We start from the raw sequence: 72,089 nt of genomic DNA on the forward strand, positions 1-72,089 counted from the left end.
CCAAGAGGGCATTATATGAGTTATTTTACCATTTCTATGAGAAATTGCATGCCCCTTACCCAGAGGTGGAGCCAGGGGATATGGCAGATGCTCTAGCGGAGATAAGATTACCAAAACTAGCAGAAGACCAGGCCCAATTGTTGGATGAACCCATTACAGTAGAGGAAGTAGATAGCGGAACTCACATCAGGCAAGTCCCCAGGTCCCGATGGACTCCCGGGGGAGTTCTATAGGGTATATAAGAGCACCCTGGCACCTAGACTACTCAAAACATTTCAAGAGGTATATGAGAAGGAACAATTGCCAGGTAGTATGTCGGAATCGGTGGTCGTACCAATCCTTAAACCCGGAGAAAAAAAAACTGGAGTGCGCCTCTTTACAGGCCGATCTCCCTCATTAACCAAGATGCCAAAATACTCACGGCAGTGTTAGCTAACTGCCTCAAATGAGTGATACCTGCGCTGATCCACATATACCAGACGGGATATGTTCCGGGGAGGAACACGTCATTGAATCTTAGGAGGCTCCATCACATGGTAGAAGACCAGACAAACTTTAGACAGGGCGAATGTGCTGTAGCATCCTTAGACGCCGTAAAGGCCTTAAATTCAGTGAATTGGAAGTGGCTGCTGGAGGTACTCGCCCACTTTGGAATAGGGGATGGGTTCCTCAGATGGATCAGGTTGCTATTTAGGGATCCCAGGGCTAGAGTCAAAACCTGACGACATATCTCTGATGTCTGGCGGATATACAGAGGGACGAAGCAGGGCTGTCCATTATCGCCAATGCTGTATATATTGGTGCTGGAAACGCTTGTGGTTTTCCTTAGAGCAGAGTATGGAGATACTGTAGTAGTGCATCAGATCTCACTGTATGCAGATGATATGCTCCTATTTGTGGTAAACCCGAGAGAAAACCTGCCTTGTCTGCTGTTGGCGATTGATGCATACACCAGACTCTCGGGCATAGCCATCAATAAAGAAAAGTCCTCCCTATTTCCCCTGGCGGACTTGAGACAGATCCCCTTGGAACAACTTCCAGATCTGGGACTTAGATGGATGCCAGGTTCCTTCCGATATCTGGGGATAGAAATACACCATGCTATTGCAGACACACATGAAATCAATAGGCAAGCAGCCCTATACAGAACGCAAACAGCCATGAGATTCTGGGAAACACTTCTGTTGGGTATGATGGGGAGGGTGGCCCTCTTGAAGATGGTGGTACTCCCACGACTGTTATACTTTTTCACAAATATTCCATATAATATACCAATGACCATTTTCACAAAGCTGAACACAATAGCGCGACAGTTCCTATGGGGGGGGGGGGAGATGCAGAATCGCCATGACGACTATGTAAACAGACTATGATGCAGGAGGGATTCGATTGCCGGATTTCAAAAAGTACTATCTAGCAGGGCAACTACAATTTGTGGTCAAATGGCTGGGCGATGATATAACGATAGACACTATACTTTTCCAACTGGCGTTAAACGGATAATTCTTGAGAGAATTACCATGGATCAATAACTCCTTGATCAAGCCCCTACCAACTATGATCAAACACGCAATAACACTGTGGACCAGAGCATGGAAACTCCAAGGGACGAAAGATCCTGGTTCAACACAGATCCCCTTAGCCGGATTTGTGGGCATGGGTGTGGGAACCCTGGCGGCATACAGATCTGAGTGAGAAGCCAAAGGAGTGGCCCAGATAGGAGACCTGAGGAAAGAGGGACAATGGGCAGAATTCCAGGATAGTGTGGAAGGCCAAGATATACATGGGGGTCAATTTATTCTACATGCCAGAATGGTAGCGGTACTCAGCAAGAGATAGGCAGAATGGCTGGAGGAGGAAGACACAGAGGAAGGGCTGGATGCATGGTATACCATCTCAGAAGGAGGACACACAGCCTCAAGACTATATGAACAGTTGCTGCGACCCAGCAATACGCAAGTGTTACAAGTCAGAGAACGCTGGGAAATGGAGCTTCAGAGGCCCTTTAGCGAGCAGGAGTGGGCAAGGGTGCTGAGATATCTGAAAAACGTGTCCAGAAACGCAAGGTTTAGGCAAGCACAGTTGTACCTTACACACAGGGCATACCTCATGCCCAAAAAGATATCCATGATGGGACGGGGAGAACCCTGTAAATGTCCCCGCTGTCCTGAGGAAGAAGCTGACATGTTGCAAATGTTTTGGGCCAGCCCAGTAATACAGATTTTCTGGGAAGAAATCAAGGAGAAAGTGGCGAAAGGTGGGCTTCAAATGTAAGCATGGGCACCCGAGCTCTATCTACTGGGCCTCTTCCCCAGAGGAGACCGACATAGGACACACCCCAACATGAAAGATCTGTCATGCATATTGGCCAAACGCTGGATAGCAATGACATGGAAGTCTAAGGAGGGACCAAGTATAGACTCATGGTGGTTTGATCTTCAGAAGTGGGCAATGGTGAAGACAGTGGTATGGACAAGAGCAGTGCAGAGAGGGGAAGGGGAAAGTGGTCAGAGAATAACACCATGGAACTCCCTGCTACAAGAGCTATTTGGACACAGCCCAGGAAGTGACAGTGGAGATTCTGGGGAAGCGGAGGAACGTTAATGAGAGGAGAGATGCGAACACGTAGCACCCCTTTGAAGGTCGGGCAAGCGAGACAGATAGACTTGAGACTGATCAAACAGAAGGAGGCGACCCATGATAACGCTGTCGCAGTGTCACTCCGAGACGGATGTAGAAGCGGAATCCACATGGAAGTGCCAGAGTGGTTGTTATGTTAAAGGTTTGTTTTGTTGTTTGGTTTTTGTGGTTGTTTAAAGTTAAAATAATAAAGAGATTTTTTTAAAAATCATCAATAATTGGCAAACATAATCAGAGAAATGGAAATGTTTCAAGAGGTAAGAACTGTAGCTCCACGAAAAAGATGTGCTATATGCAGAATGATTATTGGAGCTTTTTGTGGTATTTTGATTATAGCTGCGTTCCTTATTGCGTTGGCATTCACACACTTTATAATCAGTGATGAGAAAGAAATTAAGACATCTCACATTTTTCCGGTATCCCCATTGTCCCTATTAAGAGTCCAAAAACCCACTGATTCCTGATATTAAAAGACATTTTTCTCGAATAAAGAGAGTTGCTGAGGAAGACAAAGTATACTTTGATTAATCAGCTCATTTAGCTAATAATCTATGGTACCAGCACATGAAAGAGGTGGAAGAAAGAACATCGGAAGAGAGTTGTTATGTCTGCTCATTAATACCGTATGCTATGAATACTACAAGAACATTTACTGCAAGAGAAATGTCTTCACACGATGTAAAATGTCTCAGCCATCTGGCAGCATGTACGGCCAGAGAGCAATGTGAAGGAAAATTAGCAACTCTGAGATGGCAATCCAGACAGACCTTTCCATACAGAGCTACATACGTGAAGACAAATTAAAAGAATGAACTGCTCAGACATGACTGAAAGATCAGGAGAGCCATGATGCTGGGAGAGAGCAAAGCTATTGGTGCATGGGCATCTAGCAACCAGTAATGGATGGGAAGATGAACTAATATCATGCCCTGTACATTTATTGAAGAAAGAAACAGTCCACTAGGTGCAAAACGTGCACAATGAATGCCTGGAATCATGGGCTAATTACGCAAAACTGATAGCCTGGGCTGATACTGAAGCAGGACCAGTGCATATATTACAATTGAAAAACGCAACAACCTGCTTCAAGAATGATGGAAAGGTCTTTGGTGGAAAGAACAAAGGTGTGGAGAAATAATTAAAGTGGCAGGAATGAATGAAGGAGCTGCAGTTCTAATGGATCGATATTGGGCCCATAGATTCCCCAAAGTGGCCTCCATACTGAGGAATTCCCAAAAATGAGAGCATTTTACAGAGGTAAGAGATAATTTCATCTTCGTCGACTTAAAAGAGAATTATTTCTCATCAAAATCCATAAAGGCTTATGAAGACATTCCTGATGAACACAAATTATTCAGTAAGAATGCCATGATAATGACATCTATATTTATACTGGGATTTCAAGCCGTAGTAAATGCCAAGTGGTAACAGATCACTACGTGGGAATTTCTGCTGACAATTAATGCAATGATAAAAGGTTTCAATGCCATCAAAGAAGAATTGAGAGCCATCAGGCTGATGACCCTCCAGAACAGGTATATTCTGGTTCTGATAACAGCAATGGAAGGATGCGTCTGTGCCAAGGTTGAGCCCTCTTGCTTTATGTTTAGACCATCTCATTATGGAGGAAATGGAACTCTGACAGAAGCAATAACGATGTTAACAATTCTGCATACAAAAAGGGAAGACGAAGCTGATGAGACAGCAGGAGACTACCGGTTCTCATTCCTGTTTTCATGGATTCCATCTTGGTTGGCGAATGCTTTCAAATTATTGGAGCAATACTAGCATTAGCGTTGGTAGGATTCTGCCTCTTAAGAATCATCTTGGGATAATGTCAGAAAAACAGACAAGAAAGCTATTGGAATGAAGATAATGTTTGTCATTAACAGTGGCACTGAAGAGAAAACACAGTCTGAAGAAAGTACTCGAGAAAACATCAGGAAGAATTCTCTTGCACCTCCAGGAACAAAAATGTACTATCCCCAAGATTGAAAGAGTTATGTGGGATGATGGATATTCTGTTCACCAGAAGGGGATTGTCGATATATGATATATGACCAGGAGTGTGGATGAACACATAAAGAATGCAAGTCACCTGAGAGGGGTGACAAAGACATAGGTGGCAGAGAAAAGAAAATATGATGAGATGATAGAAGGCAATGAAGCAGGAATTGCGGAAGAAGAGGAAAAGAAGGGTACGGTCGAAAATTTGACCAAAGGGGGGGAATGTGGCAGAGCAGGTGGATGCCTCTTCTCTAATCCCCGCCCCCTCACCAATGTCTTATTGGAGTAGTAGATGAAAAGTTACAATTGGGAACCCATGAATGAGTTTATACAACATGTCCATACCTCGTCGATTGTATGAAAGACGACATACACTCAGACAGCCATTCAGAAGATATCCTCATATTGAGACAGTGGAAGGAAGTCCCAAAGAAGGATGCCCACTGCCAAAGGGCCAGAATGCGGATATGGGAATCATGTATGAATGCTAAGTAAAAGTCTGACGACAAGCGAATGATGTCATGAAGAAGATGTATACACCTATGTTGAAATTATATGAAAATACGTAAGACTGACGATGTAACTGAAGCACTGAAGACATGTGCCTAAAAATGAAGTAATCATGCAAATAAGAAGATGAAGTAACTTGCTGACAATAACTGTAAATATGTGGTAACGAAAGGTTGAAAAAACCTATAGAAGCTTGCTAAAAAGCGGTATATACTTAATGTTTATGACGGCCATTGGAAGAAAATGGGCGACAGCCTATGTTAAGGAATCAACCCAGCTACCACAAAATATGAGCCTAGGATTGGAAATTGAAGAATTAATGAAGAAGCTGGTTTTGTGTGCAGAATAAGGGAGTATGTTGCCTGAAGTCAAGTAGGCTATTTCGAGAGATGGGTGCAAGGTACAAAGGGAGTTGAATGAACAGACCATGGGCCTCATTACAACCCAGGCGGTAAATTCCCTCCGTTTACACCATGGTGGATGGCGGATTTACCGCCCCATTCCAAGGTGAGTGGGGCGGTAAATCCCCATTCCCCATTTACCCTTCCCCATTCCCATTTTTGCCCCATAGGGCATAATGGGAGTGGGGAAGGCGCTAATTACGGCACCGTAAAATACAGTGCCGTAATTAGCACCAACGGCAGGTTAGCGCCTTGCATTTTAACGCCTGTTAAAAGCAGGCGTTAAAATGGTAATCAGGCGTTAAGGGTTAACGGCGCCGACGGCGCCGTTAAACCCTTAACGCCTGGGTTGTAATGAGGCCCCATGTGCGTAAGATATATTTCTGCTAATATTAGGAGGGACAGGGACATTTGCAGATGCCAAGTATTGAACAAATACGAAGGCAACAGCCTATGTGAGGTGGAATGAGCAAGTCTCTAAAGGCCAGAAGAGAAAACTATATCCTGTTTAATAAGAATCAAATAGCAGAACTTGAGAGGCTGAAATTGACAAAATCGTGGTCTCCTAACATGTGATGAAGAACTCAAAACAAAGACTATTCATTAGAGCTTGAGTTAAGATAGTGGTGTGCTTACAATCCCTCGAATGTCCCAGAACAGTGAACAGACTATGAGGTCAACTACAAATTATGGACCTTGGCTGAGGATCAGGTCGATGACATGCAAAGGGCTCCCTGGGAAAACAAAAGAACAAAGTGATGCAGCTTGAAGACCTGGGTTTCGGTCTGTTCACATGCTGCTAAGGAGCTGAAAGTCCAAGGGTGGATAGGGTTGCCAACCAATCAAAAGGCCTGCCATGCACTTTCATACACAATGTTCCAGTGATTAGTCTGCTGCCATATTCTCTGCTATAATAAGTATCTGACGTGTGTAGAAGTAGCTCAGGGAATGGCCTACAGACAAGAGGCAGCCAATGCCCTTTTCGCGGCTAGAAACACTTGTGCGCAGGCGCATTATAAATACAACATCATATCATAACATATCAATGAGATATTAACCCTTATACAATTCTATAAGTAGATATGTTCAGCTAATACAATCCCTCCAGGTGATAGGTTTTATGAAATGCCACATAGGATGACATCATAAATGACATATGTGAAAGTATATAAACTCTCTTCAAGCAAAAATATGTTTGAACATTGAGCATCTACTTTGATAGCTGTCATTACGCCCTTTTTTTTCATTGAGATTAAAGCAGTATTTTACCATCTTCCTTTGGTCTGTCCGGTTATTTGGTCTGTGATATTTACTGGTAATTCAATCTAGCACACAGAAGATGCTTCAAGGTGCTAGAGCACAGTTCCACAAACTGCGTCCTTTTACTCTGATGGTTGTTTGAACAAATTCTCTCATTAGTACCTTCAAACATTTCATTTTTCTGTTGAAGGTGAGTAAATGGTCCGAGCTGGAGCATAATATTGGACGTGATTTGTGAGGTAGGTTTGGGCAACCCCATGCAGAATTCTCAAAATCAAAGATAGAACTTGAAGCAGAATGTGGTCTTCCAATGCCAAACAACCTAAAGCTGGCCAGGCTTGGGAAAGAGAATCCTATTTTCCATAAAGAAAAATAGCATGCATGGCCTTATTTTGGGCGATTTGCAATTTATTATGAGACTTTGTACGAATCCTTAAGTAAATTGCCATGCAGTACCTACACCTAGAAATAACCACTGCCCGAACAAGCAGTTATTATGATATTTGCTCCGTAATGGGCACAATAGAACCTCATTATTAGGTTCTCAGTAACTCGTTGGTGCTACCGGCAGGTTGCTGCGAACCCTGTATTACTGCTACCGCCACCTGACATCCCGGTGCCACTGGGATATCATAAGCGGCAGCGGTACAGTAACGCTACCAGTGCTTCAGTGAAAAACATGCCGGTAGGGGCCTGAACTACCAGCAGGTCAGGCCTGCTGGTAGTTCAGTGCCCCTTCCGGCAAATTGTAAAGGCAAAGGGTGCCGGTATGTTGCTTCTGGCCCCTTTTATCTCCAGACCTCCAAACTCGTAATGAGGCCCTATCTCTTGATGTTAAACAAGTGGTAATCATCAAACTCCACTACTGGATAGATCAGTGGGGGTACAGCCAACCATAAACCACCCAGATTTATGACCTCTTTCACTGGCACCAGGGGTTGGTCCAGATGGTCGGCCATTGGAAGGGTCGAGTGCTAGAAAGGGCACAGCCCACAAGCATGACTTTTGTCTTATTGCCATTAAGGCTTAGCTTGTCCAGTGTTAAGCGGTTTTCTACCACCACGGCAATCGACCATGATTGTCACCTCATTGGCACCACTTTGAAAGTCCATCAGAATTTGAGTGTCATCGGCACATAACTCACATTGTTGACCAAACCAATTCCCCACCCGGGCAAAGGGATGTAGCTGTTAATTAGTAATGGAGAGAAAGTGGAGCCCCGCAGAGCTTTACAAGACACTGGAAGACAGTGCAAGATGTAATTGCCTTGTTGCATGATGGATTCTTTGCCTCAAGAAATATTACATCCAGGCTAAAACTAGGCCTTTAATTATAATGATGTTTTCCAGGCTATGGATTAGGATTGTATGATCTACGTTGTTCAATGCAACTGAAACACATCTAATATATCTAAAGAAATTAAGGCCACCAATCTACACCCATATCCTAGCTCAAGCAGCATTGCCTGCACCCGGAGATTGGCTGTCAAAGTACTCTTTGTCGGGCGAAAATCGGTCTGACAGTCTACCAAAAACGGTTCTTTTTCCAGATAATTTGAAAGCTGGTATGTTACATCCTCTTAAAAAAAGTCTCCTATTGAAGGGGTTTAGTAATAGGCCTGAAATTAATTGGAAAGCAGGCACCCATGTACTTATCCCAGATTTCCCTCAGCCTCAGTCAATAGCCCACATGACTAAGAATCTCATTTTGCACTTCTCTCCATATGAAGGATGGCGAACCACAAAAGAAGCAGAGGACCTTTTTGCCCAATCAGCTCATACTCCCACCCACACAGGCGCCCTTTGTCTGAGGACAAGGCTGTGGGTGTAGTAGCTTGACTTGGTGGTCACAGAAGTGCTGACTCATTCAGAGAAGGGAGGGGTCACTGGCCAGACACCATGGACCAGAATGGTCACCTTCCACATTCAGCCCTTCTCGACATGCCATACAGTGTCTTGCATGGAAGGCAGTAAAATGAACAATCATCTCAAATTGGTACACCTTCTGCTGGCATCACGTGACTATGTTAAGCCAAGCCAGAGCCCTTTTTCTGGTATTTTTTTTGTTGCTCTATTTGTATGCAATAGCCTTAAAAAGGACATGGAACCGAGAAACATGATGGTTTGTTTCCAATCTAGACATCAACAACTGTAAAACGTCTTCTGCCCCATCACACCACAGAGCGTACCACAAACCCTTGAGGTGCTTCACAACCTCAGTGAGGGAAAGGCATTTAGATTAAAACCACACAGGTACATTGTGAAGGTTTGCTTAACCATGCATGGAACATACGTATGGCAGTGTTGCCTGGAAGTACATGATTAATTTTGCCTTTTTCTTCATGGTTTTCACCTCCGCCACGTGTCTCATATCCATGCAGCCGTCTGGTGTGAATATGAGGTTGGAAACTATGCCTTATGGGACAGTGATCCACTTGGGAAAAAAGCCAATTGAGACAAAAAGATGATCATGAAAGGAACCCTGATGGTGTTCTTTGCCTCTAAATATTGGGCACAAACAGGCAGGTGTCTGACAACAACCAAGAGGAATAGAAGAGTTGTGATGCACCTTAATCCATACACTGGCCAAAAGCATACTCTATTTTGCTAGGTGTCAGGAAAAGGGCATGCCCAGTTTCAACAACTGGAACAGGGAAAGATGAACTAAGCACATTTAGAACACTGTTAGAATATCCTCAAGAAAATGGACAAAACAGACATCTGGGTGGTTGGGGACAAATGATCCTCATTCCATTGCTCGAACAATCCACACATTGTCTACTAGTCATAGCACCCTCAGGACACAGACACCAACCTAAACCACCAGTAGTGGAAAGGAACTCATGCCAACACACTCCCACATCACAATCCTTGGCACAATGCCTAGAATCACCAAGTAAATCGTGAGGCTTCACTCTGCCGTGTAGGCAATAGAGTAATGTCCTTGATGCCCTGGTGTGCCACGTTGAACCCAGTAATTGAGGCAGCCATTATAATCGCGCGGTCCATTTAGAGGCACATTACACTATGGGGATATGGACTATTGCATAAACCAGATGCACTGCAGCAATAAACCCACTTATAAAGGCACCGTGTTGTATTGTGAAAAATTGAAACCTACCTTTAGGGAACAGATCCACACTGACACACCTCTTTAAGGTGTCTAGGCGGGTTTTGATACCTGTTCATCCAGAGAGTACAGTATGACAGCAGCAAACCTCCTTTAGTTTTCACAGAAGTTTGCAAAACTGGACCACTCTGAGTAAATGTCACTTAGTCTCCACTCCCACCAACAATGATGCATTGCACTCATAGAAAGTTGCATAATCCATCCAATCATAGGATGAAGTTCATCCACCTATCGGGAAAGACTGTAAATCCTTCTGATCATAGGGATTAATTCTCAGGCTAAGCTTCACTCTCCACTCATACTCCCACACTGATACATCACAATCTTTCAGTAAATCCCAATGCACCTGTAAAAGCACACTTTGCCATCATTGACTAATGTCAAGACTGTCAACCTCTGAGGGAGCAGCCTCACGCTGTGCTCAGGAAGGCTGCGCTGGACTGAACCCACATCAATGAAGTGCACATGGGGGAAAACACATAGTAAAATAACATTTGGTCTCATGAGGTTGGATACTAAAACATATTGAATCATAACACACTGGTGTTGTGGAAAGTTGTAACACCCAGCTACTGAGAGTGAAATGCCTATAAGTCACGATTGAGTATCGTTGACTGTTGCATATTCAACCACCCTGATGTAAGAAAGGGCTGCTAGACTATAAAGCCTGTAGGCATCTAGCTTCTGGAGAATACTGATAACAAGTAGATCAGAATCGCAATCACACTTACGTTGGAGCCATCATTGCCAAGACTCTGTTACAGTGGAAACAATCACTGGCAATGCCAACAGTTTGGGCTTTTGAGTAGGCATGGGAAAGGCACTTGCAGGCACTGCTGTAATGGTATTAACGGTCATTGATTTTAGGAGGTACAAAATGGTGTGAGTACATGCCACCTAACAGCAGTGCCTGGCAAATGCCTGATACGTATACACAAGCCAAAACTGTTGGCTTTGCCACTGTTTGTTTTTAACAGGACTTCAGTGAATAACATAGTGCTTTTAAATTGAGTGGCTGAAGGCCACTGGTATGTGTTTGCAACTCCAATTAAGTCATTAACTCTCAGAAGACTGATTTGCAAAAACACTTGCAGGCACTTAGAGTGCAATGTTTGATGGCAAAGCTCGAGTAAAGCGAGCTCAAAGAGTTTCCATGAGGAGGTGTTTGGGGAAGGGAGGGCCAGGAACTGCGTAGTAGGGGTTAGCATGGCAATGGTTAGTGAAAGGGTGGGCAAATATCCAAACCAAACCTACAAGCTTTGTGTCTCTCATCATATGCCATTTCTCCCTAACTGTATTCAAATGCAATCGTTTTGGCTTATAGGTATTTCTAAAGCGCCACCAAATATCTCAAATTAAAAAGGTGCACTTTACAAATACTGCTTAGCCTAAAATACCATTTGTGTGTAAACATTGGATTTAAAGTGTGATCCTGGAAAAAGGAATTTAGCATGAGGAAGTTAAAAGAAGAAGACTATGTACAGAACTATATAATTGTATTGAGGAGCTTGATGTGAGGTGTTATTTTGTTCCTTAACATGGCGGTGAATTCTTTTTCACTGCTCTGTCTCTGATCCTGAGTCTGAGCCCTGCTTCACCTGCCAAAGTCTTTTAGACCCTTAAAGATGCAGACCCTTCAGGATCTCTCAGCAACACGTGCCTGCCCCAGGTTGTACCAGCTTTCCATCAAATTACTGTAAAATCTCCTAAAAGATTACTCCAGAGCCAGCAACACGTTTGTTTTAGTTTTGGCTATTAGGTGGTGCTGAAAGCGCTACCTTTAACCCAAAACTATTGTCATTATAATAAGAGCTTTAACATAAGAGCTTCAAATAGGGGTTTTGAATTAGGTTTTTTAATGCTTTTCAATGCAGATGACATACAAGGATGGATTTGTGCTGTTTGTCTATGTGTCCACCCATTTAATGCCCCTCTCTAACTTAAATCTATTTGATTTTCCACCGATTCCTACCCAAAACCACACCCCATGTTTGCTCCTTACCTGCATTTGTACTGTGTGCTGAATTTGTCAGCCATGTTTACTTCCAAAATAGCGTGCGCCATATGTTAATGTTAATAAAAGGTTAATTGACTTATTTGATGCTTTCAAAAATATGTACTACAGCTTTTCAGTTATGTACTAAATTTGTATTTATTTTGTGTCAAAAATAAATAAGTTACTGTTATAAATACGTTTTGTGGCAAAATGTCTCTGAAAATGTCCATGTACTTATTTGTGGGTGTGTGTCTAGTGTGTTGTGATGAAGCAGTACCTGATTGGATGTGCAGTTCTGTGATGTCACTATTATATGATTTGCAGTACAGTATGTGCCTTTTTTCCACAAAGCAGCCATTTGCATACTTAAGTTCCAGGAAGGCAAAGAAAATAACATCACAGCATGATCTACTCTCACCAGACATGAGATACCAAGAGAGGGCTGTGCACTTCCAGGTGAAAAGTGGGCCAGACTTGTCTTTTCTGGGCAGAGCTTATATCTAATTCTGCTGTGTGAAGTTTCTTTAAACCGTCGGTCACAGAAAAGGCCTCTAGATGGTAGTGTATAATACCCACCAATCACATCTGCTTTACGTAAATTTAGGTGCATAGCTTCACCACATGGGATCTTTATTGTCGATCTAGTTTATTCATATAAATCAACTAGGTTATAGCTTCTATATATCGACTTCAGACACATCCATAATAGGTTATATAATAAGCATTGTCAATGCCAACAGTTTGGGCCATTGGGTTAGGCATAGGAAAGGCACTTGCCAGGCGCAGACCTAGTGATATTAACTGGCCATTGATGGTAGCAGGTGCAAAATAGTGCGAGTACCTGGGCATCTAATAAAAATGCCTAATATTTATACATTAGCCAAAACTAATGGCTTTGCCAATGCTTGTTTGTCTTTGCTCTTTTAGTATGCCTCTATTAACGAAATTTTGAGGCAGATTCTCCAAAACATTCAGATGCATGTAATCAGACAAAAAAGAGTAATGAAATGTGTTTGTGCGCAAGACAGCACCAAATGTACAAAACATGCACATGTAAGTCACCCATTCATGGCGCATCCGTTGCAATACACATTTTCTGTTGCGTTATTAAGATGCACATGTTTCAGATGAAAACATCGTCACACGGAGCATTTCCTGCCAAAAACATGTCCAACATGTCAGATGTGACAAAACAACCACAAATACCCTCGAAATACTAACAAAGCAGGAAGTAGCCTCTAGACGGCAGTCTGCCACAGTGGATCACTTAGAAGGCACCCAAGGACAACCAGAGCTCCCAGGGTGGCGAGAAAAGGTGCATGTGCCAAAAGCTTCACAGGCTGAGTTGGATATGATAATAGACTACATAACATGGCTGAGCAAGAAGACATGTTGTTTCAGTTGCATGGGTGGCAGTCCCATAGTGCAGTGAGGGGTGCAGCAGGGACTGAACTTACCATCAACATCAAAGCCTTTGATGTTGCCCAACGTGCCCACCGAGAGGTGACAAAGTGCTCTAGGGATAAGAAGCCCTGCATCAATGACAAGCATACCAGTGCCACAGGCACTGTGGGAGGCCCACCCACCGAAAGCCACATTGCACTTGTGGAGGATGCTGTTGTGGGCATAATGCACACTTGTGCTGTGGCAGACATAGTGGGACTTGATACAGCAGGGTCAGAGCCAGATGAGCATTTGCAAAAGGCTAGTGTCCTTTCTGTCTGCATTGCCATATGCTCTGTGAGGACAGTGTGCAATCGACTTGAATGGAAAAGGGGTGCAATTAACATATTCCCCCTCCATGCCATGCTTAATACAATGAATGGCATGAGTAGATCAAATTGTGTCCCTGTATATGATGTTGATTACCCTCAGAGTGTCCAAATAGGTGTCGATGCCGACAGTACCGATGTTGCAATGATGTGTACATCATGTCTTGGCATATCTGCTGGGCGTGTGGTGAAACAAATGATTTCATCCTCACATCAGTGAGTTGCCTCGTAGTCAGTGACAATGAGTGCATGCGTTTGTTACAAGATAACCGCGTAGCCAAGTCCATTGAGCCATGACAATAGATGTGAGGTGGGTTTCACGGTCAATGTACGCAAAATGGTTTCTGCTGAAACAGTTTAAAACAAAAGAGGTGATAGTTGAAAGGTTTATAATTAATCTTAACCTCTGGCATTGCTCTGGGCAACCCTCCAGACCATCATTCTTCTCCTGCCAAGGCATTAAAGACACAGTAAAGACCATATGCAAATCAGGCATAGTCCCAACCCGGAGGGGAAGTCCAGCCCGAACTGCTTGGTCACATCCCTTCTGCACGCGACCACAAGTATTCCCAAACATGTTTCAGCCTTGTTGAACCTCATCACTGGGGAGTTGCTTAGGTCTCTAGACCCAGCAGGCAGTGCCTTGATGTCAGGTGAAGGGGATTTCAGTGGCTTGACAGTAAGCACACTAAAAGAGCGACACATTCTAGCACTACTGATATCAGATGGGAACCAGGCAGAGACACCTTCTCAGCTAGAGGTCAAAAGGGAAGGGTACATGCTTCCAGTCGGCCCCCAATAGGAGAGGAAGAGAAGGAGACCTTTCATAATAGAACAGTATCTGTACAGAGGCATAGTGCGGGCCCCGGTCAGGAAGCTGTTTGGGGTAGAAGATCCTACAAGGGCGGAAGTGATGAGAGAAGTATTTATATTTTCAGGGATAGGGCACAGGTTTGGCAACCACAAAGATACAGAGATGAAGACGTTCCTTCTTCCCCTTCATAGAAACAGAAGAAACAGAGCTCAGCATCCAAGGGGGAGCAGAAACCTGCAACGAGTGAGGAGAAGAAAGGAGAAAGGAAGAAAACTGCAACTTTAAGAGTGGACAATGGCATAAGCACTACACCAGACATACAGGATAAGTGACTAAAAAACCAAATGATTGGCTAGTAGTACAGTTGGATTCTGGTACACAGGTCTCCATTTTCAGAGAAAGGCACAAGAAGCTTTTACATTACTTTCCCACTGATCAGAAAGTAGAAGTTATTACTCCCACTGGAGAAGTGGTTGAGGATAATGAAGTGTATATATATAGTTACAATACAACTTGAAGTGGAGCACCCAAAAGAAATAGAGGCAATATTTTGGTCTGCTAGCCAGGTCTTGGTAGCCAAGGCTTAGTAAAGAGGTGCGACAGTACATAGAAAATTGCTTCATATGTTTGCAAACAACTGTGGACAATTCCCGAAAGCCACCAGAGAACACACTAATAAGGGTGATAGTGCCATTCGAATGTATGTATATGGATCACATAGGTCCACTGACACCCATCAACAAGTACAAATATTTGTTCGTCATGGTAGAATTGTGCACCAAATTTACCTAGTCAATTCTCCAGAGGAAAGCAGATTGTAAGGAGGTCATAAAGGGATTGCTGTCCTTAGTAGCTATGCCAGCACCATAAATTACTCCAAGCTGACAATGGACCAGCCTTTTCTTTGGGCAAAACCTTAAGAGAGACAACAAAAAGTATCTTAAAGTCTGACAAACCTGTGTCCCTTGCACGCTCATGTACTGTATGCCAGTCAATTATGCAAATATGATTCTATGTGTGTTACACAAGTTAGAAGTGGAAAGTTTTCAAAAGAATTATTGATATATAGGTAGCAGATTCATAATTAAAAATGTATGTTTAAATTTAGACAAAAGTAATAATACCACCACAATTCTTTTACAAAACCAGCAACAAAGTGTTGGTTTCTGCACAGCTCAACGCTTTTCGCGCTGTACAGAAACAGACACTTTTCATACAATGTGATGAACCTAGAGGTATCACCCACTGTAATTCGGCAACAAATACATTACCAATTGTAGTGAAACAGCACGCCCAGACGATTTTGTCCACTTTTCCTAATATAAACTTCGATGGGACTCATCCATTAACGTATTCCAGCAAAGAAATGCCAAAGAAATGCCATTATACACATATAGTACTTAGACAAGAAGGCCCTACAGAGAGGTAAGAGGAACCTGCCAAAAATGTTCTAGTTGTTATCCAGGTTTGAGAGACAGTCTTCAGATAAAAAGAGGAGTAGAGAACAGTTAGATGCGAAGTGGTAGTAGCAGCTGTAAGTAGCACACGATGTTGTAAAAGCAGAGAAAGTAGTGAGTTGCATTGTGGCTGGAGATGTGGCTGACGGAAATAAGAAGGAAACGATCGCAGCGGAGAGGGGAAAGGAAGACTGAACCAAAGGTCCTCTTATTTAAGGAGAACGGAGGGAAACCACTACAAAAGCCCCACAGCTGGTAGAAACTAGAGTATTAAGCAGTGGAGTCACCTCCCTCTTCAAAAAGACACCTTGGTATCGGCTCCCGTTGCACGGGAAACATTTATGTGCAATACAGGAAGCGATTTCCCAGCTGAGCCAAAAACTCAACACCAAGCCTGGGGAAACGCCCGCGGTCCGAAGACCAGTGTTTGCAGATAGTTAGTGGTGCAAACAAGATTATTGGGCAGGGTGAACAGCAACCCTGCAGGGTCTTGAAGACGGACAGCCCTGAACACCCAATGCTAACGAGTGGACCAGGAAGCAAGGCACGTGACACCCGAAGGGAGGTACCAGCATACATGCCAACCCTCCCGATTTAGGTGGGAGACTCCCGATTTTTTCATTAAAAACAGTACTATTTGTTACTGTCTCCCACCTAAAATAACAATATCCCCAATGCATTCCTATGGGGAAAATTCATTCTCCCGATTTCGGTGCTGAAATCTCCCTCTCAGGGGCTTCAGAATGTTGGCATGTCTGTACCAGCAAGCCTTGCAACGGTTACGTGGGAAGTTGGAAATTCAGCACAGAAGTGCGGAGGTCGCACATCATGGAGCCTGGGTATTACCACAGCCTGCAGACAAGGCGGGACATCTGAGAGGGAGAACACTAACCAGCAACATACAGAACCAGGGTGCCTACACCTGGTACAATGCCGGGAGGGGAGCCCACAGAACAGCCGCATTGCTAACTTGTGCCGCAGGAGAGTCTTGAGAGAAGGACAGGAGCTTCTTTTGCGGATGGCAGCCGCATTGGACTACGGATCACAAATGCTATCCCCGGCTGGTAATGAAACACTGAATGAGACAGGGTCTCGGCAGGGGCGGATTTAGCGGTCGCTAGGCAGACAAACGGTGACCGGGCCCCTCCCCCCATTCCCTTCCTTCCCATTTGTTTTCACAGTCAGGCAGAGGCAGCAGCGCTCATGGGGCCCCGCGTGTTCTGTGTGAACACTGACTGAGCAATGAATCCATTAAAGTGGAGGGACTGCCAAGTTCACTATGCATAGAAGTGCCCTAACGGCTCTTAATGAATGCGGGGGGGGGGGGGTGTCTCAAGTGATGCCAAAGAAATGCATAACTAACAGGTTTGCAATGTGCTCTCTTGTGAATAGGCAGTTGGTGGTCTCCCACCATTTACAATGGCCCATTATCTCCACCTGAGCAGCAGTTGCCTCCCCATAGCCAGGCCTTTCCCCCTGGTGAGAATTTCTACTCTGGGTGTCAATGGGTGGCGGGGCAAATACACAACCCTTCCATGCCCAGAAGGAACTTTAAACAAAAGGCATCACGTAAGATGATGGCCATTTGCTGTTTTTCCATTTCACCTCCCAGTTTATTCCAAGTAGACCAAACACATCATGGGCTAGACGTGAATAAATTAACACATTCCCGCAATAAAGCCAACATTATAAAAAATTGCTTTTGTTCCTAAAGTTTGCCATTCCGCACTCGTGATCACAATTAACTTCGCTCACCCTAAGATCTGCCTCTATGACCAACCCATCTTGGGCCCTTTATCACGTGCTGCCCACGGGGCCCTTTGTCTTAAATCTGCCACTGGGTCTCGGGAGTACTCAAAGGGGCCTGGTTGCATGAAAGGAGCTGGTCTGAGCTGGGGAAACACAGCCACACAGGAAGACTGACAGCCGATGTCAGAAAACAAACAACAGACAGGAATCCACAAGCCACAGGAAGTATTCTTGGACATGGAAGAGGGTTGGAACTCTGCATGGGAGTCAGCAACATTGCAGCAGAGCAGCGGGGCACAATCAGAAGGAGAAAGAGCAGCCCGGCCACAGTGTTGAAAGTAAAGGTACCACACGAGGAAAAAGGGGAGGAGGGAACACCAATGTTGAAGAGTGTACTTGGTCATTAGCCATACTACTCTCTATCACATAAGCACAGAGCGAAACCATTAGGGCATTATTTTACAGACAAATAAAACAAGTATAATATTTATCACTACTCTTCCTCGTCCCAGTGAGCGGGACTAATGTGACAACACAAGGCAGTAAAAGAAAAGGCTACATAGGACCATCAAGCCTTCGAGATAATTGCCTGGTAGAAATACCTACTGTTCCTCATCCCAGTACATGTGAAGAACAATAGAACCAATTAAGAGAAAAAGTCAAAATCACTTTGCTAGAGATAAAAACAAACTTGAATAGACTACGATAATTTAGTCCTTACCAAAGAAGAGAAAAGTCCAGGGAAGGGGATTGTCCCCCTGGCATAATAAGATCTGACAGTAAGACCAGGAAAGAGGATTGTCCCCTTGGCCTTAAGTTGGCATCATTGGCTATCAATTAAGGAAGACGGTCACTTCCTTAAAAGTGTGAACTGGCATCACTGTACCAATTTGACAGTGAAGAAAGGCTACAGGGAAGTAGGCAACAAGATTTTATTTTCCCCCTTTTAGTAGTTTTGTGGCATTTAAGTGTGAGAGTCGGAATAGGTTGTGGGCATAGGACAGTGGCCTTGTTTCTGAACATCCTGGCAACTGTCTCATTTGTTAGTTGTGTTGCGGCAGGGAAACCCCTCATAGAGACAGGGATAGTGAGGTATTTGTTCCCATCCCCTTGATTATTTAAATAAAAGCATTAATGAACAACCCTACCCTGTGTCTGACTCCTTATTCTGGACCCCCACAACCAGTAAAGCTTACTTCAAGCAGGCCTACATGGGGTCTGGCTACAGAGGTTAGCAAAGGAAACACGAAACCCAACAACCTTTCATATGTAACTGTGTCAACCTGAAGCCAGCTCCCCCACTCAGTATGAATGACAGTGAACTGTCATGTCAGGGCCTGTTCTTTACAGTAGGTCATCCCCCTAGGCGGACCCAATTCATAAGGTACGAGAATGTGGTTTGCAGGAGCCCGAAAGTCTGGTCTTGCCACAGTTCAAGGGAGACCTGCCGTTTTAACCGGGACCACACAGGGAGATCCATTAACCAGAGAGACTCTTTGATCACAGCAGAAAGGCAGATGGGTGGGACTTAGTAGCGCCAGGGAGTGAGCCCAGAGATGTTCTGTTGAGAGGAGGTTTCTGCCATCTGTCTCTGACACCCCTGGTTCCTGTTTCACCTCTTTAGCTTTTCCTGTTGCAAAGCACTCTGGTTATGACCTCACAGATTGGTCCACAAGATAAGCTTAGTCTGCACCACTCACAACACTCACAATGGTCAACTTGACTTTAAAAGAGGACTGGAGCCCCTCTTTTGGCAGATGATCTGAAGACTTCAGAAGAAGTAAGAAAGAAGAACTCAACCTTGGACCCTGGCTGGAAGTACAGTCTGCCTTACATCTTCAGCCAGTAACGGAAGGCCGGGATATCCAAAGAGGGAAGAAAGATCCCTCCCCTCAATTTCTCCCAAGGAACAGAGGGAGAAACCGAACTCAGAGGACCCTCCAGCCACTCCAGAACCAGTACACAGCCAACATACAGAATGCCCTGCTAGGCTCTGCATCAAGCTTCCTGGATAGCGAGTGCCAGATGCCTCTGAACCTAAAACCAAGGACAAGGCAGCTGCCTGCAACACACTCAACAGCTGCGGGCCTTCAACTTAAAGGACGACACAAGCCCACTGAAGAAGCTGGGCGAAGTGCCTCGACAAGCATCTACCACCATCTGCCCTAATGGACATTTCCTAGTTGGCCAAGTTCCACAAACTAGTAGGTTAAAGACATCTGAGACGTCTCGACCAGTGCTTCAGAACCACTGATCAGCACTGAGACGATTCCTGACCCCGATCCTTTGCTCACTGAATCGTCTGGCCGCCTGATACCTACAGCTGACTGCCGTCTTGAACTCTGCAATAGAAGCCTGAAAAGCACCTTGAAGCCAACTCGACACTGTTGATCAACAAGATCATCTACAGCCAAAGGTCCATTGTGGTTCTGTCCCGCTGGTCCTTCCCAGAAATCCCAGTGAGACATTTTAGGACCCTTTTCCCACTTTTTGCTGAAGCCTAGAAACATTAACAATTTGTGGTGGTTATTAACCATATGGGCTACCCTTCTGTCAGTATCCAGAGTGCACCCCTTTTCCTTCTTTGAACCTGTCTGTCCTCTGCATTCCTTTACAGGGTGGGGTGCATTTCATAGTTATGCTAGAACTGTCTGTTGTGATATAAATAAAGTAGATATTTTTGATACAACCTTGACTGGACAGTTCCTTTTAACATTGGGTAATAACTGTATGTTCGCTGCGTTGCAACTAACCAACTATCCACAAACTTTCAGAGATAAACCTGCCATCCATCACGTTACCAAAATTGAACAAGGAGCTTTATCATTTGCTTGTTATTCCAGTCTGTTTGCATCCCTTCTGGCGTATTATATGTGTGTGGCTCATTGATGGTTTGGAAACCGATATTCACCCCTGGACCACTGGTACCCCTGAAGTTGATTTGTTACAGGCCCTGTCAAGCTGGGGTTGTACTCTGCATTTCTTAAACCCGTATCGACCACAGTCAAATGGTGTTTTTGAGAGAGCCAATGGGATAATAAAGCAAGCCTCAACTAAATGCAGCCTCTCCTTTGGAGGCAATTAGGTAAATCACATATATGCAGAGTAGCATAAACAACTCACCTCGCCTTTCTCAATGTCAGGGTAAAACACCTTATGTGTTGCAATTTGGTGTGCCCATGTATATGCCTGACTTATACAATTCTTGCAGTTCTCTCACCAGGCCAGACTAGCGGCTTCTCACAAATCTCCTGAGAAACTCCATCCATGGTGAAGAAGTTTTACCACAGCACCAAGATAAAGACAATTCACAGAGCACCTTGAAGTCTGGGGACTACGTACTGGAAAAGATCAATGAAAAAGAAGCAGTTATACTGGAACTCATTGGCTCAAGAGCAGCCCTACTGCCAGCTCTGCCACCTAAAAAGGTATGTGTGAAGTGGCGGTAGACCACCTTAAGCCAGCTCCAGATGTTTACACCCCTGGTCCTGAGGAAGAAGACTCTCTATCCTGCACAACCTGACAAGTAGGCAAGAGTAGATGAACACATCATGTTAATGAACCTCACCTCTGAGAAGATTTTTATTTTTCCTGGAACCGAGAGCCAGAAACAAGGCCAGAATTGCAGCCAAGCGCAAGGTCCATCCTGAAGATATTTGACCGCCCAAAGTGCACCAATAACTGTGAAATGTTTATTAGAGCAGTAATCCTGTTCTACACTTTACTGTCTGCTCATCTCTTTTTGTCTATTGACCACAAGACATGTTTTAATCCCAATGGAGAGCCCAATAACCAGCAGACAGTTGAACATTTCAACCTTAGCCTTAGCGCATACATTACAGAAGAGGGAGGTGCAGGCTGCTGATGAGGGTGGGGTCACGACAGAAATGAGCATATACCTAGTTGAGCGAGGTCAGTTTTGGACACACCAGTATAAAACCTACAGTGGACCTATTATGAAACTTGAGGTACATACACTATCAATGATAGATGAATCAAAGATAGTAAGATACATGCCTCTGACACCTATAGGAAGATGTTGAGGGCCAAGATAGATGCATCTGCTCAAGGAGCACTGTTAGATCTTGAAGATGATCTAGAGAATTTAGATGACATGTCAGATCATGTGTGAAATATTTTGACACCCAAGACCAATGCAGTGGCTAGAAAAAAAAAACACTGGGAGCACTGTCCTGTTCCTAATCTGGACTCACCACCCGAGTTTAAGGCACAAAGGGGCTCATTACAAATGAATTATCAATACTGCCACTTGGTCAGGTGGTATAACCCTGGAGGTATTACCATCAGTGGTGATACCACCTGAATGCAAGTGCCGGTTTCCTAATGTAAAGTCCCATTTAATTGAGTGCTTAGGACTCCATTGGGAATTTTTGCCAGTATTACCACTGCCAGTTTTACCGAATGGTAATTCTGAGGATTTCTGGAGGTAAAGTGGAGGGTTTACCTTTGGCTTAAAGCTGGAGATAACTCCTCCACTTTAACTCCAAAAATCACTGGTGAATCTTGGCAAGTACATGTAACTGACACTCTAGACTTAGCATGTAAAAATCCACATTTAATGTACTTCCTGAATTACACTCATATTGTGGTAATCTGTAGTTCCCACTTTCTACCCAGCAATCCAGATTGGAAAGCCAAAGAGGATACATTCTGGTGGACAAATGAGCATCTTAACAAAGCAAAACAGGAAAACAGATATGAACATATTATCAATGCCTTCGATATTCCAGTATACTGGAATCTCGAATGTTATAAAAGGCACAAAGGTATAGGTGCAGGTATTTATGCAGCTTGGGCTTCATAACACATTTCACAAATCTATGCCATTTTCATAGGCAAAGCATGTCATTAATGGCAAAGCAAGCACCTTTAAATTAGGTCTTTAGTGAGATAGACACATGGTCAAAGTCAGGTAATTGGTTGGAAATCCTAGACAGGATTCCTCGATGGTCATCATTAATGTTTACTTGAATGGTACTGTCTTGGTCCAGTGCCCTCAAGCCAACCTTCTCCTCTTTGATAGACGCTTCCTGCGTCTCATCAATTTCCTTTCTTCTCCTGCTGTCCCCTCTCTCCCCTCCACAGCTTCCTTGCCTACCCCTGCTGTCTCCTCCCTGGCTACCTTGCCCTCTCCTCCTTCCTCTTCTGCCCCCCCTCGGGCTGCTTCTTCACTTCCGCAGGGCGTACCTCTGATTTTTACCGTTCCCCGGAAGTCTTTCAAGGATGGCAACCTTCTCCATATTGCCACTCTGAACTCTCGCTCAGCTGTCAAACTCTCCTCTGATATCTGCCACCTCCTGGAGGAACTTGACCTCGATGTCCTCTGTCTCACCGAGACATGGTTCACAGCCAGCTCTTCACAAGCTTTGACACTCTCCTCCCTGATGGCTACAAGATCCTCTTCACGCCCAGAGCCAACCGTTCCAGAGGGGGTGTAGCCCTGATCTTCCCTGAGTGGATGCCTGCCTCTGTCATTCCTACGCAGGTCTACTCCTCTTTCGAATGCCTCATCTGCAAGCTCTCTCTCTCTCCTGGCCATTCTCTTACTATGGCTACCATCTATCGGCCACCTGGTTAGATATCCTCCTTTCTCTCTGAGTGGGAGGACCTCTCCTCTTCCCTCCTGGTCTCAACCACTCAACTCCTCCTTCTTGGAGACTTCAACATCCACCTGGATGCTTCCTGTCCTTTCTCTGGACTCTTTCGTGACCTCTGCAACTCTCTCTCACTCTCTATTCTCCTCTCTGGCCTGACTCACTATGCAGGGCACGCTCTGGATGTTCTGATCTCTTCAGACCTTCCCCTTTCGATCCCTCTCACCATTGCTCTCTCCTAGAGTGATCACTTTCTCCTTTCCTCCCATCTTACCCTTTCTACCCCTCAGGCCAAGCCAACTCCAGCACTGCCACCTACCTTCTCCGTTATCCGACTCATGAAGCGTGTGTCAGTTGAGGCTTTCACTGCCACTTTCTCACCTGCCTCCCCCTTGGCTGACTCATACCCTGACACAGCCCTTTCCATGCTCCACTCTTCTATATCTGATACTCTCGATGTCCTTGTCTCTGCCATGAGGATCCGCTTGAAGCCCACAGCCAAGTGCAACTCTTGGTATGACTCAGACCTCGTCACCCTGAAATGCAAGTGCATGGTGCCTGAGAGGAAATGACGTGCTTCCGGTAGATCCTCTGACAAACTAGCCTGCCGCCTGTTCCAAAGACAATACCGGCTCTCTGTCCTCACCAAGAAGAGAGCCCACATCCAAGCCAGTGTCTCCGCGGCATCTAACAACTCAGCCAAACTCTTTAAAATCTGCAAGGAGCTTGCCAATCCTGCGGCAGCCTCTACCTGTCCTGTCCCCTCCCAGGCCGTCTGCATGCCCCTGGCTTCTCATTTCATCTCTAAAACTTAGGACATCCTGTCCTCTCTCTCTAGACAAGTCCGATCTATGAAAGTCCCATCAGAACAGGATCACCCCGTTCCCAAAATACCATCAACGACCACATTGACACCCTGGCTCCTGCTCTGGCTGATTTCTGCAACCACTCCTTTGCCACTGGAGTCTTCCCCTCCCCTGAAACACTCCCTTATACACCCTCTGCTTAAGAAACCCTCTGCCGACACTTTCTGCCCAGCTAACTATTGTCAAGTCTCCATCACTCCTTTCCTAGGCAAACTCCTGGAAAAGCTGGCCATCTCTCAGCTTAATCTTCACTCTGAATCTGTTGGTTGTCTCCATGACCATCAGTCTGGCTTCAGAGCTGCCAGAAGCACAGAAACTGCTCTTCTGAACATCTGTGAAGACCTGCTCTCCAACCTTGATTCCAACATCCCCTGTGTCCTCATCTTACTTGATCTTTCTTCTGCCTTTGACATGGTCAACCATGCCATCCTGCTCAACTGTCTCTGTGTAACCTGGGTATCACCGATCAGGCCCTGGCTTGGCTGACCTCCTTCCTCTCCGATTGACACTCCCAGGTCCAACTTGTGTCCTTCCTCTCCTCTGTCTCTATCTTTACCTGTGGTGTTCCCCAGGGGTCTAACCTCTCTCCTTGGCTCAGGATCCCCTCTGCCACTTCTTCTCCTTCTCTCATCTCTGACTCTCTGTCCATCATCCAAAAGTGGTGTGCCGCCAATGTTCTCTGCCTTAATGCCAGTAGGACCAAGATTCTCCTCATCGGCACACCTGCTCCCTCCTTTCCTGTCACTCTCTGGCCGGCCTCCCTTGGCCCTCTTCCTGCCCCCACCTGTGAGGCTAAAAATCTTGGGGTCATCTTCGACTCCACACTTTCCTTCTCTCCTCATAGCTCTGACATCTCTAAGAAGTCACACTATCAGCTGCACCTCCTCAGAGGTATTCTTCCTTTCCTCTCCTTCCCCCAGAAGCTCACTGTCTCCAGAGCTCTGGTTCTCTCTAGACTGGACTACTGCAACAGCCTCTTTCTAAATCTGCCTGCCTCAACTCTCGGACCTCGGCAATTTATCCAAAACAGTACAACAAGACTTGTCCTTGGCCTCAAGCTCAGGGATCGTATCTCTCCAGGACTGAAATATCGGCACTGGCTCCCAGTGGCAGCGAGGATTAAGTTCAAAACGCTCTGCATTGTCCACAAGGCCTTCTGGGGCCTGCATCCTCAACACCTTCAACTCTCTCTTCCCAAATATCTTCCATCTCAAGCTCTTCGCTCATCCGCCTCCAACTCCCTCAGGGTTAGTCGCTTCTCCAAGCAGCGAGTTGGTGGTAGATCTCTTTCTTCTGCTGGGGCCTCCCTCTGGAACAGCCTCCCTGCCTTTCTGAAACTTGAGCAGAACCATCTCCGGTTCCAGAAGCACCTCAAGACTTTCCTCTTTGCTTCTGCTTTCTCTCCTCCTCTCCCCTGCTGATCTCCTGGCTAATTCTGAAACTGCACTGGTTACCTCGCTACCCTTTGATCTCTGGCCCAGGGCCCGTCCCCGCCAGTCGCACACCTGCACTGCCCCCCTGGCAACCCTCCACTCAGGGACTGTTTCTGTATCCCTACTGCCCCTGCTAACACATGACACCCGATGTCTGAACTTACCCTTGCACTTGCCACCAGCTGGCCACACTTATTTATTATTTATTGTCTTTATTTCTTTTACTGCGATCCCATGTACTGCACTGCCCCCTCCCTTTTCCCCCCACACTTTTCCCCTTCCTCCCTTCCCTGCTTTTGGGCAATCTGAATGTCACCTGGCCTAGAAGGATCGCTGTCTCTGTCCTGCCTCTGTTTCCCCTCTCATGCCTCATCGCGCCTTGAAACACTTGTGTATAGGTGTGTTATAAATGCCATATCATATCATAGGTCAGCTAGGAAGGGCTAGGACCAAAAGAGACTAGAAGTGCAGAATCCTCTTACGCCTGGAAGGAAGCTGTATTGGAAATCCAAAGTTTGGCAAACATTCAAAAGGGAAGACCTTTCTTCCTGTTGATGACAACTTCATTGCATTGCAGCAGGGAATCTAAAACCTGAGAGATGTGCTAGAGGATATGGTTCATATCATACAAGAGGACTTGGAAACCCTACAAGCTGAACAACAAGCAGTTGTCAAACTTCTGAAGGTCACAGAAGTCCTGGGCACACTGTCTACATGAGTTCATGATTGGACTACCATAACATGGCCTGTACCCCTTATGGCAATGAAACTATCAAACAGGCTCAGCAACGGGCAATTTCAGAGTCCACCTATACTCTGTTGAGTGTCTTCAAAAAGACTTTATATGGAATATCCACAGGGGACAAATACCTTATGTCATGGATAATTCATGGGATCCTGAGCATTCCTGTGCCAACAAGGTCCCTTCTATTGTGTGAGAAATTATAGTCCTGGGGTACCATGCATCAAGTGAAAGATCAATGGGTACAGACCATATATTAGGTGCCCTACACCCATGCTTGTGTGGCACATGGGAACTCCGCCATTCATCAGTATTCCCTTAAAGATTTTCTAGGAACACTTCATGTAAGATGCCAGGGCATTTTTAATGTCTGTCAATTTGAGTTGAATTTAAACTCTACCATATGTACATTAAGTGCAATCTGAATGGAAACCTTTAGTAGCAAACCTCTACTAGTACCCAATGGATCCTACATCATGTAGTTCCACGCTTTATGCTGTGGTGTGCCCGCGGGAGTTGCCAGCCTGATCACTGTCTCCGAAGTGGTCGAATGCTGTGACATCATCCTTCATCCATCTGTGCAGACTGAACTAGTGCTATTAAATTGGCCTCTTCAGTTCCTCCCCATCAAATGGGAGCTCCATCCTGGGATCCATTATGAACTGGGTGATGCATTCCGTTTTTTTCCTTCAATCCACTGACAAGCATATTGGACTTCTTTGGGGAAAATAGACTCAGGGATTTTGCCTATTTTCTATATCTTCGCATCTGGGTTCCTCCTGATCCTGATCATCTTTTTATTTTGTTGTGGTGAATAACAGAAGATAGGTTCAATGCACCAATGCTCTAACCTGACTGACAGAGGAGAATGGTTTCGAACCTTTCATGTGCATCTATGGGCTTGACAGGACAAGTGTTGAATTGATTTCAATGTTTTCTCTCTGGCAGATCACACGCTGTTCAGGTGGAACCTCTCCACTCCCTTTCCTTACCTCCACAATATGGCCTGCCCTTGTTGCCTATTTTGTTCAGTCATTATACGGGTCTAGTAGCCAACCATATCCGGATGACACTCAGCTATATTTAAAAGTCTCTACTTCTGAGGACATCTCTGGCCTAACGAGGTGCCTTACTGTAATTGAATCATAGATGTTGGCTGATAAACCTATCCATCCAAAACAGTTTCTTCTTATGTGTATAGAAGAGGAAAAAAGAGGAAGTGGTACGGATTGACTATGTATTCTCGGTAAGAATCATATTTCACCCATACTTGTATCCTATGCTTGCTGTGTTTCTGTGTATGCTCTCAACTTTCCATGAAAGTTCACATGATCAAGAAGACTCAATCTGCTCAATATTTAATTTCTTTATTGTGCCAAATCAATTATTTTTCTCTTGTGAGCTGTTTCGATCAGCGTTTCATTCTCTGTTACTTTCCCACACCGATGGGGAAATTCCCCTTTGTTGGGTCACCCTAAATTTGCCAGCAAAGTTCAGGTTTCATAGCACGGCATAGAACATTGAACATATCTCTGGCATTTTACTATAACTCCACTGCCTGCCTTTTGAACCCAGGATTCAGTTCAAAGTTTGCAGTATTGCTTTTAAGGCTATCCGTCTCCACTATTCATGTCTTAAACACCTGTCATTTCTGGTGAACAGCATCTTTCCTGCTTTAAAAATCCAAATGCCATTAGAACTAGCACTGTGAATCAAGCTGTGTCTGCAGCTATAGCTAGCATTTTGAATTCCCTACCTGATTGTTTTCACTTTTCACCGCTTCTAATTTTTTGTAAAAGTTGTAAAAACATTCCAGTTTCCCTCTTACTTTTTTCGTGGTTTTTCTCTCAGAAAATATTGATTTTTGTTTTCTAAACTTTAACGATTGTATTATTGTATTTTTAGTCTTTCCATATTGTTCTGACTTTCAATTTGTAAAGCACTCAGAATACCTTTGGCAAGGTCTGCTCTCTAGCAAATACCAGTAATAAAGTAGAATAAATAATGAAGAAGAGCATTGAACTGGATGCAAGTAGGACACCTTTGTGGATCTGGATGGTGCACGTTTCAGAGGCATGATAAGTGCCAGTTGTGCAATGCCCATGACATTTGATTGGCACAAAGTGTTAGTAAACTTGCCAGTGTGATATTTGTTTGCCGGAAGAGAGGTTATGCATAGTAAGATGTGCGATAAATATTTGGTGAATAGAGGGTAGCTAGCCTGCGCGAACGCAGACACACAGAGATTCACAACTGTTAACACACACACGTGCGCAAACATTGAAATATAATTCTACATCTTGCTGAAGGAAATAAGCACTCCTTCCCATCTATACACCAACAAAAAATTCATGCCTGGGGCAGCAGGAATTGGTAGCAGGGTACCTACATGTTCATTTTGTACAAGGTGATCATCGTAAGAGCACATGTAGCGGTATGTGATGTATCCTAACTTCTGTGCTTGCATGGGAGGCTGATTGAACTGTGGTTTCAAAAGTGTTCTGCTGTATAGAGCCTCTGGTGAACGCTTTGAGTGAGATAGATCATCGCTGCACGTTGTATGTATGGTTGGGTGGGTGATACTTGTGTCCTTCCTCTCCTCTGTCTCTATCTTTACCTGTGGTGTTCCCCAGGGGTCTAACCTCTCTCCTTGGCTCAGGATCCCCTCTGCCACTTCTTCTCCTTCTCTCATCTCTGATTCTCTGTCCATCATCCAAAAGTGGTGTGCCGCCAATGTTCTCTGCCTTAATTTGACTAAGAACCTGAAATCTGTAACTAAGTATAAGTAAGAATATAGCCTAAGCATCTTCATATATCAGTCTCCTTCTTGTTACATGAAGACGGCAAAACCAGAATTTATCATTTGGAGACTAGGTTAACTAAAACTGCTGGTGCGAGGGAGCAGCGAATTTCAGACACAAATCTGTCTATAACCCCCACCCCCCAACAGCAAATTAAGCCACCCTTTCTTTAAAATGCTAGCTGGCCCAAAAATGTTCCATACACAAATGGTCCAAGAATTGTACAAAATAACAATATGTGGGTGGACGGACCAATTGCTGCGAAGGAGCAGTGCTGCCTCCAATCATCTCTGCGGTGAGGTAGCAACACTCTTAGAGCAGTCTAGCCAGAGTTTGGGAAGCGCGGTGTAGAGGAGCAGCTGCATGCCTCTGCACGAAACTCTGCCCCTTTCCTCCCATATGTTGGAGACTTGAGATCGTACCATGTTTGACAATACTGCAGTGTGTGTTCGATAGAAGATACCCGTTAAGACAGCCCTACCAAATGTATCCACAAAGTTATAACAAAATAAGGGAGGAAGCCCCTAAGGAATATAATAAAGAGCAGAGAAAAAAAGCCTGTGACATACAAAGTATGCACAACGTCCCGAGATACTGACTGAAGAGAATGTATAGACCTTAAAGAAACTAATGACGAAGAAAAGAATCAATTGAACTTTGAAATACAAAGAAGAAGATTACTCGTGTACGAAGTGCTGTCGAAAATCAACCGTTCAATAAATGTACAAACGCTGAAACGCAAGGTATGCTAAGTCATCATAGAAGCTGGCTACACGTAGTGAATAGAACGCAGGCAAAGCTGCCATTATATAGAAGGTGGACATCAGTATCATGATTTCAGTAAGGCAGGACCCATGAAGTAGGAAGGGAAAACTGTGTCGCAGTAAAAATTATCAGAATCGTGGAGCTACAAGACAAGGCTGCCTGGCCTGGAGTCAAGACTAAAGCAGGTGCAGTCAGCTATCTGTTCCGGAAATGAGCAGACGTGTGGCGGATGAATCATCCCTTCTTAAGGTGCAAAGAAAGAACACCAAGAGTGCTGAGTTAATTAATTTAAAACATTTAAAAGCTGCAAAATGGACCAAATCATAGTCTCCTGTCATGTGAGCCATGGTTGAAAATAGTGTTCGAACTTGTAGTCCCAGAGCACGATAATGAGTGTTCTCACTCAAGTGTATTCTAAAGACAAGGATACTTTGCAGGGCCAAGTTCAAATTCAATCTTAATCGCAGAAGGCATCGGCGATGTGAGATGCTGGGCTAATTGGGAGGTGGGATAGTGTCATGCCCCATCTCCTTGCACCTTGGTCTGGGCTTACGTGCTGCTAAGTGAAGCGAATGTTCCAGACCTGGCACATGCATGCCAACCAAATATAGTAGTCCATATAACAAAGGACCTTATAGTTTGAAGACCAATGAGAAACTGTGTAATTAATATTTCTGAAGATTACGTGTTTTATAGGTAGTCTTATGTTGTCCACCTGATAGTGGACAGCCAATCACAATCCTAGTTCCTATCGAAAGTATACTTAGATGTTCCCCTTAGCCCATCCCGACCCTTGATAGATTTTTCATTATTGCCATGTAGTATGACGTATTTTTGGTATAAAGTCTATGTTTCGTGAAATGATCACTGAGAGACTGAGCTTACGTCTGTTGATGTTTGTTGTACACTCCCTGTTTTAGATCATTGTTAATGAAACAGTAATTTTCAATCTTCCTGAGTTGGTTTGGTATTTTTTGGACTCAGAATTAATCTGTGTGATCCTATCCATTACATATGCACTTTATCCTAAAGGGCCCATCACGTAATAGCAGTGTGGATGGTTTAAAGATCCAAACTAGTGGCTCCAGAGTTTAGGACCATCGGGCATTCTCTGCCATTAGCTGGAAGATCGCACAGTTTCCTGTGGAGAGCGGCTGAATAGAAATAAACTTGCAAGAGGAACCAAGATGGTTGGACATGTCCCCCTTTGAAGAAATCCCTGCTGGGTTTCCACGAGCCCTCTGCAGATGGAAGGTAAAGTGGTCGGATTGGAGGAGGAGTCGATAACGAAGGTCTCAAGTCGATTAATGAATGGTAAGTAGACTAAGCGGATTGGCAATATGAATGGATGGGATTGTGATCATTTTGAGTAACAGGAAATATTGTGAAGATAAGAGAGACCGCCTAAGAGTCCTAATAAAAGGGAATTAGAAGGAGACATTTCATACTCCAACGGGAGTAGATAATAGAAAAAAACGCACAGGTCAGGACCGTGTAAGGTGAGGTCTCAAATCCTCTATAGGGTAAAGTAAAGGTGAGAGAAGAGTACCCCATATTTATGAATGAGACATAGATAAGTAGGAAGGTGATAACAGTGTTTTATAATGTGTAATGTCTAACTGATGCAAATGCTGTTTGTTGGATAAAGTATTGAGGAGCGATAGAATTGTGAAAAGTTGAAAAATAACAGTGATTAAGAATGAAGTGTAGCGAAACGATTGGTGCCAATCAAACTAATAGATAGGCTATTGAAATAAGAGGTTTGAGCAGAGATTGATGCAACTTGCTCATATTTGTTGTTTTAAAACATTAAAAGTGGTGTTTTAAGTTAAAATAAAAGGTTTATTTAACAATCTGGTAAGTATTAACAGTGAATTGAGACTTGTCATTATGGAGGACACTCCTCTCATGCACCTATGCAGGACACTTCCAAAACATGTGCTCAACCTCAAACAGTATAGTGCAGAATGGGTAAAGGGCACAGCAGACAAAATGTTCATGCCCTGGCTACAGGGGGATCATTGTCAAGAGCGGTATTGCAACACATGACCAAATACATGCACTCCGCGTACACAGGGAAAATATTTGCGAAAAGATTAGCAGTTTTAGACCTTTGGAAGATGTACCAAGAGGAAAGAGAAGACCCGCCACCTGAGGACTGGATGCTTAATCAGCATAACGGGGGAGGCGTTGATCTCACAGCAAAGAGTGTTGCTACGGAAGAAATAGGAGTATATCCTTCAAAGGAATTGAAAGCAGCGACGGGGTATAGTAATTTCATATATGAACCCCCCGCTTACAGTAGTGGTGATAGTCCAGAAGAGAACAAGAGAAAGGAAGATATTCTTAAAATCATACAAGACAAGGAAAAAGAAGCAAACGGTCAAAATTATCGACAGATATAGACAAAGAAATTAAGAGATGGAAATGAGAAAAAGATAAGTCTGACAATGTGGCTCTCGTACAGAACAAATGAATGGGAGAACAGATATTAGTTAAAATAGATGGGGAAAGTATTGAGGAAGTTAGGCAAAGGGAAGTTAAGGATGAACAAGAAAGGAAGGATAATGAACGAGAGAGGAGATTAAAGGAAAATGAGCAAAGAAGGAAAAGATAGGAGCGTCGACAACAGATATATCAGGAGGAGCAAGAGAAAGACGAAAAACAGGCAGAGGAACAAAGAAAGTATGACAATACAATAGACAAAGAGCGATAGAAGAGAGGGACAGGAAGGAAAGAAAGAGAGAGGTGGAAAAAGCCAAAGATTAAGGAACAAAAGATTACAGAGACGAAGGAATGAAGAGGAAGGAAGGGAAGGAGTAAGGAGGGAAGAACAAAGACAAAAGGAAGAAAGAGTTAGAACAGATGCGAGAAAGCGAAGTGAAATAGAGCAAAAAAGGAGATCGTGAGGTTTCGATGCCAGTCTCACTCTTAAGGAACAAATGAGGCCGAGCCCAGAAATACGATGGGCTAGAGTGGAAGAGATTCTTCTGATAAAGGAAGTAATTCCAGCAGCATCTAGAGTAGCGCTAGAAGAAGAAAGAGATGATGCAGAAAGCATTGGAGAAAGGATTGATAAGGTCTATCAACAAGTATGTCGAGATAGTCAGTATGGAACTCGAGGGAATGATGATCGATCCCAGCACCTCAATCACAAAGTGAGGAAGTAAGCCTGTTTAGTGATGAACGTCGAGCATTGTCTTGGAACAGATTGAACCTAGACAAGGATGAGGAGGATGTTAGCCATACTAATTGCAGCTTAGACATGTCAGATGAGGAAAGAGAGTTCTGTATTATGGCAGAATGAGGGAGCGCGTGTACCCCTGTATAAAGCCCGCAAAATGATAAGGAAGTAAGATGGTCAGATCTGGAACATCCTAAAGAAGGAACGCCAGATCCCATTGCCTATCATGAGTGTCCCCGTGGACAATCAAATAGTGAGAAGGGACAGTCGCCACCATATGTAAGCAGGTTAAGGTCATTACCGACAAGAAGACAGACAGGGATGATTATCCCTGCCATGGATAGACCAATAGTGGGATCCAACCATGGGATGGGGTTCACACAGTTTCCTTTGTTAGAGAAGGGAGGAGCAAGACCGCAATATATACCATGTCCACAAATGGACAAGGATAACTTAAAATGTAAGTTTCCTAGTTTGACTTCGGGTCTGGGAAATGGATATACGAATTAGAGAAAATGACAGGAGGAAATACGGTGGCCATAGGGGACATAAAAGCTCTCCTGGCAGCCATTCCTGGAGAGAGAGCTGATGACATATGGAAGAGAGCAGGATATTCAAGTGTAACTGAACAAAACACAGCGCATGATGGAGCACCATTCAATAATTGAAGAGCAGATGTTTGTAGGGGTCTCAGGATACAATATCCAGACACATTGGATATGGGTGCAGTTATGACACGTAAAATGAAAGCAGATGAAGACCCTATTGCTTATATTCAGGAAAAATGGCAGCTTCAAACTCGTGAGTCGTGGGAAAAGACAGTGGCATCCTGTTACCATATTGTATGTCTGTCAGGGGTTGCCTGAGCCAGTACAGAGGCAGATGAAAAACAAGTGGGGATGGAAGCGAAGCCATGGGCTGAGATACAGTTGACAATAGTACACCATTGTCGGTTATTACAAGAGAAAAACAAAAAGAAAGATGAAAATAGAAAAATTGAGGAAGCCAAGTTGGTTCAGAAAAAGTTGTCATAATTTGCCATAGAAGCGGCGGTATTGACAAGCGGAGAAGGAATGAGAATGCAGGAAGCAATGGGTACACCACAGGCAAATAATCCACGCCCGATGGGCCAAGGTAGGTATGGGTTTACACCACGAGGTATCGGTATGAGTTATAGGGGAAGAGGAGGCAGATTTACCAGAATAACCATGGTGGGTTTAACAACACACAGAACGAGAGCCACCGTGCTCAGGGAGGATATAATCAAGGAGGGATTATCAGAAGGGCTCCCCCAATATGTTGGAATTGTGGAATGACAGGACATATTGTGTGTGCATGCGATAGCCGAGGGAGTGTACACAATGGGCAGTTTTCCAGAGGGGGGATAGCTTATCCTCCGCCATACAGCACAGAGACCAGAGAGGGCTTTGGCCAAGATCACACCTCTTATCAGGCACAAGCACTGCAAGTACAGCAGGTGTCACAACAGGAACAAACACAAATGCATCTGTCACAGGGGCAGTCGCAACAAGCCCCTATGCAGACACAGCAGTATGCAAATACAGGACAAGTGTTGATGCCTAGAATAGGAGGTGTCACTGTGGTAAGAGGAAATTTTTTCACAGGTTTGGGGACGAGCATGTACCAGCAATAGGACAGCTCACATGGTGATTTGATGTGTTCAGTACTATATGTGACACCAGACCCCCAAGAGGAACCAAGGGTCGATGTGACAATAGTAGGTAAAGCCTTTTCTTTCGAGAGGGAAAATATCCAATGTCAGGTATTGCCATGAATACTCAAGGGTTTTCTGGAGCTGAGTTCCTTTTACTGATAAATTACCTGTCTCCATAGGAGAATATGACATGTTTGTTCCTTAGTTATATTCACGACAGACATCAGCTAACATTTTAGGAAGAGATTTAATGACGAAACTTAACATGACGATTTCATTTACTGATCAAGGAATAGTGTGCTCCACCCCAGGAATACACTATTTAAACATGGGAATGTTCATACTGGCCTTCACAGGGCAAGTGGCTTTGCGAGGCATTCCAGTAAATCCAGAGATTTCTCTATATGGAGTAAGCATTTTGTTGACATGGCTAACTGGCCTGGTAGGGAAGATAGTGAGGATACCTGATGAGTTTTTATTTAGACCACATATACCTATGGATGAGGAAGGTGGACAGACTATTTCTATAGAGTTGGAAACAGCTATAGTACGAAGAGAGATGGCAATGCTCAAAGGGATAGTTGATGAGGGTAGATCATGGAGAACAGCGATAGCTCTTGAGGAGAGATACAGACTGACTGACATAACTGATAACGATATGTTCAGGGAGATCGAAACAATGAAGAAGTGGTGTTCTTCATGAGCATTACATATTGGATAACCACAGTACCACAGAGGATGAGTGCAGACAGGACTCTATACAACTGATGACTATTTTAACAGGCAAAGGATATAAGGTGGACAAGGAGACCTTACAGTATTGTCTAGAACAGGTGTTATACATAGGCCAGTTCATTTTGCATGAAGGAAAGAAAGTGAAACCTGAGAGAGCACAGGCAATCATGAAAACATCAGAATCGAACACAGTGAGACAGAGGCAACTGTTTCTGGGTTTGTGCAATTATGTTAGAGCCTGGGTGTTTGATTACAGCACGTACACAAGGCCCCTTCTGAAAGCATTAAAGAAAAAACCAATTGGTAAGACAAAACTAGAATGGACCAAAGAAATGGAGGAAGGATTTGAGGAATTGAAAAAAGCAATTTGTACAGCCCCAGTTTTAGGGATTCCCAATTATAGTGAGGAATTGTATTTGTTTTCACACACAAATGGGTCAGTAATGACAGCAGTGCTTAAACAAAGGAAACCCTTGGGGTACAAACCTTTAGAATATTACAGTGGGATGTTCGACCCAGTTATGAGAGGACACTTCCCTTGCAAACAATCTTTGGCAGCTGCTGCATTTGCAATTGAGAAGTCCACAAGTATTGTTATAGGCTGCTCTATGACCTTTTTCGTGGAGCATGCTCTATTTGCTGTTCTAAAGAAACCAACTGGCACATTGACATCCCAAAGAGCTTCAGCCTATGAGGTAATGATTTCTAACCCAACAATTACAATTGCAGGATGTAAAATAGTGAACCCAGCCACATTTGTGGCTGAACCCATAGAAGAAGGTGATCATGTGCATGACTGTGCTAATTATGTTGAATTTTATGATGATGTACCCAGTGTGAAAGAGAATGGTTTGGTGGTAGGGGAAATTCTTATTATTGATAGTTCTTCAAAAATTGGTCAGACTAGTGGGGAAAGGCTTTCAGGTGCTGAATTAGTAAGGGCAGATTAAATGGAGAATTCGAGGTAGTGCGAGTGCATGGCTACCACCTCATTTTTCTGCACAAGAAGCACAATAAGTAGTGCTTATTGTCACACTAGAGAAACATGAAGGACAGGAAGTGACGGTGTACAGTGACTCCACCTATGTGACATCAAGGGTACATGCAGGGTTGTCACATTGAAAAAGGAGGGGCTATCTCCGCCTCGACGGCTCTCCAGTGCAGCATGCGTCCATATTGGATAGGCTTATTAAAGCACTACAACTGCCAGTAGCCACAGCCGCCATAAAATGCGCAGCGCATACTAACAAACAGATTTGATCTCTTGCGGGAACAAAGCTGCAGACATAGAAGCCAAAAGGGTTGCATCTTCTCCAGACATTTCGAGTTTTGATACTGAGGATATTGAAGGAAATTCGACTACTACCATGTCAGTACAGGAGGTTGCCTCCTATATGCTGTCAATAACCCAATTAATAGAGATTCAGGGAAGCACACCAAAGGAAGAGCAAGAACTATGGAAGCAAATTGGGTGTTCTTTATCCCCTATGGACGCTTTATGGACAGCCCTGGAAAGACAGTGATGCCAGTAACTTTGTTGAAAGTCACGCTTGAACAGCTGCATTACCCCGCAAATGCAACTAGAAAAAGTCTTGCTGCCAATATTGCAGAACACGGGTTAATTCCTAATTTATTGGAACATGTTGCACTGTTTATGGTGAATTGCATCATGTGTTAAAAGTTTACTGCTGGGCATACAATGAGAACAAGAGGAGTAATACCTCAACCGAATGGTCCGTCTGCAGCATATTGACTATGCCAATATGCTGCAGACATGTGATGGATACAGGTATCTATTAGTGGTGGCGTGCCCCTTCTCCAGGTTGATCAAGGCAGGTCCATGTGCACACCCTGATGCCGCTTGCACAGCAAAGTTTTTAGTACGCAAATTTTCCTGAGGTAGGGTGTGTGCGATCCTATAATAGCCCACATTTTGTCAATGAGCTATTCAAACAAATAGGGCTTTTATTAAGTAAAAAAACACAAGTTCTCTTCTGCGTATCTCCTGCAAGCAAACAGGATATGTGAGAAACTCAACTGCCTCCTCTAAGAGAGGTTTGCCAAGATTAAATTGACTTTGAAAAAGGGTAATCTCTGCAGCTTCGGATGGAGTAGGACCCCCACTTGATGGCAGGAGCAGCGCCCCCTTCCCTGATGGGCCCCCACCACTATGGTAAGCCCCTGGGCATAATCCTGCTTCAGTCTGCCTAAAAACGAAAATTGCCCGAAATCATGTCCTTGCCTCCACTTTACCCCATAATGTGGGAGCAGCCTATATTTGGCCAATGCAAGCACCTTTACCCATGCAAACCGACCATGCACCAGAACCCAAGGCACACACATCAGCTAAACCACGAGGTTTAGCTTTCCAACATGGCCGCTTTGTTCCTATAAGCTGCCTATCATATGTTTTGCCTTCAGCTTCTACAAGGCTGCCCAGGATTGGCTGAAGCCATTCTCTTTACCCCAACCCTATTCGCCGGCAGGCAAGAAGCCGGCCCGCCTCCAAGGCACGACTCAAAGGCTCACTACCTATCCTGAGCCCACCACAATCTCTACAGCTTCGGATGGAATAAGAGCCCCCACTCGACGGCAGGAGCAGCGCCCCGTTTCCTGATGGGCCCCCACCGCTGCGGTAAGCCCCTGGGCTTAATCCTGCTTCAGTCTGCCTGAAAACGAAAATCGCCCAAAATCGTGTGCTCACCACTACTTTACCCCTTAATGTGGGAGCAGCCTATATTTGGCCAATGCAAGCACCTTTACCCATGCAAAACCGACCATGCACCAGAACCCAAGGCACACGCATCAGCTAAACCACGAGGTTTAGCTTTCCAACATGGCCGCTGTGTTCCTCTAAGCTGCCTATCATATGTTTTGTCTTTAGCCTCTACAAGGCTGCCCAGGATTGGCTGGAGCCATCCTCTTTACCCCGACCCTATTCGCTGGCAGGCGAGAAGCCGGCCCGCCTCCAAGGCACGACTCAAAGGCTAACTACCTGTCCTGAGCCCACCACAATCTCTGCAGCTTGTGTCCAAGCTGAATTGTTAAATTGTGCTTAATCTGCTCCTAATCCACTCTGCACCTAGCCTGCAGCCTTTGTGTCCATGCTGCATTGTTGAACTGTGTCCATGCTAAATTGCTGATCTGTGCCCATTCCGCATCTAGCCTGCAGCCCTGTGTCCATGCTGAATTGTTAAACTGTGCCTAGTGCCCATACTGCATTGTTGAACTGTGCCTAATCTGCTTCTAGTCTACTCGGCACATAGCCTGCAGCCCTTGTGTCCAAACTGAATTGTTAAATTGTGCCTAATCTGCTCCTAGTCCACTATGCACCTAGCCTGCAGCCTTTGTGTCCATGCTGCATTGTTGAACTGTGTCCATGCTAAATTGCTGATCTGTGCCCATTCCGCATCTATCCTGCAACCCTGTATCCATGCTGAATTGTTAAACTGTGCCTAGTGCCCATACTGCATTGTTGAACTGTGCCTAATCTGATTCTAGTCTACTCGGCACCTAGCCTGCACCCCTTGTGTCCATGCTTAATTGTTAAATTGTGCCTAGTGCCCATGCTGCATTGTTGAACTGTGCCCATGCTGAATTGCTATTCTGTGCCCATTCCGCAACCCATGCTGCATTGTTAAACTTTGCCTAGTCTGCTTCTAGTCTACTCTGCACCTAGCCGGCAGCCCTGAGCCCTTGCTGAATTGTTGAACGGCACTCATTCTGCTCTTAGACTACTCCGTTAAGCCTGCTGCCCCATGCCCTTGCAAACTGTTGAACGGTATCTGGCCTATTCTGCTTCTAGCCTACAACCCCCGTGCCCATGCTACATTGTTGCACTGTGCCCATTCCACAGGCCATGCTGGAATCGTTGAATTGTGCCTAGTGCCCAGGCTCAATTAGTGTATAACGTCCACTACCGTGAGCATGATTAACAGAGCCCGTAGCCTGCTTACCCACATAAGTCTACTGCTCATTGCAGTAGTCTGCTCATTGCACCAGTTAGCCGGAACTAGCCCCCCCATAACCCTCACCAATACTCTAAAGTCCATCACCCCCTTAGCTACCCCTACCACTATGGAACACTCTATTCCATGTACCCCTACTATGACCCAAAGTATACCATGCAGCTTACTCCTTAGAAACTCCAGACTCCGAGCAAGACTCACGAGACTCCATGAACCCCTGACCAGAACCCTTCCTGCTATTAATACAAGATCCAGTAACCAGAAGGTAACTACCATGCGCACAAATAGTATGAGACCTCTACCCACCCACACCAAAACGAAACCCACCCATCCTACTGCCCCTCCCTTGAAAGGAGGCCTTATAAATGCCAGATCCCTGACAACACATGCCACAGATATCTGTGACCTGATCTCAATCGATAACCTGGACTTTCTTGCTGTCACAGAATCCTGGCTACATGACGCAGCAGGACCGCTACTTTCCCTAACAATCCCGGACGGCTATACCATACTGAGACAAGACAGAACGAATATGTGAGGCGGCGGCATCGCCATCATAGCCTTGACTAGCCTAGGCATGAGATCCTCACCCACCACAGTATCCGAATCATGTGAAACACTCACTATCAAACTTCCTCTAGCTAGCTCCCAGACACTGACTATCCATTTCATCTACAGACCCCCTGGACCTATAGGTTCTTTCGAGGAGGATGTTCATAATCTACTTGCCAACAACCTCAAAACATCTTCACAACCACTTGTCCTAGGGGATTTTAATCTGGGCTTCAATGACCCCATAGATAAAAATGCCACAACCATCGCCAACACTGTATCTGGCCTGGGTATAACGCAAAAAACTCTTGCTCCTACCCACATCAAAGGGAGAACCCTTGACTGGATAGCAGACTACAACTGTACCGCCAACATCAAATCCATCATCCAACAACTTTGGACTGACCACTTCTTTCTGTCCTTCGAACTCTCCACTTATAGACCACTCCTGTCAGCACCCACCCTGGCCCACCCTGGCCCCTCCATGCGCATCAAAAAAAAAAGAATATCACCAAGGACAAAGTCATTCCAGCAATCCTCCCAACCCTTAATCAACTAGCAGATCATTTGGCCCCCGAAACACTTGTCAACGAATACAACAAAATTATGTTTTACACCCTGGACAACATTGCCCCTCTAAAACTTAGACCGAGTAAACCCAAATTAAAAGACTTAAGAGAAGTTGAAAAACTGCATGGAGATCAACCCCCTCAGAAGACCTTAAAAATAAAATTACGGAAATCTCCCAATATAAAAAAGAAATCCACTTGGCAAGGCAAAACTCCTTCAACAAACGTATAGCTAATGCTAACTCAAGCATGAGGGAACTGTTTACCATCCTCAAGGAACTTGAGTCACCCATCCCCATTCCTGACACTTGTTCCAAAGACAAATCATGGTGCTCCGGTATTCAACAAGCATTATCCTACAAAATAACTATGCTACAACAGAAAATCGCCAAGAAAAAACCCTTCTCATGCAACCACCCCAGACCAATAACCTAATTATAGACCCCGGCCCTAAGGAACAAGACCGAGCTGCAAGATTCCTATTCGACAAAACCTCGACCCTCGAGGTGGAGAAAGTCATCCTCTTTCTCAAGCCATCAAACTGCCAGGGCGACCCATGCCCTGCCCAGTTGATAAAAGATGTGTCTAGGGATCTCTCCCCATTCATCTCGAAGCTTGTCAACGGCTCATTCACATTCGCATTGTACCATCCAACCTTAAACAATCTTGGGTATTACCCCTTCTCAAAAAACAAACCCTAGACCCACTTATACCCACAAACTACCATCCCATTACGACGGTACCTTTTCTGCTTAACATCTTGGACAAGATTGCTTATAACCAAATCCAAAAATTCTTGGAACAACATAAGCTTTCAGGAAAATGCCAATCAGGCTTCCGTTCCCAACATGGTACAGAGACTGCTCTCATTGATTTGAAAGCACAAATAGATGAACTACGAGATAAAGGAAAAATGGCTCTCCTCTTGTTGCTGTATCTCTCGGCTGCATTTGACCTTGTGGACCAAGGAGTCCTCTGCAGTCATCTAGATTCAGTGGCACACTTGTCTGAAGAGGCCATAACCTGGATCAAGTCTTTCCTCAGCGACAGGACCATGAGGGTGTTCTCCCCCGCTGCAGCAGCTGACCCAATACCCAACCTGTGCGGAGTTCCTCGGGGCTCCTGTGTCTCCCCTACCCCATACAACGTATTTACCAAGCCCCTTTTTGATGATCTGGACCTTTTTGGTATCAACTACACCAACTACGCAGATGATACCCAGATTCTCCTCCCACTTTCCAGGGATTACAACAAGGATTTGGCCTTGGTGAATAGGGTGTATATCATCATCCAGGGATGGATGGCAACGCACGGTCTATGCTTGAATGATGACAAAACAGAACTCATCATCCTAGGAACCCACGCCAACCTCAAAAAACTGAGCCAAGACTACACCTCATTTGAGATTGCTGGCAATACCATCAGGGTGTCCAAAGAGGTGAAGACACTTGGCTTTTATCTGGATTCCACCCTCTCCTTCGACAAACAGGTGAAAGCTATGGCCTCTGCCACAGCTTACACCTGTAAGCTCATTAGAGCTGGAAAACACTTTCTATCAGACAACAACTGCATTATTTTAGCTACAGCCTTGATTTTATCTAGGCTTGACTACTGTAACGTCCTTTACATTGGTGCCAATAAATCCATCATCCAAAGAATCCAAATCTTACAAAGCAACGCCTTGAGAGCAGCTCTCGGCGTGTCCAAAAGATCACACATATCTATAATCAGATGAGACAACAACTGGCTGTCCACGCAAAATAAAATCCACTTAAAAGTTGCCTCCCTTGTTGATAAAGCTCTGAACAATACCGCTCCAAGTTACCTTACAGACAAATTCCTAAAGAGAAATTCCAACTGCCCAGCAAGGACCACCAATACCAACAGCCTCATCATTCCAAGATTCAGGCTTACCAAGGCTGGTGGAGGTAGCTTCCAAGTATGAGCAGCCCAATTATGGAACTTACTGCCCCACCCCCTACACGAGGAGCAGCCCTTCCTGAAATTTAGAGCCAATAATATTAACCTGCTGAAATCGGCGAATGAATAGCCCTCCTCGCACGCAACCCTGAGACCACCTAGATCTGACTTGTTACAGACCCTACTAGCTACCATGTGTACATTTTTCACTCCCGCCCGAGGGCTACAACCTCATACTAGTGCCTGTATTTGCTGTGTCTTCCTTTTGATTTGTATATATCTTGTATAGATTGTGCGGCTTGCCTTGTGCGGCTTGCCCACACCTACCCTGTATTTGACTGTTGACATCTCATTCTGCATGTATTTCGTAACCTGTACCTAAGCTTCGCATATCCTGTACTGTTGCACCCAGCTACCCTCGGGTTTGGTGAGCATTATAAGTGAATAAAACAAACAAACAAACAAACAAATATGATATGATATAATATTTGATTTGTATTGCTCTCATACACAAGTGCTTCAGAGCGCAACGAGGCAAGGGAGAGGAACAAGGGAGTACTAAAACAAAATGATCTTACTAGGCCCAGTGACATTGAGAATGTGCAAGTGCAGGGGAGACAGAAGGGGGAAAGTGCAAGGGATAGGGGAGGAGTGGAAAGTGCTAAACACATGATAGAACAACAACAGGTAGTGCGCGCCAGCCAGTGGCAAGTGAAAGAATAGGTGTAGACAACAGGTGTCAAATAAGTGCAGGACGGGGACTGTAGGGTAACAGACACAGAACCAAGTGCAAGGTTTGCCAAGTGGGCAGTGCGGGTGGCCAGGGATCTTGGCCCGAAAACAGAGGGCAACCAGGTGCCCGGTGCTGAAGCAGACAGATCCACAGGAGAGAGGACGAGAGAAGGCAGAAGCAAAGAGGAAGGTCTTGAGGTGCTTCCGGAACCAAAGTTGGTTCTCCTCAAGTTTCAGAGAGGCAGAGAGGCTGTTCCAGAGGGAGGCGCCAGTCGAGAAAAGGGATCTACCCCCAACTCATTTCTTGGCAAAGCCACTGACCCTGAGGGAGTTGGAGGTGTAGAGCTGAAGGTATTGTGGGCCCAGGCCCCAGAAAGCCGTGTGGACAATGCAAAGGGTCTTGAATTTAATCCTTGCAGCCACTGTGAGCCAATGAAGAGATCTCAGGGCTGGAGAGATACGATCCCAGGGCTTGAGGCCAAGGACAAGTCTTGCAATCCTGTTCTGGATAAGCTGCAGAGCGCAGAGAGTGATTGCAGGCAGATTTAGAAAGAGGCTATTGCAGTAGTCAAGCCGAGAGAGAAGCAGAGCTCTAGATAGAGTAAGCTTCAGGGGGAAGGAGAGGAAAGGAAGAATACCTCTGAGGAGGTGAAGTTGATAGTTTGACTTTTTTGAGACTTTGGTGATGTGTGGAGAAAAGGAAAGTGTGGAGTTGAAGATGACCATGAGGTTCTTAGTCTCACAGATGGGAGCAGGGAGAGGGCCAAGGGAAGCCGGCCAGAGAGTGACAGGAAGTATGGCTATATTGCCTACCCCTGGCATTTTATGCCCTTCGAAAGCAGCCAGAGTCGGACCACCACCTCTCCCCGCACAAGCTAGTAACAGGGCGTCAAATGAGAATGCCCCTTACACCTCCGTCTAGGATTATGAGTGATGCCCAGAGTGTAGCCAAATCTCTAGGTGATGAGATGCACAATTATTTCACAACCAGTATTTCTTTCATTTCAGATCAAGTCAAGCATCGGGGGGGGTGGTCTATGAACACAGAAGAAGATAATTCAGCGACCAATCCGAGTGAACTATTACCACCACCTAAGTTATATGTTGGGGACCTGATCCTGACCAAAAGCTTCACCCAGTAGTGGCATGAGCCTTGCTTTAATGGCCCATTCCTTGGTGAGGAAGTTTCCCCTTCAGCTGTTAAGATTTCGGAAAGAAGAGCTTGGTTGCATCTGAATGATGTGAAGATTTATAAAGGAGAAGCCCTCCCTCCCACTGTTGCTGAACCAGAAGCAAGACAAAAATAAGAATTTCCTTGTGTGCAGACTCGAATGATGACTAAGAAGAAGGACGATAAAGCACCAAGTGATTAATACATACTTTATTTGGATTGGAATTCAATAGACACTTATATATTTTAGCAGGGAGTGCAGGAACGTGCACAGAAATTCCAGAGTTTGAAATTAACTTTTAGAAATATATTGAAGCAGTGAATAATGCACCAGAATTATGCCTAAATGTCAGTTCTTGATCAGAAATTGGAAGAGAGATCAATATTCAGATTAATTGCATGGAGCATATCTGTTTTAGGTGATAAAAATACATGACACCTGCCGATAGTGACATTCATTGGCCTGTGGTTGCTGTCTTTGTGTTTATACTTCAATCTTACCTTGCACTTGTTAGAAGAGACGTTAATATTCACACTTTTTTATAGCATCCCAAAAATGGTCCAGTGGTAAGAAGACTCCTCATTGCTATAATTGAACAAATTGTACAGTTACAAATGTAAAAGAAACTTGATGATTGTATTAAAAATGATTAATGAAGAAGATGTTACGATTATACAGAGATCACAAGTTCAGCAAGCAGTGGGATGGCACGAGAAATGGTTGTCTAGATTCATATGCATGACATATATTTGCATGATTGTTTTTGTTATCTTTTAGTTCCTTATTTTTCACAGTCTCTATTATCTTAATGTTTCTACTGAAGAAAGAGCTCCCATGAGCCTCCCCACTATGAGTACGAATGATGACAGTTTCCTTGATCTCTATAAGTATGTTAGGAGACATAAAAGAGAAGCAGAGGAAGATAATGAAGGGATAAATACCTATCTAGATAATTCAGCTCACCTGGGGAATAACATGTGATATCAACACATGAATAAGGTGGGGGAAAGATCATCCGATGAGAGTTGCTATGTCTGCTCTCTCCCCTATGCCATGAATACTGTAAGGTTTGTCATTTAGAAGGAAGTATAAGCATACAATGCAAAATGCATCAGCCATCTTGCAGCATGTACTACACGAGAACAGTTCCAAGGAATATGGGCGACCTTGTGATGGAAATCAAGATGGTCGTTTCCATACTAGGATGACTATATCAAGACCATACGAATGGAGAAGGAGCCTGGATGGAAAGACAAAATGCCTGTGTATCCTGCTGCAGGACAGGATGAGGTGATCATTGTAGAAGTAAGGAGAATTAATTGTCCTGGTTGACAGAAATAGCAGGATCACCTGGATATTGGGAATGAACTCAACTGCTAATCTATGGATGAGTGCATGCCAAGAAGGGATGGGGAGAGGAATGATGTCCTGTGCAGGTCATCTTCTGAAAACAGAATATGTACAAGAAGTACAGAGAGTGAATGATGGATGCATTTAGTCATGGGCCAAGCACCCCAGGTTACTGACATGGGTATAAGATGAATCAGGCCCAGTAGTTGTGATCCCATTGGTTAAAGCGACAATATGTTTCCGATGCCATGGAAAGAACCACGTGAGATAATAAAGGATGTAAAACCACAGTTGACGTTCCTGGAATGAGAGACGGGACAGCAGTCCTTATGGATTGATATTGGGCTTGTGGATCTAGAGGCTATGTGAATTTGCGCAAGGACTGGGGCGGAATGTGTTCCCTGGTGCTCATCCATGTTCCAGAATTAGTGATTCCTCAGAGCGATCTAAACATTGGTGATTTCCCAAAAGGGGATGACCATTTAAGAACAAACAAGATTGCTTGAACTCCTCCAACAGACAAAAAGAGAAAATTATTTCTCAGCCAAATCAATAACAGTGTATGAAACCATTCCTGATGAGCACAAGTTGTTCAGCAAGACTGCTATGATAATGACAGCTATATTTATGCCTGGAATTCAAACAGTGGTGAATGCCAAGTGGTTGCAAATCACCAAATGGGAACTTCTGCAGACAATCAATGCTACAATAAAAGGATTCAACGCCATTAAAGAAGAGCTGAGGACCATACAGTTAATGACTCTCCAGAATAGGTACGCCCTTGATGTGATCACAGCGATGGAAGGAGGAGTTTGCGCCAAAATTGGGCCATCATGTTGCACATTTTTATACCTTCTCATGATGGGATCTTGACAGAGGCCATAAAGATTATGGCAGACCTGCATACCAAGATGGAAGACGAGACAGATGACATTGAAGATGACAGTTGGTTTACCTCTTTCTTCTGATGGATTCCTCAGTGGTTGGCGAATCTATTCAAGGTTCTTGGAGTGATATTGATACTAGTAATGTTTGGATTCTGTATAGTCAGGATGGTGATTGACCAATGTAAGAAAATGGCAAAGAAGGTGGCAGGAATGAAGATCATGATTGATGTTAAAAATGGACCAAACGCCAAGTAGCTGACTGGTGATGATGGCAGAAATTACAAAAAGGCTAGCATTATGGCACCTGAGGGAACAGCATTTATGTATCCAAAGAATCATACAAAGTATTTGGGAAGATGGGTCTATTGTACCCTGAATGGGCAATGTAACTACATGATCTTTAGTGTGGATGAACATGGCAAATCAGCAGGCACCCTGGGGGGGAGGTTATGGAGATATGGACACCTAAGAAACACTTCTTCAAAAGAAAATACAAGGATGTAGAAACAATTGAGGCGGTGGTCGAGGATTCGACCAGAGGGGGAATGTAGAGCCGCAGCTGCATGCCTCTGCAGGAAACTGTGCCCCCTTCCTCCCATATGTTGGAGACCTGAGACAGTGTTGTGTTTGACACCAGCATTTGTGCCAATACTGCAGCGTGTGTTCGAGAGAAAATATCCGTTGAGACAACCCTACCGAATGTATGCCTGAAGTGATGACAACTTAAGGGAAGAACTCCCTGAAGGAATATGAGAAAGAGCAGAGAAAAGAAGCCAGTGACATCATACAAAGTATGCACGTCTCGAGATACTGACTGAAGAGAATGTATAGACCTTAAAGAAACTAATGATGAAGTAAGTAATCAAGTGAACTTTAAATACAAAGAAAAAGATTACTCATGCACAAAGTGCTGTAGAAAATCAACCATTCAATAAAAATGTACGGAGGTTGAAACACAAGGTAGACTAAGGCCCTCATTACATGTTGTGCAGTAAATCAAGGCATTTACCGGCATGGCGTTATTTGCGTCTCCGCCCTCGCAAGAGCCCGCTAATTGCGGACTATTACGAGTACGCGGACACGAGCATAGCGCCATGACGGTAATCCTCCTACCGCCATGTCATAAAAGCCCCCAAAAAGTCCATTAATGGATTCGACCAAAGTACTAATAGCACCTGCGCCTTCTTACTGCATGCAAATTGCGGTCACCGATATTAGCGGTCACCGCTAATAGCGGTCACCATTAAAACGCAGAAACGGAAATAGCGTCATCGCACAGGAACTGGAAAGAGCACGGCGGCCATCTTTAAAAACACAATCCATTGCCATCCTCCTCATCCAGGACACCTTTCCAGGAAACTCAGACAAAAATCCTTCCAGGACAGCCTAAAGATGCCCAAGGCCATAAAAAAATCTACTGAGCGGCAACATAAGGAAAAATTCTGCAATGAGGAGCTCATAATGCTGACCGAGACACTAGCGGCAAGTGCAAATGTGGTCTTCAGCAATGACATGCGGTGGGAGACCATCCTCAAGAAGAAGGCTATCTGGGCAGAGGTTGCCAACAGGGTCAGCGCGGTGGGCACCACCACCCGCACAGTCAAAGACTGTCGTAAGAGGTGGGACGACCTCCGGCTCCGTGTCAGGAACATACTGACAGCGAACCGCAACCTGGCTATGGGCACAGGAGGAGGCAGCGAATCGCCTATTAAACTCTGTGAGTGGGAGGAGACCTGTGCATCCACAATTGGAGTGGAATCCATAGAGGGTGTTGGAGAAATGGAGCATGGCGTGGCCACTTCGTCCGATGGAGGTGAGTGTACATCAAAAAATGCACAGTGAAGTGTGAGGGACACCCCAAATATGTGTCCATATTAATGCTGTGGATCCGGCCACAAACATACATGCATGCATCACCACATACACGTGCAACACAGACCCATTCAGATCACTGGGCTGGTAGGGCAGCATGTGGCTGAGGCAAGCCGTCTGAGGGAGGACCTCAGTATGTATGCACGGCAGACAAGGGAGGGCATGGAGGCATGCACGAACAGGATCTGCAATGAAATGGCCCAACTCAGGCAGGCCAGGATCCGTATAGCGGACGCGATTGAGTGCCGATGCCCACTCACAACACAGGATGAACCGGGCACCACCTCCTCTGGGAGTTCCCGGCAAACTAGCCCCCTGCGCCGGTCTCTGCGCAACCTGAGGCGCACCACATCCCAACCACCAAATGGCGGAGGAGGCACTGACAATTAGGGCCAGCAAAGACTAGGTGGCACATGTGTTGAAGCACACGTACACACCATGAGGCTCACATGGGGGTGTTGTGGGGGGCGGGGGGTAAGGGTGTTCTTGGGAGTGTTGTAGGGGAGGGGGGTAAGGGTGTTCTTGGGAGTGTTGTTGGGGGGGGGTAAGGGTGTTCTTGGGAGTATTGTGGGGGGAGGGGGTAAGGGTGTTCTTGGGAGTGTTGTGGGGGGAGGGGGGTAAGGTCGTTTGCACAGTTGGGGCCATGCACTTAATTGTTGTCTTTTGTTCACAATACACTGTTGAAAGGTTGAAACACAGGCTTGCTATTCATCATTGTGTGTGTGTACTGTATTGGGTGATGGTTCTTTGTGGGACTGACCACATGCATCAGGGCAGTAATACCCATCTGCATCCATAATAGTTATAACTTGGATATCATGGAATCTGATACATCTGACCCATCCTCATCACCATCCACATCATCCTCATCTGGCGCTTGCATGTCAGGTGGCATAGGCACATTTCGTCTGATGAAAATTTAGTCCAGCATCACACATGCCATGGTTATCTTCAGCACTTTGTCATGGCCGTGCAGGAGAGCCTCACCCGGCACGCTTAGGCACCGGAGCTGTGCGTTGGAGAGGCTGAATGCCTGCTCCATCACGACGCAGGTACGGGTATGTGCAATATTGTTGTCCTCTTCCTGCTTGTTCTGTGGGTTCCATACAGGGGTTAGGTGCTACCGCTTCAGGGGATAGCCAGCTTTGCCTGTATGGGGTGAAGAATGGGTACCTGTTACCGGCCACCCTGCTGTGGACTGTACATGTCACACATGTCTTCTTTGCATTGTGATTGGAAGTCACAACTGACAGCATGCATGCAGACAATCTGCGTGACTGCAATGTACAAAGCTGGGCTCAACCATGCAAGTCGACATGCCGAAACATGCCTCCGCAAGTAATGGAAATGTCCTTATCAAGTACATTGTGAAGTCCCCCAATGACATTGAAGTACATCTGTATGACCATTTGTCCCACGCACGCCAGACAATTCACAGTTGATGTATCGTTCTCTCCCCCCCAATCACACCGCCCTGTGCATGGCCTGCTACTCACCAAGTTGCCACGATCGTTGGCCAGCTTGTCGCTCCATGTTGCTTGGTATGGTTGAGTTCTGCAGGACCATTGAATCATGCGTTGATCCGGGATGTCTGGCGCAACAATGTGGATTGTCTTGTTTGCATCACATGCCATTTGGAAAATGATTGGGTGAAATTATTTTCTGTTTCTGTGGACTACCTCATTGTGATGTGGGACCACCAATTCCACATGGGTACAGTTGCTGGCCCCGATGCTACTTGGGATGGTTGCAAGTGAATTGATGCATAATTTGGTGTTTGCAATCTCCTGGGCAGTCCGTGGCAGGAATATGTGTTCATCTCCAAGCTTCAGGAGGGCATTGTGTACCTGGTTCGGCATGCATGGGAATACAGGTTGTGAGATGCCATGCATCTGCCGCACATTATGCTGCTGCGAGCCTGTGGCTAGGGAGTGGAGCGCAGTCAACACATGCACTAGAGGGGGGATTGCAGTTCTGATGTCTATGAGTCTCATGCTGTCGTCCTGTATCTTATCCACGATGATGGTGATGGTATCCCAGTGCAGACGGTACAGGGTTTGTATGTGCTCAGGTGTCTGGTTCAATGGACTGGTTAGGATCCTGGAGATTGTTGGCTGGCTCTGTGGTATTTCTGGGTGCCCTGGTGGTGCTTGCTGCGCCTGTCTTGCCCTACTCCTCCTCCTCCTCCTCCTCCTGCGTCTCCTCTGTGCTGCCTGTTGTTTGTGCTACCGCTCTGCAATCATGTTCCCCAGCCCATGTAATGCTGGCAGTATTGGAAGCATTTTTGTGTGGGAAGGGGTGTGGGAAGGGATGTGTTGTGCTCTTTTGTGCTACCACAGTCTCCATCGCCTCCACCTGTGCTGGATGTGTCCACCTGTGGCAGGTGGAAACACTGCTCAGGTCTCTTAACGGGTGGTTCACGATGCCGGTATTTGCGCCATGCCGGTAAGGGGTTTTTGGGTCTTTCCCATGCCGCTATTGCCTTGTCCGCCTAGCTTGTGATGGCATGCTATTAGCGCCATGCCGCTATTTCCGGCCTGGGGGTCGCGCGCCCACGGACTTGCCGCTATTAGTGGCACCGTACTTACCGGTTGCGCTAATAGCGGCAAGTCTGGGTCGTGATTAGATAGGGAATTTAGCGGTACCGGTAATCGCTTACCGGTACCGTTATTCCCATACCGCCTACCGTGTAATGAGGCCCTAAGTCATCATATAAGCTGGGTATACGTAGTGAATAGAACACAGGCAAAGCTGTCATTATATAGAAGATGGACATCAGTATCATGAATTTAGTAAGCCGGTACCCTTGAAGTGGGAAGGGAAAACTGTGTCACAGCAAGAATTATCAGAATTGTGGAGCTACAAGACAAGGCTGTCTGGCCTCGAGTCAAGACTGAAGCAGCCAAGGTCAGCTATCTATTCTGGAAATGAGCAAACATGTGGAGGATGAATCATCCCTTGTTAAGGTGCAAAGAAAGAACACCAAGAGTGCCATGTTTAATTAATTTAAAACATTTAAAAGCTGCAAAATGGACCAAATCGTGGTTTCCTGTCATGTGAGCAAAGGATGAAAATAGAATTTGAACTTGGGGTCCCAGAACACGATAATGAGTGCTCTCAGTCCCATGTATTATAAAGACAAGGATACTTTGCAAAGCCAAGTTCAAAGACAATCTTCATGGCAGAAGGCATGGGGGATGAGAGATGCTGGGCTAATTGGAAGGTGGGATAGCGTCATGCCCCATCTCCTTGCACCTGGGTCTGGGCTTACGTGCTGCTAAGTGAACTGAATGTTCCAGACCTGGCACAAGCATAGCAACCAATTGTTGTAGTCCATATAACAAAGGATCTTATAGTTTGAAGACCAATGAGAAACTGTGTAATTAATATTTCTGAAGATTACATGTTTTGGAGGTAGGCATATGTTGTCCACCTGATACTGGACAGGCAATCACAATCCTAGTTCTTATCGAAAGTATAGTTAGATGTTCTCCTTAGCCAATCCCGCCCCTTGATAGATTTGTCATTATTGCCACGTAGTATGATGTCACCTCTGATGTATTTTTGTATAAAATCTATGTTTCGTGAAAAGATCGCTGAGAGACTGAGCGTACATCCGTTGATGTCTGTTATAAACTCCCTGTTTTATAAAATCGTTAATAAAACAGTTATTTGCCATCTTCCTGAGTTGGTTTGGTTATTTGTACTCTGAATTAATCTGTGTGATCCCATCCATTACATATGCACGTTCCTAAAGGGCCCTAAACTCAGAGGGTTGCAGCAGATCACATCCTCTGAGCTGCCAGAACTATCCCTGATATAATGCTCCGCTGAGTCGTCCCCATGCTCGGTGTGGGGGCTCAGCCATTCATTGAATGCACGCACACATGCAACTATTGAAATGAAGGATCTATCAATTAAAGAGGATGGTGTTCCTACATTTAGGATGGAATCATCCAAGCAACTAATCAAAGTGGGACCTTTGCGTCGCATGCGCACAGAAGCATTTTTAACACTTGCTTCTTAAATAACAGATTTGTAGGATACCGACATAAAGACAGTTAGCATAATCAAGGAAGGAGTTTTGTTTGCCCCTACCACTTGAGCATGTAGATCTGCAGGGACAAATTGGAGATTCTTTATAAGTAACCACAGTCGATAAAAAAATACTCTGACAACTTCATTGATCTGCACAACAGGAGACTGATCAACATCCCATATGAACCCAAGATTCTTAACTTTGCTAGAATAGGAAAAGGGGATATTCAGGAGGATCAGAGGGGGGGGGGGTGAATCTCTCTGAATCTTCAAGAAGGGGCCAGGAGCTTAACAATTTAATCTCCATTTTATATGGATTCTTTTGGAGACCACTAACAGTCATCTGTTGTTGTAACGGCTCTTAGACACTCGTCTAGGGCCCCAAATGAATTTGAAGAACCAGCTGCTTTCACTTAAAGCTGTGTAACATCTGCATACAAATGAAATTCTATTTTAAGGGTACAGAGAATGGCTATCAAGCAGTGCTGGCCCCTTACGTAGGATGGGGGGGCACTGCCCCCCCCATGACCTCCCACAGTGTGCTGCAGAGTGCAAATGCTAAAACGTTTTTTGGTGTTTTTTTGTCTTGTGCCAGAAAAAACCTAAAATATAAATAATTGATGAATGCCGTCTGAGAGTGCCAATCATCAACATTACAGTGCACGGTCTGACTCAGACCGCTCTGCAATGTTGATGACTGCTGGCTGGGCCCGGCTGCAAGTTACAACACAGGGGCGCGTCCAATTTTACACATCTTTTGTATTGTTTAGATGCATGGAGCTCATAGCACCTCACAATGTAGGAGACTGGCGGGGCAGTAGAAGGGTGGACCCGCCAGTATATAATTTGTGCGCAAACAGCGCACCACCAGCCAGTAACAGGAATTTAGTGAATGCCAGTAGTATTCCTGCACAGAGTTGCTAGAAAGGGTAGACTTGAACAGGAGTAGTGGGTAGACTGACCACATTGGTATTCTGAGTAAATGCACTTGTATTTTTTATTTTGTTTTGCTTTTGCCATGTATGCATAGCGGAAGGATATTCCTTAATAGTAAGAGTAGACTGTGCACACCTGCAGTATCACAGCACAACGAGTAAGGAGAGGCTGAGCACACACGTGAAGTTGTGCAGTGATCGTGAGGTACACGTAGCGAATGGACTGAGTAGGGACATTCAAATGATGAGTTTGTAGAAAGTACTTGGAGACGTTTTCCTTTACAATCAATCGGGCAGTTTGGTACGCATAGGAATAATACTGTTCAGTCCGAATAGTGAGTGCCTGAAGCATTTCAGCAAAGAGGGAGAGGATACACAGGGAGGTATTCCTGCACGGCCATGGGGCAGCGAACAAGGCTCACACCAAAAGTTCATGCATGGTCACACTGTATACTTTATTTTGGTCGGGAGGGCACAGGATCCAACCATGCTTATTGCAACTGCCCAGTGCTGTCATATTGCAAATGTTTAATGGCTTAATAAAACAAGCATTGGCAATGCCAACAGTTTGAGCTTTTGTGTAGGCATGGAAAAGGTGCTTGCCAGGCACACCCATAGTGGTATTAACTGCACATTAATGATAGCAGGTGCACAAGGGTGCGAGTACCTGGGTATCTATTATCAGTGCCTGGCAAATGCCTTATACTTCTACACAAGCCGAAACTGTTGGCTTTGCCAATGCCTGGTTTCAACAGGACTTTGGTAAATCACCCGCACAGCGCTTACAAATCAAGCAGCTGAAGGCAGATCTAGTTAAGAAATTTGTATTACACCAGTAGCAGGTTTCCAACTCAAATTAAGTCATTAACTTTCAGAAGACTGCTTTGAAAAAGCACTGCTGGCAGGCACTTTTTTGCACAAAGTTTGATGGTAAGACTTGATTGAAGCAAGCTCAAAGAGTACCCATGAGGAGGTGTTTTGGGCAGGGAGGGGCAGGACTTGGAACTGTGTAGGAATGGCCCTGGGGATTAGCAGGCAATGGGTTGGCAAACAACCACATGCCTACAAGCTTTGTGACCCTCCTCATATGCCATTTCCACCTATCTGTACTCTAATGCAGAGTCTTCGGCTTATAGGTGTAATAGCCCACACTAAAAAGGTCCTACCAGAGGAGGACAGTGTCAGACATTCACTGAACTAATGTCTCTGTAACTATGCATGCTTCCGAGCTGTAACGCATGGGCCATGGTTCAGGCAGTGAACCTCCACTTGTGGTGGGAAATTCATCTTTATGAATAGAAATAAGTGAGATGTGTCAGTGAAACTGTCACTGCACATACACACAGCACTGTTATCTTCTTTAACTAGCCTGAGTCAGAATCTGGTAAAACTGCATCAGGTGTGAAGATTCTGATAAATTACATGCTAATATTTTAGTTTAGTTTCTCCCCTTTCAGAACATTCCTAAAATCCCACCTTAGTAAGAGGAGGAATGCATATGAATGCAAGTACAAGCACGACAAAATGATATGTTTCCATCATTTATAACTGGCTATCAATATAATGAATTTCTTTATGCATACACCATAGTACCAGCTATTCTTAATGCAAGCTGCTGTAAAATATACCATCACATTTGCACACGTAAGAATAATGTACCACCATTAGTATGTAAAACCTAATGCTATTATGTCATATTTCGGTGGTTCGGACAATAAATTGCACATTTTGGAAGCCATTTTTCAAAACATTTTGCAGGGGCGAACCCCCCCCCTGCACTCTTTTGGGGTGGTGTGACTCGTTCGCTGCATCGGCTGTATACAAAATGTCACCCCATACTGTGAGCAGGTTGGACTCTGTACCATGCTTGAGATGAACACCTGAGTGTAATTCGTCCACGATGCCATTTCGCTCAATAAAGTCTTGGCGCTGGATGGTTACCAATGTTTCCAGCACCTAGAAAGCCAAGGTGCCTGAGCTATTGGGCGATAATATTTCATGAGAGTGGGACCAATGTTGACTTTTTTTAGCAGGGGGGAAATAAGTACTGATTTCAAAATGTTTGGCATGTTTCTTTGACTAAAGGTATGGTAAACAAAATCGGAAACAAACTTAGAAAGAGCCATTCTTTAATGTCCAGCCAAAATGGTAGGAAGCGTGTCTATACACATTTGAGTGGGTTTGAGTGTGGTCATTAGATGTGTAACTATACAGGAGTGATCGTGGAAAACGTAAAATTGACCTTCAAGTTATGAATGGGCTTGTAATGAGCAGACCGGGCAGGATCACTTCTTTTTCCAGATTGTCCTGGATGGCAGCTACTTTGGCCGAAGACAAGGTGTTGAACTAATTTGCCAGATAAAGAGAGGGTTTCTCTGATTGCAGAACACAGGTGACATCATGAGTTTCATTTTTTTTATTTGTTGCTTAGTCAAACCAACATTAAGAAATCAACATTAAGCAAACAATGAGTACCACAATGAAAGTAATAGCCCATCATTTGAACTTCTTTGCTTCCTCACTCTCACTTGCTATTTTACTTGGGAGGCACATGGTAAAGCGCTCCCCCCATGGAAGAAGGGACGACTCGATGTCCAGTCCATCTAGGTGGTCGACGCCCTCACAAACTGTTTTCAGGAATAGCCCATCCTGATCATGAGCAATTCAAGTAGGCTTAGATGTTCCCCGTTTGTAGACCTCCCTACCCTGGCAATGTGGGACCAAAGAAGTGCATGTCATTTATCTCTACCAGCAGCGCAAGGCCAATTTATGAAACAAAATAAGAACAAGAGATAAATGAATGCATCTCCTGGTCCCCCTGGATTACTTGGGTAAAACGGATCTGCCAATTGAATAGGTGCTAATGGCATGTGCAGGATTTATATTTCTTAGTACGTTACAATAGTTTGTCATACACTTCTCTGATACGCTCTGCCTTATCTCAGAGCAATCTTTATAGCAAACCCTATTTTTCCCCCATGACAATCTCCGATATGTGTTTGCCATCTTCGGAGAGATGGGCCACTGTCTAACTTCCCGTCCATACAATTGCTTTAATAACCGATATTCTGATAGTGTGGACTGCTCTTGTGAGGAATGCGACCATCCAGATGGTGGGTGTGCGCTCGCCTGGGCTTTTTTGAAATGTAAAATTAAATTGAATGATTGTTGATCAACCTTCAGAAAATGTGTGTGGCTAATCCGCACACATTTTCCTATGCTCACCACATGACATACACATAGACCTGTGTACTCTGGGTGGACACAGCCTACAGGTGCAGTCCCCCTGTCATATTTAACTGACAAAAGCCCCATGGATCCACCCTGTCTTTTTGTTGAGCCATGTAACTGGTGGCAGTGATTAACATACTAATAGAATGTACTTCGAACAGACCCACATGCGGCATGGCTGCAGAGGCTAATAAAGGAGACAAGAAACCCCAATAACCTTTCACATGCAACTGTGTCACCCTGATGCCAGCTCCCTCCTTCAGTATCTGTTGACAGTGAAATCTCATGACTGAGACTGTGGGCCTCATTACGAGGTATGCCGGTAAGGCAAAAACGATGCCGGTGTGGTAATACCAGCATCGTTTACCGTCCCGTTGCATTCCAACCCGCAAACACGGTATTAGCGGCACACTAAACAACGTGCCGCTAATAGCGGCATAGGCGTGTACACGCGCACCTTCAGGGAGCAAATACCGGCATGCCGGTAATAGGGTGTAATTCCAACCCACGCATACATGCAAATACCGGCATCGCGAAGCATCATGCACGGCCTGCATGATGCCGGCCATACAGGCATCTCAGACCACCCGCAAACAGCAAGCAGGATACAAGGCAGCTGCCACAGGTGCACACAATCCCCACAGGTGGAGTCAATGGAGGCTGTGCCAGTATAAACTGAGCACACCCACACACCACAACCACCCCCACAGGTGTAGGCAATGCAGAGTGGCCCAGTACAAAAGGAGAACACCTACACACCACACCCCTTCCTACACCAAAATGCTAACACTAGCAGTTGCAATCATGGCACTGGAGGACATGCCTATACTGCTACAACTACAGCAACAACAGCAACAACAACAACAACTACAGCAGCAACAACAACAACTACAGAAACAACAACAGGCAGCACAGAGGAGACGCAGGAGGAGAAGGAGGGTGAGACAGGGCCAGTAATTACCACCAGCGCAGCCACCAGTGCCTCGTAGGCAGCCACCAATCCCTCTCACCAGACCCAGCCCATTCAAACTAATCCCTGAGCAGATCCACACCCTGTACCGGTTGGACCGTGACACCATCACCACCATAGTGGACATGATACAGAACGACATTGCCAGCCACATAGGAATACGCACTGCCATCCCTCCACTACTAAAGGTGGTGTCTGTGCTACACTTCCTGGCCACAGGCACCTACCAACACACAGTGGGCCAGCTGCATGGCATTTCACAACCACTATTTTCACGCATGCTGAACCAAGTGCTCGATGCCCTTCTGAAGCACGCAAGGACCCACATATCCCTACCACGGACTGCCCATGAGATAGCCAAAACCAAAGTAGGCTTCCATGCACTGGCAGGCATGCCCAATTGTGTCGGTGCCATCGACTGCACCCATGTGGAATTGGTAGTCCCCCATGCCATAGAGGCGGTGTACCGCAATCGCAAGCAATACCACTCCATCAATGTGCAAATGGTATGTGACTCCAGGAAGATCATCACCCATTGCTGCGCCCGATTTCCTGGATCAACACATGATGCCATGTTACTTGGTAATTCCACGCTACCCCATCACATGGAGCGACATGCCAGACCACGTGCCTGGCTGCTTGGTGAGTTGCACAACCGTCCCATGGCAGTGCTTTGGGGTACTTATGTGTGGGGATGCATAAGGGGGGGGATACTGCACCTGGGTGGGAATAGCCGGTGATTGGAGAATGCATGCAGAGCCAAAGACTCCTGACCTGAACCAGTGAAACGGTACATGACACTTCACTGCGCCACATATCACAAATAATGCATATCGATGAGAACAAGTAAGAGGCGCAACTAGGCCACCATGGTGATGGCAAGCAATGCATGAATGAACAGGATGGCAAGTGTGGCAATGTGGGCAGTGTTACCATGCATAGTAAATAATGAACAGCATGAATTGGAGTCAAAACATTGTTGCACTACCACAGAATATCTGCCTCAGCATGCATGATTACACTCTGCATCATCTATTGAACGCCATCCAGACTACCACACCTCATGACAGTATAGATTGCACCTAGATAACATTTTTTCATGCTTACAGGGACATGTGCATGGCCACACCAAATAGCTGCCGCCATGACTGTGCTCCCTGAATGTGGTAGTTCAGAGTGACATACACCTATTTAAATCTGCTTGCAGGTGATGGAGGATATCCCTTCAGGCCGTGGCTACTCACCCCTGTGCGTAACCCGCAGAACATGAGGAGGAGTACAATCGTGCACACACCCATACCCGTGTTGTGATTGAGCAGACCTTTGGCCTGTTTTTACACATCTTTTGTATTGTTTAGATGCATGGAGCTCATAGCACCTCACATAGCACCTCACAATGTAGGAGACTGGCGGGGCAGTAGAAGGGTGGACCCGCCAGTATATAATTTGTGCGCAAACAGCGCACGACCAGCCAGTAACAGGAATTTAGTGAATTCCAGTAGTATTCCTGCACAGAGTTGCTAGAAAGGGTAGACTTGAACAGGAGTAGTGGGTAGACTGACCACATTGGTATTCTGAGTAAATGCACTTGTATTTTTTATTTTGTTTTGCTTTTGCCATGTATGCATAGCGGAAGGATATTCCTTAATAGTAAGAGTAGACTGTGCACACCTGCAGTATCACAGCACAACGAGTAAGGAGAGGCTGAGCACACACGTGAAGTTGTGCAGTGATCGTGAGGTACACGTAGCGAATGGACTGAGTAGGGACATTCAAATGATGAGTTTGTAGAAAGTACTTGGAGACGTTTTCCTTTACAATCAATCGGGCAGTTTGGTACGCATAGGAATAATACTGTTCAGTCCGAATAGTTAGTGCCTGAAGCATTTCAGCAAAGAGGGAGAGGATACACAGGGAGGTATTCCTGCACGGCCATGGGGCAGCGAACAAGGCTCACACCAAAAGTTCATGCATGGTCACACTGTATACTTTTATTTTGGTCGGGAGGGCACAGGATCCAACCATGCTTATTGCAACTGCCCAGTGCTGTCATATTGCAAATGTTTAATGGCTTAATAAAACAAGCATTGGCAATGCCAACAGTTTGAGCTTTTGTGTAGGCATGGAAAAGGTGCTTGCCAGGCACACCCATAGTGGTATTAACTGCACATTAATGATAGCAGGTGCACAAGGGTGCGAGTACCTGGGTATCTATTATCAGTGCCTGGCAAATGCCTTATACTTCTACACAAGCCGAAACTGTTGGCTTTGCCAATGCCAGGTTTCAACAGGACTTTGGTAAATCACCCGCACAGCGCTTACAAATCAAGCAGCTGAAGGCAGATCTAGTTAAGAAATTTGTATTACACCAGTAGCAGGTTTCCAACTCAAATTAAGTCATTAACTTTCAGAAGACTGCTTTGAAAAAGCACTGCTGGCAGGCACTTTTTTGCACAAAGTTTGATGGTAAGACTTGATTGAAGCAAGCTCAAAGAGTACCCATGAGGAGGTGTTTTGGGCAGGGAGGGGCAGGACTTGGAACTGTGTAGGAATGGCCCTGGGGATTAGCAGGCAATGGGTTGGCAAACAACCACATGCCTACATGCTTTGTGACCCTCCTCATATGCCATTTCCACCTATCTGTACTCTAATGCAGAGTCTTCGGCTTATAGGTGTAATAGCCCACACTAAAAAGGTCCTACCAGAGGAGGACAGTGTCAGACATTCACTGAACTAATGTCTCTGTAACTATGCATGCTTCCGAGCTGTAACGCATGGGCCATGGTTCAGGCAGAGAACCTCCACTTGTGGTGGGAAATTCATCTTTATGAATAGAAATAAGTGAGATGTGTCAGTGAAACTGTCAATGCACATACACACAGCACTGTTATCTTCTTTAACTAGCCTGAGTCAGAATCTGGTAAAACTGCATCAGGTGTGAAGATTCTGATAAATTACATGCTAATATTTTAGTTTAGTTTCTCCCCTTTCAGAACATTCCTAAAATCCCACCTTAGTAAGAGGAGGAATGCATATGAATGCAAGTACAAGCACGACAAAATGATATGTTTCCATCATTTATAACTGGCTATCAATATAATGAATTTCTTTATGCATACACCATAGTACCAGCTATTCTTAATGCAAGCTGCTGTAAAATATACCATCACATTTGCACACGTAAGAATAATGTACCACCATTAGTATGTAAAACCTAATGCTATTATGTCATATTTCGGTGGTTCGGACAATAAATTGCACATTTTGGAAGCCATTTTTCAAAACATTTTGCAGGGGCGAACCCCCCCCCCTGCACTCTTTTGGGGTGGTGTGACTCGTTCGCTGCATCGGCTGTATACAAAATGTCACCCCATACTGTGAGCAGGTTGGACTCTGTACCATGCTTGAGATGAACACCTGAGTGTAATTCGTCCACGATGCCATTTCGCTCAATAAAGTCTTGGCGCTGGATGGTTACCAATGTTTCCAGCACCTAGAAAGCCAAGGTGCCTGAGCTATTGGGCGATAATATTTCATGAGAGTGGGACCAATGTTGACTTTTTTTAGCAGGGGGGAAATAAGTACTGATTTCAAAATGTTTGGCATGTTTCTTTGACTAAAGGTATGGTAAACAAAATCGGAAACAAACTTAGAAAGAGCCATTCTTTAATGTCCAGCCAAAATGGTAGGAAGCGTGTCTATACACATTTGAGTGGGTTTGAGTGTGGTCAGCAGATGTGTAACTATACAGGAGTGATCGTGGAAAACGTAAAATTGACCTTCAAGTTATGAATGGGCTTGTAATGAGCAGACCGGGCAGGATCACTTCTTTTTCCAGATTGTCCTGGATGGCAGCTACTTTGGCCGAAGACAAGGTGTTGAACTAATTTGCCAGATAAAGAGAGGGTTTCTCTGATTGCAGAACACAGGTGACATCATGAGTTTCATTTTTTTTATGTGTTGCTTAGTCAAACCAACATTAAGAAATCAACATTAAGCAAACAATGAGTACCACAATGAAAGTAATAGCCCATCATTTGAACTTCTTTGCTTCCTCACTCTCACTTGCTATTTTACTTGGGAGGCACATGGTAAAGCGCTCCCCCCATGGAAGAAGGGACGACTCGATGTCCAGTCCATCTAGGTGGTCGACGCCCTCACAAACTGTTTTCAGGAATAGCCCATCCTGATCATGAGCAATTCAAGTAGGCTTAGATGTTCCCCGTTTGTAGACCTCCCTACCCTGGCAATGTGGGACCAAAGAAGTGCATGTCATTTATCTCTACCAGCAGCGCAAGGCCAATTTATGAAACAAAATAAGAACAAGAGATAAATGAATGCATCTCCTGGTCCCCCTGGATTACTTGGGTAAAACGGATCTGCCAATTGAATAGGTGCTAATGGCATGTGCAGGATTTATATTTCTTAGTACGTTACAATAGTTTGTCATACACTTCTCTGATACGCTCTGCCTTATCTCAGAGCAATCTTTATAGCAAACCCTATTTTTCCCCCATGACAATCTCCGATATGTGTTTGCCATCTTCGGAGAGATGGGCCACTGTCTAACTTCCCGTCCATACAATTGCTTTAATAACCGATATTCTGATAGTGTGGACTGCTCTTGTGAGGAATGCGACCATCCAGTTGGTGGGTGTGCGCTCGCCTGGGCTTTTTTGAAATGTAAAATTAAATTGAATGATTGTTGATCAACCTTCAGAAAATGTGTGTGGCTAATCCGCACACATTTTCCTATGCTCACCACATGACATACACATAGACCTGTGTACTCTGGGTGGACACAGCCTACAGGTGCAGTCCCCCTGTCATATTTAACTGACAAAAGCCCCATGGATCCACCCTGTCTTTTTGTTGAGCCATGTAACTGGTGGCAGTGATTAACATACTAATAGAATGTACTTCGAACAGACCCACATGCGGCATGGCTGCAGAGGCTAATAAAGGAGACAAGAAACCCCAATAACCTTTCACATGCAACTGTGTCACCCTGATGCCAGCTCCCTCCTTCAGTATCTGTTGACAGTGAAATCTCATGACTGAGACTGTGGGCCTCATTACGAGGTATGCCGGTAAGGCAAAAACGATGCCGGTGTGGTAATACCAGCATCGTTTACCGTCCCGTTGCATTCCAACCCGCAAACACGGTATTAGCGGCACACTAAACAACGTGCCGCTAATAGCGGCATAGGCGTGTACACGCGCACCTTCAGGGAGCAAATACCGGCATGCCGGTAATAGGGTGTAATTCCAACCCACGCATACATGCAAATACCGGCATCGCGAAGCATCATGCACGGCCTGCATGATGCCGGCCATACAGGCATCTCAGACCACCCGCAAACAGCAAGCAGGATACAAGGCAGCTGCCACAGGTGCACACAATCCCCACAGGTGGAGTCAATGGAGGCTGTGCCAGTATAAACTGAGCACACCCACACACCACAACCACCCCCACAGGTGTAGGCAATGCAGAGTGGCCCAGTACAAAAGGAGAACACCTACACACCACACCCCTTCCTACACCAAAATGCTAACACTAGCAGTTGCAATCATGGCACTGGAGGACATGCCTATACTGCTACAACTACAGCAACAACAGCAACAACAACAACAACTACAGCAGCAACAACAACAACTACAGAAACAACAACAGGCAGCACAGAGGAGACGCAGGAGGAGAAGGAGGGTGAGACAGGGCCAGTAATTACCACCAGCGCAGCCACCAGTGCCTCGTAGGCAGCCACCAATCCCTCTCACCAGACCCAGCCCATTCAAACTAATCCCTGAGCAGATCCACACCCTGTACCGGTTGGACCGTGACACCATCACCACCATAGTGGACATGATACAGAACGACATTGCCAGCCACATAGGAATACGCACTGCCATCCCTCCACTACTAAAGGTGGTGTCTGTGCTACACTTCCTGGCCACAGGCACCTACCAACACACAGTGGGCCAGCTGCATGGCATTTCACAACCACTATTTTCACGCATGCTGAACCAAGTGCTCGATGCCCTTCTGAAGCACGCAAGGACCCACATATCCCTACCACGGACTGCCCATGAGATAGCCAAAACCAATGTAGGCTTCCATGCACTGGCAGGCATGCCCAATTGTGTCGGTGCCATCGACTGCACCCATGTGGAATTGGTAGTCCCCCATGCCATAGAGGCGGTGTACCGCAATCGCAAGCAATACCACTCCATCAATGTGCAAATGGTATGTGACTCCAGGAAGATCATCACCCATTGCTGCGCCCGATTTCCTGGATCAACACATGATGCCATGTTACTTGGTAATTCCACGCTACCCCATCACATGGAGCGACATGCCAGACCACGTGCCTGGCTGCTTGGTGAGTTGCACAACCGTCCCATGGCAGTGCTTTGGGGTACTTATGTGTGGGGATGCATAAGGGGGGGGATACTGCACCTGGGTGGGAATAGCCGGTGATTGGAGAATGCATGCAGAGCCAAAGACTCCTGACCTGAACCAGTGAAACGGTACATGACACTTCACTGCGCCACATATCACAAATAATGCATATCGATGAGAACAAGTAAGAGGCGCAACCAGGCCACCATGGTGATGGCAAGCAATGCATGAATGAACAGGATGGCAAGTGTGGCAATGTGGGCAGTGTTACCATGCATAGTAAATAATGAACAGCATGAATTGGAGTCAAAACATTGTTGCACTACCACAGAATATCTGCCTCAGCATGCATGATTACACTCTGCATCATCTATTGAACGCCATCCAGACTACCACACCTCATGACAGTATAGATTGCACCTAGATAACATTTTTTCATGCTTACAGGGACATGTGCATGGCCACACCAAATAGCTGCCGCCATGACTGTGCTCCCTGAATGTGGCAGTTCAGAGTGACACACACCTATTTGAATCTGCTTGCAGGTGATGGAGGATATCCCTTCAGGCCGTGGCTACTCACCCCTGTGCGTAACCCGCAGAACATGAGGAGGAGTACAATCGTGCACACACCCATACCCGTGTTGTGATTGAGCAGACATTTGGCCTGTTGAAGGGGCGGTTCCGCTGCCTCAGTAGGTCTGGTGGGGCACTCCTATATAGGCCTGAAAAGGTGGCAAAGATCACCATGGCCTGTGTCATGCTGCACAACATGTGCGTCCGGAGAAATGTACCACTGCCACCTGACATTGACATGCATGGGCTGGGTGAGGATGATGAGGATGGAGACGGAGGTGAAGTAGCCCCACTGCCAGTACGTGATGCACGGGATGGCCATGCTGTACGCCAATCACTAATTCACAAATACTTCTGAAACACAGGGACTATGAAAGACTTGTGTCAGTCAGACACCGGGCCAATGTGGACATGCACACAGGGAATGTTGGGAGTTGGGCACTGAACACCGTACCACATTAAATGGATGCACACAAAAATAACAATGTCCAGCCATGGATTTTTCTTATCACAACATGTGTATTATTTACAACAGCAAAAATGTGCCCACTCCCCCCTCCCAGACTCCTCCAACAAACTCCCTGACCCACTCCAACAAACTCCCTGACCCCCCCAACAAACACCAACACCCCCAATAGACTCCACAAGATGCACCCCTTCACCCACAACCTTGTGTCCCACTACCATTGTCCCCCCACACTACTTCCGGGACTTCTTCCTGTCCAGAGGCGGCATTTCAGTGTGCCTTGCACTCCTACGTGTGTGGCGCACTGGGCTGGTGGGGACAGATGAAGCTTGTGTGGAGGTAGTAGGTGATTCACTGGCAGGTTCCACACCTCCTGCAAGCTGTGGCCGCTGCATATGAAGCAGCATTGAGGTCAGCACCTGTGTCAACGCCCCCAGGCAGTCCCTCATTAGCCGAGCCGATGCATTGACAGCGGCTGTGTTTGCTTTGATGGCCGCTGTGGTCCCTGCAATTGCTGTGGCAATACCCTGCCTGGTTTCCTCCCCGTCCGCTATGTACTGGCGGAGTAGGTCTAACATGGCCTCCTGTTGGGCCTCCACCATCGACAATCGTGTCTCCAGGGTTCTGGAGGGGGCTGGAGTGGTGGGTTGTGCAGTCACGTGGATGGCATTTTCGGGACTGGACTCCTCAGAGGTGGGTAGGTCACAGTCACGGAGGCAGGGATCAACTTCACTGCAGGTGGGTGACTGCAGGTGTTGGGGCGATGGGGTGGGCATGGGACTCGGGGTGGCCGGGCATGTCGCCTCGGTGTCTCCCTCAGGCTCCACACTGGCATCAAGTTCTTCCCCAGTGGAGGCGGGTGCTTCCAGGGACTCCCCTTGGACAGGTGTGGGTGTGGCCTGCTTGTCTCCAGCAGAGGTGGTGGTGGCGGTTGCCCTCTTCTTACGGTGTGAGGTGGATGCCCTCGCAGTTGTCTCCTGGGTTGCTTCTTCCTCATCAGTGCCTGGGGAGGTAGAAGAGATGCATGGCATCAGTGATGGTGTGACATGGCAGTGGCGCTGCTGTTCATTATTCATTTGATCATGCTTTCATGTCTTACAGGTGTGTCACGCAGGGTATTCAAAGAGGGCATGTAAGCATTCACTGCATGGCAGGTGGCCTGCCATTGATTTTGGGTGTGTGTGAAGTATCACATGCGCAAGCTCCAGGTGTGTTGGCTGTGTGTTGGTTAAGGGATGGGCACTCAGCAGGCATTTCAGTGTGGCAGCGTTTGGCCCGCCATCTGTATTTGGGTATGGTCATGTGGGTGTTGGGACATGCATTGCCTTGCCTAGACTCTCTACCACTTCACTTGTGCTACTTCATGGTCTCCGCTACAGGGATCTGCAGGGTCACTCACCTCCTTCCGCGGTTGATGTCGCACCCGTCTCCATCTCGCATAATCCCTCGATGGACTGATGAATCTGCTGGCCATCTCCTCCCAGGGCATCAATTTGGCAGGGGGGTGAGCATCCCAGCCTGTGACCATGGCCTCCCTCCGATTGGTGGCCATGATATTGCGTAGCCTCAACCGGAGGTCATCCCACCGCTTCCTGCAGTCCCTCACACTGCGCAGGGTGGGACCTACGGCTGATACCCTGCGGGCTACCTCCTGCCAGATTTGCCTCTTTTGTTGCTGCACCTCCCGCTTCTTGTCGTGGGATTGTATTGTGTCTGCATGTGCAGCTAGAGTGTCCACTAATATGGTGAGCTCTGCGTCTGAGTAACGCTGTTTACGCAGCCGGGGGGTGGTCTTCCTGGTAGCCTTTGACATCCTCTATGGATTTCCACTGTGCTCTCCGAGTATCGGCTGGTGGTTATGGAGGATGACAATGGATTGTGTTTTTAAAGATGGCTGCCGGCCCATTTCCCGTTCCTGCGCGATGATGTAATTTCCGGGTCCGTTTTTTGACGAACACGGTATTACCATGCCGGTATTACCATGCTGGTATTTAGAGGTTGGTATGAGGCGGTACCGCTATGGGCGGGTCCCGTGATGCCGGTATAGGGGAGTTGGAGGCCCTTTAGCGGCATGGCAGTATTGCCACTACCGGCATGGGGGGACGTGCGTGCTCGCGCACTCGTAATCACCCGCTAATAGCGGGTTCATACAAGCACGGACCCGCTCATTCCGGCATGCCGGTAATGAACCCGGTTTTACCGGGCAACTCGTAATGAGGTCCTGTGTGTTTACAGTAATCATCTCCATAGGGGACCCCATTCATAAGGTACAAATATGTGTTTTGGCAGAGCCAGAAAGTCTGGTCTCGCTGCAGCTTTAAGAGAGACCTGCTGCTTTAACCACACATAGCTCAATTAACCAGAGAGACCCTTTGATCCACAACAGACAGCAAGATGGGTGGGACTTATTATTAAATGTTTTCACCCCTTTGCTGTTGCAAAGCACTGTGGCCATGACCTCGTGCACACAGGAGATTGTTGGTGGGGGCCCGGGATTGGTTCATTGAGGTACGTTTGGCCTACACCAATCACTGTGGCCCTTTCGGCTTTAAAAGAGGGCTGAGTCCCTTTTTGGCAGATCATCTGAAGGCTTCAGCAGAAGGAAGAACTTTTCATTGGACCCTGCCCAAAGGTACAGGCTGTCTTACATCTTCCGCCAGTGAAGGAAGGCTAAGACCTCCAAGAGGGAAGCAAGATCCCTCCCCTAAACATCTCACAGGGAATAGAGGGAGATACTAAATTCAGAGGGCCCTCCAGCAGCTCCAGAACATGTACCGAGCCAGCACACAGCATGCCCTGCTAGGCTCTGCAGCAAGCTTCCTAGGTGGGAAGTGCCAGAGAGTGTCTGAACCAAACCAAGGACTAGGCAGCTGCCTGCAACACTCTCCAAAGATTAGGGCCGTCCACCTTAAAGGATGACACAAGCCCAGTGAAGAAGCTGGGAGAAGTGCATCAAGAAGCATCTATCGACGTCTGCCTTAAAGGACATTTTTGAGCCACTTGTGACCCTGGAGCTGCAACCGACTGCACCGCTGACTGTTGTTACACCGCAGTCGCTAAAGCCGTCCAAGATGCCTGGACCAGTGCTTCAGAACCGCCGGCCAGCACTGAGACAACGATTTCTGAACCTGAGCCGCCATATAGGCAGCCATCCATCCAGCCTCGCTCGCCGAACTGGTTGTCACCTGATACCCGCAGCTGTCTCCCATCAGTTACTGTGTCATCGGAGCTGCAAAGCATCCTGCGCCCGACTCGACCCTGTTGAGCACCAAGAACTCCCACAGAACAAGGTACAATGTGGTTCTGCCCCATGGTCCTTCTCAGAAGGCTCCTAGTGTCATTTTATGACCCATTGCTTCCTTTGTGTTGAAACCAAGTCTCCTTAAATTACTGCAATTAATTACTATACTGACTACCCTTCTGTCAGTATCCAGAGTGCATCCCTTTTCCTTCTTTGAAACTGTCTGTCCTCTGCATTCCTTTACAGGGTGGGTTGTATTTTGTAGTTTGCTAGAACTGTCTGTTGTGATCATAATAAAGTCGATATTTTTATACAACCTTAACTAGGCAGTCCCTTTTATCATTGGGTAATAATTGTATTTTCGTTGTGTTGCAACTAACCAGCGTTCCACGACCTTTCGGAGATAAGCCTGCCGTTCCATCTAAGTTACCAAAATTGGACAAGGAGGTTTATAATTTGCTTGTGTTTCCAATCTGTTCGTATTATCCCTTCTGGTGTTCTAAAGGTGCGGGGCTAATTGATGGTTTAGAAACACATTTTTATCCCTGGACCACTGGTGCCCAGGAAGCTGATTCGTCACATGCTTTTTTACTCATTGTTGAGATATTCAGTAAGGGAATACCATCTCCAGTGACATCAGATTACTAATGTTCTTGAAAATGTCTTTGGGTTTTTTCATAGCTGTAAATATTCTATTCTGGAGATAAGCAGCTCTGGCTTTGAAGGTTGCCTTTTAATAGGTTTTCCGACTTAAGTGATAAGGCATCTGCATCTCTTTTTTTAAAATCATCTTTTTCATATTTCCTAATGTCACTTTTTAATAGCTGTAGGTTAGGAGACTACCAGAGTTTGGATTGCCTTTGTGACCTACATGATTTTGTTTAGTAAAGTGATCAATTACTTGTGAGAGTTCCACAAAGCATTGGTGTAGGTAAATATCACAATTGGTCTCCCATGCAGAGTTAGGAATCACTCAGTGCAAAGATTGTAGCGGAATACTAAGTGAGGATTTTTTTGATCTAGTTTTAAATATTCCTGTTGCTTTTTGTGCCTTTGATTTTCCTGTAAAGAACAATCTAAAAAACATGAAATTATCACTGCGGGGCACTGGCTGGGTAGTTCCTTCGTGGCCCTAAGCTGTCTATAGATGACAAGGTCAAGACAGTGCCACACAACATGGGAGGGGGTTTAAACTGCATTAGCAAACTTGACCTGAAAACATTTGGCCTAAAACATTTGATCGAATGTTTTTGACCTTTTTTTCGGTCAAATTTAAATAAATAAATATATGGGTTGGGTAAGGGTATAGATTAGGTTGAGGGGAAGTGGGGTGGGGTTTGTGGGGGTCTCCCCTGCATTCAATACGGAATAAAAGGTCAAATATATTCGATCTAATGTGATTAGGTCAAATGTCTTAGGTCAAATAGACCCACACTGATTTAAACAGCAGGAGAAAGTGCATGGCTATATAATGCCCAGGGACTTCTTTTGGGGATCACCTGGGGTCGCAACTCTGACCCCTGGTAACTCCTGTGCTACCCCTGGCACTGCCTCTGCGACCTGGTTAAGGGTTTCAGAGGAAGAGAGGAACCAAAAGTAAAGAGACCTCAGGCGCGAACACTCTTTTCATTAATTTATTTTGAAAGTCTCTTTGACCTCAGAAAGAAATAATTTGCTTTACGATTTTCCGTAATGGAAATCATTTCTTTTTGAAATCAGAATGACTTAAAAAATAAATAATTTTTTAAGTCCGAGTATGCCCTTACCCCCACATGACATGGAAGGCTCTGTCTCCCTTGCTTTGTGCATGACAGGAACCCGAGCTGGTTCCTTCCCTTTGTGGAGGATGTGAGCTAGAGAGGCCTACCCCCAGAGAAGTTCCTCTGAGCAACAACAGATTTGGGAAAAAAGTAGGAAAATGTTTTCTTTGAAAATGTGCGTGTGTGTGTGTATGATGTAATGTGTGTTAGTGCATGATGCATTGGCTTGGTGTGCACGTGAGAATGAGGGCGTGCGTGTATAAATTAGCACATGAACGCTATGTGAATATGTGCGTTTGTGTTCAATACCTGGATTACTTACCAGTAATCTTCATTATTTATAGTCCTACTCTTCTTCGTCCCAGTACTTGTCTATGAAGCACCGTGCCTCATACCTAATTACTGGGACAAGGAAGAGGGACCTGGAGGTAATGCTGTGCCAAGGGGCTGGTTTTGGGGGTTGGAGGAGGAGAGTGGTAGGGAGAGGGGTTGGATGGGGCAGGAGGAGTTGTGCGCTAAAATGTAATAGGCATCCATGATAAAGCAGGCATGATATGTGTTATTAGTGGGTAGACTGGTATTCTGTTTTTCTGTATTTTCTTTGCCAATTATGTATTTCTTATTTTTTATTTATTCTCTTTGTAGTTATTATTTTAGTACTTATTGGTACAATAGTCATGAATAAAAAAGGTATGAGACCAGTTGAGAATCAACGCAATTTTAGAAGTAGCTCAGATAGGGACAGTCTCTCCCTGTCTTTCAGCTAGATAGGCGACCCACCACCACCGACTAGGGACAGCATACCCACACACAGGGAAAGTTAGTCTATGAAGGGACATTTACCTAGTTGACAGGCTAACCAAAGAAAATAAATTAAAGTTCCTCTCTCCACAGTGTTTGCAAAATATGTTTAGGGAATTATTATTTATTATGTTTATATCAATTATTATTGAAAATATCCAATTTAGAAAAAACTGGTCTTTTAGAGCCAATAAATGCACAAGAGGCTGGCTAATTTCAATAATCAACACAGCACAAAAAGTATCATAGCATCTTTTGCATCAAATCCTGCATAAAAAAGATGAACTAAAAACAAGGAAAATGATTGAAAGCTTTAACAAAAAAATTGAAAAGCTAGATAATGTCCTGAAAGAGTTCAAGGATTTTAACCTGACCAAAAAAAAAAATTCAAATTTTAAAAAGGTATTGCAGCCTTCTCTCATGAGAAGGTTTATTCATATACTTCAGAAACCTATTATACAGAGGCAAACGAACAAGACCAAAGAAATGGCACCTACAGAGAAACAAACAGAAGCATGCAAAATAAGAGATACAAAAGATACCCAACCCCAAGAAATTGGAGTTTTTCAAGTATAAGGACAACAGAGCAGTCACATGGAATCAGGTGGACAATACTAGCAGAAACAAAAGAGGGGCAGAAAGGAATGTACAGGAAAGGGTCAGAGCAGCACACAGAACAATGCACAGAACCCCACTTCTCCCCCTTTTTTATGACAGAAGGGGCGGGCTTGGGGTAGATGGCAGAACGACACCCCTCGCATCACACGTAGCAGAGGGAGAGGCAGGTTCCCGCCACATAATTATTAGTGGTAAACATACAAATGTGCTGAATGAAACAGAGGCCAATGTGCTACAAAAAGGCATGTCATTTGTACCCACATTAAGTTATGATCCATTTACAACCATATTGAAAAAGGCAAGGCTACTGAGAAAAGTTTGGCTGAAAGTATTTTTTATTAGCAATGAGACTAAAACTGAGAAGGATGCTTAACCCCTCCACGTTTTATCCGCCAGGAGGCAACATCACAGCGGAATCAATCACATTTGAAATAACCCTGATTAAAGATTTGGAGCAACTAGAAAAAAATGTAAAACCAAG

The sequence above is a fragment of the Ambystoma mexicanum genome, chromosome 1q, assembly GCF_040938575.1.
Source record: "Ambystoma mexicanum isolate Mex_15411 chromosome 1q, UKY_AmexF1_1, whole genome shotgun sequence".
Classification (NCBI taxonomy): domain Eukaryota; kingdom Metazoa; phylum Chordata; class Amphibia; order Caudata; family Ambystomatidae; genus Ambystoma; species Ambystoma mexicanum.